Source organism: Macaca nemestrina, chromosome 13 (assembly GCF_043159975.1).
Source record: "Macaca nemestrina isolate mMacNem1 chromosome 13, mMacNem.hap1, whole genome shotgun sequence".
Lineage (NCBI taxonomy): Eukaryota > Metazoa > Chordata > Mammalia > Primates > Cercopithecidae > Macaca > Macaca nemestrina.
Window position 1 is genome coordinate 6,432,224 of NC_092137.1, and position 72,089 is coordinate 6,504,312.

The window sequence follows — 72,089 nt, forward strand, 5'->3', positions numbered from 1 at the left end:
ACAGATGATTAAAAACGCATGAAACACCAATAAAGAACTAGAAGTCTCCAACTCTTCACTTGATGTTTACATAGACACCTTTGAAAAGAAGTAAAAGAAGGTAGATGAAACACAATATCGAGAGCAAGTTGACCGATGGTTGACATTGCAAGGAAGTTTCACTCTGTACAAGATGCATCAGGATATATCCAATTTGAAGTACCTGCAATAAAAACGTCCTTCAAAATCCATCTGATGAATGAAGAACAACTTCAGACAGCACTGAAAGATGCTTCGAAGTCTAATGTTCCAAGAAGGCTAAAGTGGAAGCGGAAGGATAGAAATGGAGAGTGAGTAAAGTTATTACAATAAAAATGTTCTAAAACTATAAAGAGAGGTAGGTTAAGCCTCTGGATGGACAATTGCAACAAAGAAGAGTTTTTGCTAGTGTTATTGGAAAAAACAATGTGGATAGCAGGAACTTCGAAATACATATTTTGAATGCCATGAGAATGAAGACCTCCTAGAAGATGACTCAAAGGAATTTCAAAGAAACCGATTGATGTGGCTGAATTAAATATTTATTTTAAAACTTTTGAAGGGGAGACCAAACATATGCTAAGTTAACTCAGGAAGATGAAATAGCCGATGCACTTAAAGATCACATAAAAATCCTCTCAGCTGAGAAAGCATCTCTGCAGTTGGAAGAAAATCAGTTAAAAAAGGAAAAGCAACCACTCCAGAAGGAACTTCAGATCTTCTTGGAAATGCACCAAGAAGAAATGAGCGTTCAGCAAATATCTGATTTGGAGAGATTGTATTTTGTAAGATAGGAGAGTAGTTTCCCAAAGCAGATGAAAACATGCTTCAGCACCTGATAGTCACAATAAATGACTATGTTACTGGCTTATGTACTTGTTATCCTATACATTTTTATTGTTATTTTAGAGTGTACTCTCTCTCTATATATATATATATATACACACACACACACACACACACACACATACATACATACTCTTTCTACATATATATACTCTTTCTACATATATATATACACACATACATACATATATATGTAACAGTAAAACAGTCTCAGGTAGGTCCTTCAGGAGGTAGTCTAGAAGAAGGCATTGCTATCAGCAGAGATGACAGATCCATGCACGTTATTGCCCCTGAAGACCTTCTAGTGGGACAAGATGTGGAGGTGGAAGAGAGTGACATTGATGACCCTGACCCTGAGAAGACCTAGGTTAATGTGTGTGTTTGTCCCTTCGTTTTTAACACAAAATTGTTAAAAATAAATAAATAAATAAACAATTTAAAAATAGAAAAAAAATGCTTATGGAGTAAGAATATAAAGAGAAAAATATTTTTGTGCAGCTGTACAATGTGTTTGTGTTTTGAGCTTTAATGTTGCCCGGGACTGTCTAGGTCACCGCTACTCCTAGTGGTCTCTCCCTCCTCCGGACAGAGCATTACTAACATGGGTCACAGTCACAGGTCCTACATGCAGGGCTTGTATGGTTCACTTTACCTCACCCTCAAGGTGCTGGAGACTGACAATATATTCAGTGTAGCACCCCATCACTTACAAATATCTTTCACTTTGTCTCATTCAATATTCCCAATTCTGAGAAGTAGGTAAGTGCAAGAAATTCACATAAAACTTAGTAGCTTAAATAATGGCTTTATTTATGTATTTCTGAGACAGGGTCTCACTCTTGTCACCCAGGCTGGTGTGCACTGGCAGTCTTGACCTATTGGGCTTAAGCAATCCTCCCATCTCAGCCTTCAGAGTGCCTGGGACCACAGGCAAGTGCCATCATGCCCAGCTAAATTTCTTGTATTTTTTATAGAGATGGTGATGTGGTTTGGCTGTGTCCCCACCCAGATCTTATCTTGAGTTGTATCTCCCATAATTCCCATTGTTGTGGGAGGGACCTGGTGGGAGATAGTTGAATCATGGTGGTGGTTTCCTCCATGCTGTTCTCATGATAGTGAATAGGTCTCACAAGGTCTGATGGTTTTATGGGAAGAAACCCCCTTGGCTTGGCTCTCACTCTTTCTTTGTCTGCTGCCATCCATGTAAGATGTGACTTGCTCCTCCTTGCTCCTCACCATGATTGTGAGGCTTCCCCAGCCACGTGGAACTGTAAGTCCAATTAAACCTCTTTCTTTTGTAAATTGTCCAGTCTCAGGTATGTCTTTATCAGCAGTGTGAAACAGACTAATATAGATGGGGTCTCACCACGTTGCCCAGACTGGCCTTAAACCCTTGGGCTTAAGCAATCTTCCCACTTTAGCCTCCCAAAGCACTGGTATTACAGTTGTGAGTCACTGCACCTGATATTTTGCTCACACATTTATGATGTGCTTTTGGATGAAAAATGGCAAGTCAGCCTTGTTCCATTTGGTGTCAGCTGGGCCAGCTTAAAGGCTGGGCATAGAATCACTGGGAGGTTCACTCACTCCCACATCTTTGGGTATCTGCTCCATGGAGCAGTGTAAGTTTCACAGCAGAAGAAGCACATGTGGGAAGGGAAGTGCAGCCTTCTTGGACTGTGCAATTGACCGCAGAAGGTATGAACATACCCGTTTCACTCATAAGGAAACCAAGACACAGTGCAGCTAAAAGGCAGCCCAAGCTCCCTCAGAGATGATCATGAACTCAAACTCAAACCAGTTTGCCCTTCTCTTTCTTTTTCTTGTTCGTTTTGTTGTTGTTGGACTTTTGCTTTGTTTATTTGTTGGATTCATCGTTGTTTCTTTTTGTCTTGAACCTGGTAAGCAGCCCAGCCACGATAGAAAGTATGGTTATTCTGACACTGAATCCGAAAGGATTCTCAAGATCTAAGCCTTCTCCTTTATTTTGAAATTAAGGGAGGTAGAGTGATTCATTAAAAGCCAAATAAGGCCACTTTTCCCCATGTCAACCCTGTGGTTGGGGCCTCTCCCTGCAGAGGTGCAGAAGCTGTATCCTCTATGGAGGAACAGTCAGTGGGGCTCTGGAGTCAGACTGCCTGGCTCCGTTCCAGTTCTAGAGCCTTAGCTGAGGAGCCTCAGGAAAGTTACTTAACTTCCATTCTTAGTTCTTCCAGAGATAGAATGGGGGTCACCACAATACCTACCCAAGGGTTGTCATCGGAATCAAATGAGATAACTGGCAGTTAACAGAGCAGCTAGCACATAGCACCTGCTGCACGGTGCCTGGAATGAAGCAGACACATGCAGGCATTAACAAATAATCCAAATCGATACAGGCATTCTTACTAATTCACCTAACACATTTCATTGAGCACTTTCATGTTGAGAACTACTGAAGTTTTCTAAACTTAGCTCTGGAAACTTTGATATCTCACATTCCTTTTTCAAGCCTCAATTTCTCTCTCTGTGCAATAACAATATATTTATTAGCTCCAAAATTTTTCCAGCTCTTTTTATGATCTCTAATCTATACAGTATAGTAACTTTATTTATGGTTAACAATCTGCAAGATTATTATCACAACATCCTGATTTGAAGCCTGGTTTTTTTTTTTTTTTAAATTTTAAAGAGGAATTGTATAAATCAGAAAAAGAAAACACATTGGTTTTACTCTTTGGGGGAAAAAAAGAGAAGATCTGTTACTAACATTTTGTCGTAAGCTTGTCTGGTATCATTAGGCTTATACTGAAGAAATAAATAGTGTTTCTCAAAACACAGTACCTGAGGCAATTTAATTTATTGTGACATTTCTTTGTGATGTTTCTACCTGTATTTTTCCTAGTATATTCCAGGAATAAGCAAGGATCCTTGGACTTTGTGGTCTCAAGTGGACTTTGTGTTTTTGCCACCAGCCTGCAGGAGGAAGAGTAGGGAGATCGCTGTCCTCACATTTCAGGAAAGCCTGGGCCAGCTGAAGTGGCCACAATTGGGTCCTGGAGGAGAAAAGGAGAGGAAGTGTCAGAGAGGAAAATAGCAGAAACAGGCCGTGAAAGGCCATCTCCTAAGACAGGGGAGAGGTCAGCAGCCCAAGGAAGAGGCCCCAACCTCACTCCATGACAGCTCTGCGGGGAGATGAAGGACCTCCATGAGGTATCCAGGTGGTGCTCTTGGAGAGGTTGTATGCCAGCATATTCCAAGAGAGGGACTCCCAGACTGAGCAAAAGTCTGGCCTGGACCTGACAGATCAGGTGAACCACTGGCCTTCAAGGACCAGTGAAGCTTAGATGATGAGGATGTGAGCAGTGAGCTTAAAGAGTGAGAAGGGAGGCTTCCTGACATTCTGGGGGCTGTGTAAGCTGTCCATGTTCTGATGAGGCCTTATGAGAGACAGGCAGCCCCCAAATAATGCAACATGACTGTTCCAGCTACCAAGTAGGGTACAGGCTCATAGTCAGGTTGAATTTGATATAAAGGAAATACAGCAAGGTAACCTTCCTTTCGTAACCCACTGTATGACCCTTATGCCTTAAGAGTCATACTGTGGAGTCCTCTGGAGTACTCCACTAAAATAAGGACATTGTGGGTCCCTTGGAAGGCAACTCAGTTTGAAGGTAACTGACATAGCATCATCATCTTCACTTTTGCACATGCTGCTTCTTCATTTTAGACCATTTCTTCTCATCACTGTTGATATCTCCATTCATTTTAGCCTTGAAGGCACCTATCAGCTGATCTTTCAGTATCCGTGATACCTCTGTGTGGCAGGCAGTGCAAGATGCTTGACGTATATTGTCTCATTTAGCCTTCATCACTCTGCAGAGAAGATACTATTATTCTCACACTGTAGAAACCAGATAAGAAATCAAGTCTAACCCCAGCTAGATGACTCCCCCACATACTGCACTGAGAGAGAAATGAACTAGACCTCAGATTAGTTCCCATTCAACTTTCATTCTTTTGGAAAAAAAAAAAATTCTATTACCTGTCCTCTGTATTTGAGAGGTTTCTCCACCACATTGATTCTGACAACCTTGAGTCAAAGAAGACTCAGGATCCCCAGCAGTGCTAGGGACTCCATGGGACAGGGTGGCCATCTTTATCACGAGTCCATCCAAGGCCCTAAATGCTTGATTCTGACCACAAACTTAACCAGGAGAGGGACTCTGTGCTGCATTAACACCAGGCATCATGTATGCTGTGGAGTAAAAGTGACCTTGGAGTTTAGACAAACAAAGCCATGGCTCCAGCTAGAATCACCCATCACCCCGTGGAGATTGGAGGACAGACTGCAGTGGTTGCGGAGTGGAGAGAGAATGTGTGTCTCCAAGGCAAGAGGGAGCTACTGCGGGGACATGGGCAAGGAGCCATGGTGGAGGCCATGAAGAGACAGAGGCAGGCACAGAAAGACAGAAAGGCAGACAGTGTATAAATCGGCTAGGGTGCCACAACAAAACACCAAGGATGGGGGCTTACACAGCAAATGTTTGTTCTCTCACAGTTCTGGAAGCTGGAAGGTTAAGATCAAGGTGTCGGCAGGGCTGATTTCCCCCAAGCTCTCTTTCCCGGGTTGCTGATCACCAGCCTCTCATGATACCCCCATGGGTCTTCCCTCTGTGTATGTCTGTATCCAAATTTCTTCTAGTCCCATTGGATTAGAACCCACCCTGATGGCCTGATTTTAACTTTATCACCTATTTAAAAGCCCCATCTCCAAAAGCTGTCAACATTCTGAAGTCCCCGGGGCTTAGGGTTTCAATATATGAATTTTGAGGGCACCGATTTTAGCCCATAATGAGGGAGTGGTAGGGAGACTACAGCCCCAATATAGTGCTCCTGGGTACTTGTGTACTTTGAGGGGCAAGGGTGGATGATAGATGGGCTCTCAGGGAAGGCACACAGCTGTGGATTCCAAATACCAGCTACAGATTCATCACCCAGAGACTTGGACTCCATGACCTTTGAGCTCCTTTGCATTTAATTCTAATATTGTGACATTGATTAGTCTCCTTGAGGGCTTCCTCTGAGCTTCCCATGGGTTTTGCTGTCACCAAGTTGGCTGCTCCTGAACAGCCTTTTCGAGACCTGGTGAGCACTTTACGGCGATGGTGCTAGGGACACCCCACTGTAATAAGCCATAATGTGTTGGGAGGGCACAGTAGCACCTGCTTCACTTCCTGTCTGGCTCAATATTCTCTCAGCCGCCTGAAACATGGCTCCACTCCTGTGCCTCATTCCTGCCTCCCTTCCTTTCAGGAGTCCTGTGAATTCTGCAGAGCCAACTGCAGTTAAGACTTCAGCCTCTACAAGCCCTAGTTTCTGACTTTACTGGTAGATTTTGCTCAGCCTAGAAAAAAGAAGGAAAGCAAGCCTCATGGTCTCCTTCCTGTGGGCCAGGAGCTGTGCTTTGGTATTTCTTCTTGAGTCTTTATAACATTCCTTCAATGGAACCATAACTATAATCTTATTTTAGAGATGAGAAAACAGAGACTCCAAGAGGTGACCTAAGTCCCCGAGCATAACACAGAGTAAGGGGCAGAGATGAGGTTCAGAGCCACCTGTGCTTGGCTAGGGAAAGGCGAGAGCTACACGATGGGCTCCCGCAGGGATTTCTGCCCAGGACACTGATTTTGGAGGTTGGCAAAGGCACTCACTCTCTACTTATTACAGACCTTTAAATATTTTCCCCTCAACGAGATAATGGGTTTAAGCAGGTACACACGTGATTGTATATTTTTCCTGAATTCTGCCCCTGCCCTCATTGCTAGCCATGGTCTAGTACTCAAAAAATAATTATTAATAATGTGGACACTCAGGATTTTAAAGGGCTTTCTTTTGGATGTGAAGAGGACTTTAACTATCCTTAAGGCATTAGATTTTAAAAGTCAAGTGTTTGTGCTGCATAAAATAAGAAGAGCTATTATCTCTGTTTCCACATACACAAGACTTGAACGCTGAGAAGTCGGGTAACCTGCTAACTTCACCCTACAGCCAACCAAGACTGCTTCCTTCTCTGGCTTATCACCAAAATTCAGGCACACAAGTTGTGAGGTCAGTTACAACCTGGAGTACTTAGAGGACTTAGTTACAAAGTGTTCATCTTTGGCTTTTTGAAGGATTTAGGGGGAGTTCATTTGCCATTGATCCATTTCTTTGGCACGTGCAATATTATTTATCCAGAACTATTCCTTATACCTACTTGCTTGGCAGGCATATACTTAATGTTTCTCTGTCTCAGTGTTCTCATCTGTAAAATGAGGCTTATTATACCTACTGCACAGGGTAATTGTTTCAATATCATATAGTGTGAGGATCAAATGAATAACCATATGGAAGGAACTTAGCACAGTTCCCAGAATGGTATGAACATGTAATAAGTATTTGCCCTAAGCATTCATTCTATGATTGGCTCAAAACACTCAATAAGTGTTAGATTAGCAATAATTGTTTTTTTCAACTTTTATTTTAAGTTCAGGGGAACATGTGCAGGTTTGCTACATAGGTAAGCTTGTGTCACAGGAGTTTGTTGTACAAATTATTTTGTCACATAAGTATTAAGCCTAATACTCATTAGTTATTTCTCTGATCCACTCTCCCCTCCCACCCTCAGGTTGGCCTCAGTGTCTGTTGTTTCCCTCTATGTATCCATGTGTTCTCATCATTTAGCCCCTAGTTATAAGTAAGAACATACAATATTTGTTTTTTTGTTCCTGTGTTAGTTCACTAAAGATAATGGCCTCCGTTCAATCCATATTCCTGCAAAGAAAATGATCTTGTTCTTTTTTATGGCTGCATAATATTCCATGATGCATATGTACCACGTTTTCTTATCCAGTCTAAAACTGATAAGCATTTAGGTAAGGAATTTAAACAAAATTACCAAAAAACTCAACCTCATTACAAAGTGGGCAAAGGACATAAACATACACTTTTCAAAAGAAGACGTACATGGGGCCAGCAAGCAATGGAAAAAAGCTCTATATCCCTGATTATTGGAGAAATGCAAATCAAAGCCACAATGAGATATCATCTCACACCAGTCAGAATGGCTACTATTAAAAAGTCCAAAAAAAAAAAAAAACAAACAAAACAGATGCTGAAGAGGTTGTGGAAAAAAAGAAACACTTATAGACTATTGGTGGGAGTGTAAATGAATTCACCCATGGTGGATAGCAGCGTGGCGATTCCTCAAAGAGCTAATAACAGAATTACCATTCGACCTGGCAAACCCATTACTGGGTATATATCCAAAGGAATATCAATCGTTTGAACATAAAGACACCTGCATGCATACGTTTATTGCAGCACTATTCACAATAGCAAAAACATGGGATCAACTTAAATAGTTCATCTTTGAGGTGGAGTTGCAAGTTATTACCTTTCAAAATCTCTTCTTTCCCTTTTCCCTCATTATCTTTTTCTCCCCAGCAGCATAGTTGATGCATAGTTTTTTGGTGTTTTTTGTTTTTTTTCTTTGAGATGGAGTCTTGCTCTGTCGCCCAGGCTAGAGTGCAGTGGCCAATTTTGGCTCACTTCAACCTCCACCTCCGAGGTTCAAGCGATTCTCCTGCCTCAACCTCCTGAGTAGCTGGGATTACAGGCACATACCACCAACACTGGCTAAGTTTTGTATTTTTAGTAGAGACAGGGTTTCACCATCTTGGCCAGGCTGGTCTCGAATTCCTGACCTCATAATCCACCCACCTCGGCCTCCCAAAGTGCTGGATTACAGGCGTGAGCCACCATGCCGGGCCGCATAGTTTTGTTTTGTTTTGTTTTGTTTTGTTTTGTTTTTTGATGGCCACTTAACACAAAGAAACCACTTCTTATATCACATTAAAAGAAGAAAATGAGTAGAAAACAACAAAAGCTTTGTTGATAAACATGTGCTATACAGTCAGGTGGATTTACTCCTTTTACTAGCAAAAGGAGTAAATTTCAAAATAGAATGTGCAAGGTCTTCAACTGTAATACTAGGCGAGAAGCAAAGAACATCTATGCTTGTTTATTTTCATTTAGCAAATTAGAAAACAAATTGAGCTTTACTGGCATTTCACGTACAGATTGACGAAAGAGTAGGTAGAAAAAGAATGAAAAAATGCAGTTTGGAATGTACATTTTTTTCTTTTTCTCTAACTACTTGAGTTGAACAATCAAGAATGGTTGGAGGCCCTTCGTGATGCTGCAGGTCTGTGATCCCATGCTTTGGGAGGCCAAGTTAGGAGGATTGCTTAAGACCAGGAGTTCAAGACCAGCTTGGGCAACAAAGCAAAAGGGCACAGTTGGAGCCGAGTGCCTACGCCACTCGCAAACGTAAATCCTGAGAATTGCTTTTGAGAGAAAAACAGTTGTGTTTTATTCCTTATCTTTCCCAAATGCATAACACAATGGTTGGTGCATTTCATCTGTTCAATCAATAAATGTTACTTACTGTTATTTTACTGTGATTAGTGAGGAATTATGCTACGTGCCTTTTTTTTTTTTTTTTACTTAAACCCCACAGTATTTCTGCAAAGTTATGCAATAGTATCCTTTTTTAAAGACAGAAACCAAGGGGCAGGGAGAGCATATGATTTCTCCAAAGTCATTTGGCCTCTCGGCTCTAGAATTGAAGCTAAAATCTGTCTGTCAATTCAGCATGAGGTCTCCTGGTTTCTGTCCTCATCTAAACGGAGCCAGAGCAGGGAAGGTTCTATCTTAGATGAACTGAGGAATTAGGTGAGAGGGGCACAGGTGTGGGCTACCTGGGAAAGTTCCAAACCTCCCTGACCTTCATAAGATTGTTCTTAGGGTTAAATAATAATGATTAATTTGAACAAGCATGTATGATTGTTTTTGGCCATTTACCACGTGAACAGACCTATCACTATCAGTCTTGACTTCGAACAGAGAGTGCACAGACTTCAGAGTCACAGACCTGGGTGAGGGCCAACTCTCTGCCCTTCACTAGCGTGGAAACACAGGTCTTCCTTTTTTCATACGCCACTAGGGGATGCTCATATTTATTTTATTTAAAATTAAAGATACTTCAAAACGGTGCAAGTTCCTCATACATAGTAAATTCCTGATAAATGAAGTAGCTATTATACATTACTATTTCCCTTTTTTCATTTTCCTAAGTTAAAAAATCTTCTCACCCCAGCTACAATTCTTAAAGTTTGAATCATGGAAACACGTGAGTTATCTCATGAAAGCCAGAAACCATGTCCTAGGCAAGAAGGGCCATGGCTGTTATTCAATGTCCCTTTTTAAATGCCTTCTAACCAGATCACAGACCCAAAGAGGACCTTGAGGACCCCTGCTCCTTCTCACATCTCAGTTACAGGAAATAAGGCCAAAGGGTTTGTATTACCTGCCCAGAGTCACTCAGTGAGCTCTTGTCAGTGTCAGGACTTAACCCAGATGCCTGGGCTCCTTCTTCAGATATCTCTCCTCTGCCACCTTGCCCCATCTCACCTGCCTGGATCCTGACCATGGATTTCATCACCTGGGTCTTTGTTCCCTGGCCACTTAGGTCTTTGTTCCCTGGCCACTTTGTTCCCTGGCCACTCCTCAGACTCTAGACTTGCATGGAGTCTAGGCAAAAAGAGATTCATAATGTGTGGTCACCCTGGCCTTGGGTGCGTCCTCTGTGTGTGGCTCCTCGTGGTGCCTCCTGACCAGTTTCCTTGTGCCTTTGCTTTATCTCTTCTGTGTTTACTTGGATTACCAGAATTTGCGTGTCAGGAGTTCTAAGACACAAGGTGTGTCCCCAAACCACTCCATATAGGGTGTATTGTGGGCTACCTAAGAAACTTTTAGCACTTGAGTGATTTCAGGCACTTGTATGCAAAATGCTCACAAAGACATGCAACTCACACAGCCACATGCATACAGGTGTGCCTGTACACACGCAAATTCTCATGTGTGCATGCACACGCATGGGCACACACAAGCATGCACTAGCACACACACACACAGAGCTTCCAAACCATGTCATCCATTTCGCATTGTAGCTCTGAGTGATTGATCTGATAAAACAAAAAATATGTGGGGCCTATGTCTCGTCTGTAGACTACCTATGAGATGCAATTTCTCTGAGATTTTCAAACCGTCTGGCATCTGCAGACTTCAAAACCACTTATAGATATTATAAAACCAGCTCTGATTGTACCATGATGATTGCTGACATTTAGTGTCTGTCAGCCTGGGGGAGGAAAAAAAAAAGAAAGAAAAGAAAAAAAAGCTTTGCCCCACTAGGATTTCTCCAGCTGGGGCAGCCGAGGCTGTGGCTGTCAGGGGAGGCCCGTGGGGCTGTCTGCTGCAATGCTCCAGTGAGTCCTTTCTGCAGCCCAGCACTTTTTGGGCCACAGAGGTCTCATTTCCCCCTTGACCACACTGGTTCTGTGTCCTTTCACACCTGACCCCTTTGACTGACAAACTGGAACAGTACCTGGGAACAAAAGGCAGTTATATAAAATCTAAAGCCGCATATTAGTATTTCATTAGCAATTCTTTTCTCTCTGAGGCTGACTGACAGCTCCGTCAAGATAGTGGCAAAGCTGATTTTAATTATTTTTTTTTTCAACCTGCATCGCTACTCTCACTGCCTCTTCCTGCTGTAAATCAGTCAGAATGTTTTCCTTCATTATTACCACAAGTGCTCAGCAGTCTCTAATTACTCTAAAGAATTTCTTATCTTTTATTTCTAAAGCTGAGATTTTGCAGAGAAGGAGAACGAGGGAGAGAGCCATAATTAACTGTGCAGCTGTTGGTAGTCTGCCCAAGTCTAGAACTGTGGCTGTCCCCCCTCCTGTCTGCTCGGCTGTTAGGGGAGACTGGGTGCAGTAATGATAGCACGCTCTTCAAAGCAGGGAGAGCCGTGCATCCAGCACACTCCCTTTGGAAATGCTCTTCAGAATCCATTTTTAATAGCAAGATGATTAAAGAGCACACTCAGGAAGCCTTGGCACACACGTGCCTAAGTGCACAGGGCTTGCATCCCTGGGAAGAGCAGTCCCGGCTGCAGGAGCCTCTGTGTACACCCAGCAGGGCGCTCCGCATTCCCAGCTAGCAGCCTGAAGACGTGGCTAGGTGAGCCTCTTGCCAGAAGAAATCAGGAAGCATATTATGTAGCTTTCTGCTGGGCAGATTGTGAGACTAGGTCTCCTCCCTGGGAAACGGGTCCCATCTCCTCATGAGTGTCAAGCACAGAAAGGAGAGGGACCATTTCAGACAAGTGATGAAATATATATTATCTAACCACCCTGGAGGCATATACCCTTGTCATTAGATATAAAAAGCTTCTTTCGGGGGATTGCATTAGCTTCCTGGTATTACGACTTACAAGGAGAGCAAAATGCAAATTGAGAGTTTTCATGATAATCGGCCTTTTCTATATTTCCCCTGCATTGAATCTGCCTCTGGCCGTCTCTTTGAGTTTTATTGTGTTGACGAATCTCAAACTGATTATTCCTTGGAAATAAGGAAATAAGCAGAAATGAAGATAGGGCACACAGCATATATCTTACAGAAATATGACTTAGAGCCAGAACCCAGAGAATGTTGAGTTTTGTGTTGTCTCGTGGGTGACACACTCCCAGCTGGGCAGCAGGGGTCTGTGTAAATGGAGGAGATGAGGAAAACTCGGAAATTAAGCCACGAGTTCTTTCCTGAGCAGCTGTGCTATAAAATGGTTCAACACTGGCGGCCCTCTCGCAGGCTAATAGGCACCTCCCTTCTGATGGGGGAGACCACCTGCACTAATGAGCCTGCGATTATGCAGCCCCTTGGATGGCTCCTATGGGCATTCCTTGTGGACAGGCGCCCCAGCTCTGATGAACGACCTGCTCAGGATTTATGATGTGGAAGGCCTCCCCTCAGGGACCAGCCAAAGCCCCTCCAACTCATTCAAATCTTGATTATCAAGGGTTCAAAATGCAGTTTGTAAAGGTGAGAGGCCACCCCCATCTCTCTGGTTTTCTGATGAGCGCTTGGAGTGGGGAATCTCATGGACATGGGCTCACAGTGACACTGGGCAGGCAAGAGCAACACCTCACAGCGTGCATGTCAACGGACAGAGACCTCACGCATACTCAGGAGCCTTTCTGGGGGCCTCAACTGGAAGCCGATCAAGGCTAAAGGAGCGGAGATTGTGGGAAAGCGAAGTATTAAGGAATGGGAGCTCAGAGGGTCTGGCTGTGGCACTAACCAGGCACATGTCCTTGGAGAAAGTCCCTGGCCACCCTCCTCCCCACTCATTCAACAAATGAGCAAGATGCTCACCGCCCCGCCAGTCTCACGCAATGCTCTTGGAGAGAATGGAGGCAAATGCACTGGGACCTGAGAAAGCAGCAGTAACAACAGGCATCTTGTGTTTTATTTAAAATGGAGAGTTATGTCCACTTGTATAAACGCAACATTTGGTCTGAACTTGCACCTGGGCTAAGGCAAGCTTGCTGTCAAAAAGACTCACTCACCGTCTGAACCAATCACCTCTCTATTTAGAGAAAAATATATATTTGCCATTATTCATTCCCTAGTCCATTGAATTCTTATTTAAAGAGGACCTTGTGTCTTTACTGTGGTATGATTCCTCCAAAAATAAGTTTTGATTTGCTATGTAATATAGAAATACAAATTTTTCCCTACTTACTGAATGAAGTGTCATGTCTGCCAAATCTCCACGAACCCATCAGGCCATGGTGGTTGTAAAAAAGGAGATAAATGAAAGGTCTGATCTGTTGGGGAGATGCTCTCTCTCGCTCTCCCCTGTGATGGGATTTAAAGCAGGAGGCAGCAAACCAAGCATTAACAAGGCTGATGAGTCAGCATGGCCAAGGGCAAGGGCGCCGCTCTTTTTCTCCACCTGTAAAGTGAGATTGATAATCTCTTGCCACCATTACTCCTACAAGGATGTGTGAGGATGAAGGGACCGGTATCTGCTGAGAGCTTTTTGCTATTCCAAGAGGATAAGCAACAATGTCTACTGGTCCAGTAGCTATAAATTAATATCAAATACACAATACTAGTGACAATAATAATAGGAGTAGCTTTGCCCTGCACAGCACTGTGTGGTTTCAAGAGCAACTATACACATGTTACGTATCTGCATTTGAACGTAAAACAGCCCCATTTTACAGACAAAGGAATTAAGGTGGATAGGGTTAAGTCATTTCTAAGGTAACAGAGCTAGTAAATGACAGCCATACGTGGAGTCTAGGAATCTATGTTTCACACTCTGCCCCACACCATCTCCTTGCTCATGCTTGACTCTGCCAACTTGAAATATCTCTGGTCCGCCAGGGAGATTGAAGACTGATCAGGAGTTGGGAGACCCGGATTCTACTCCAGGGCTTCTTTGTGAAAGTCTTTTCACATCCGTAAGCTCTTCACCTATAAAAGTCAATGCCATTTAAAATTCACTGAGGCTCTTTCAGTTCCAAAACTAGACACAATCCATGATATCAGATATAATGTTGACTTGTCAAAGAAAAGGTGAGTGGGATGTTTTTCATTAGATTCATTGCATGTAATTTTTTATAATTTTTGTTCAATTAATGTCATATGTAATATTTACTATATTTAAAAATATTGCCGGGCGTGGTGGCTCAAGCCTGTAATCCCAGCACTTTGGGAGGCCGAGACGGGTGGATCACGAGGTCAGGAGATCGAGACCATCCTGGCTAACACGGTGAAACCCCATCTCTACTAAAAAATACAAAAAACTAGCCGGGGGGTGGGGCGGGCACCTGTAGTCCCAGCTACTCAGGAGGCTGAGGCAGGATAATGGCATGAACCCAGGAGGCGGAGCTTGCAGTGAGCCGAGATCCGGCCACTGCACTCCAGCCTGGGCGACAGAGGGAGACTCCGTCTAAAAAAAAAAAAAAAAAAAAAATTGTATATTGAAGTGAGATCTATTTCTGAGTAAAAACATGCTTAAAAGCACATAACAGAACAATATAAAAACATAATCTGACTTATAGGAGTTTGATATAAACTCTTTTAATGCTATGTTATTTTTATTAAAGGATTTAATACTATACTATGATGGATAAAGAAGGCCTCCAGGATAAAAATCCATGGGCTTTTTGTTAAATATAAACTTAATTTCTTAAAAAGAGACTGACTAAATTTTGCTTTTAACAGCGAGTGTTAATGCAATCAAAGTAAGAAGAGTGGGCAGACTGCATGTAAAATGGACATCAAACCATCTGAACATATCTTTCTTACATTCCTGAAATTTGTCTTTTTAGGTTTTCACCATTTGCTAAACATCTCTGTCTTCAAAAAAGCTTCTACTAAAATGTAAACCTATCATGTAAGAAAGTGATATTCTTCTCATTAGATCTTCCTATCAATTTATCATATTCCTTGACCATTTGCTGAGTGAGTTCTGAGAAAATCGGACACAGGACAAGTGATTATTAAACAGGAAGTTAGAAAGGGAAGAAAACATTCCTGAGGGTAGGAAACTGTGGAATGTGAATCTTCATAATGCAGGAATCCCAGGTGGCAGAGTAGTGGGAAAGCTTGTGAACCTTTCTGTGCTGAGAGAAACTAGCCAAAGTCCTTTTTCATTTTTTCCTGGAGCTGAACTTAAGCTCCAAGGTGACAAAACGTACTTTTGACATCAAGAATCATGAACAAGAATTTTCTGATGAGCAAACTCAGATGCTTATGACTGTTCCCTGATCTCTAAAAGGAAAAGGTTAAATTGGAGTTCAGCTCAATTCAATACAAGATGTGCTGGGCACTTGTTCTTGTCTAAGGGGAGATGACAAGGGCCATGATAGAAACAAAAATACCAAGATACAGGAGCTCCCTGACCTCCTTTCTTCAGTGCGATGGGGAGACTGAAACGTGTGCCCTGACTCACTGGGCACAGTCTGATAAGCTCTTTGCTCATTGTGTGCTTGTTTACAGTCATACACTCCTGGGAAGCAACGATCATGTCTTAATTTATGAAGTCCCTGTTTGCTGACTCTGATATCCTAGATGCTGAAAATCAGTTAATCAGTGTCAGTTAAGTTAATGCTAGAGACACTAAAACAATGGAATTCAAAGTTGGAAGCAATTAATTAGGTGAGACAGATAGTATAGAAAATTTCCTGGGGCCAATGGCTACTGAGCGGGGCTTTAAATACTGTATAAGATCCACTTAGGCAAAGCCATGTAGGGGTGGAGTCTTCTATAAAACCTCAATGGTTTCCCGACAGAAAATTTTATGTTATTCAACTTTTGTGATGCCTCTTCTCTCACCTAAGATACAATTTGCAAAGTTTAAGTCTGTCTAATTCAGAATAAATCACTACTCATATACTTGAGTTAGCCAAACCACAAAGAATGCTTGCATGGAGATCAGGAGGGCTGCAAACTCCCTTCCAATGTCATCCTTTCCCATCTTCAGTGGTGGTCACCGAGGCAAGTGGAGGGCTAAATGTTGGGAGTAGATGTGTTAGTTCTGCTGCAGCTGGGCTTTGGTATCTAATAGAGAAGAAAGATGTCAACAATTTGTGAGGAATAGCACCTGGAACAGGGTTCCAGCTGCCCATACTTAGAGTCTCAACAGGAATTAAATGTATGAAACAAATATAATAACATAAATTTCAACTGATAGAAATCATTTCAACACTGAATCTCGCACTGCTTGAATACTCTCCAGCTTTGAAAGACAGAGAAATAGAAGCATAGAGAATGATTTGAGAAGTAAAATGCAAAGCAAGTCAAGTGTTGTAGAGCTGTGAAGCTTTGTAGCTGAAAATGATTCTATGGATCAGTGTTTCTCAAAATATGGATTAGAGATCTATATCAGAATCACTACACTTTTGTCCCCTACATCTCCACCACCCATGATTTCCTGGCTTAATCCAGGGATTCAACAGATCCAGGGTGGGTCACAGAAATCTGCATTTTTAACTAGTACTGATTTTTTTTCCACTGATTTTCCTCTGAAATTTTATGCCCAATGGGGAAGTCCATTCACAGCGAGGGAAATGAGCCTTGGAAAAGCTCACTACATGAAATTGATCATGGACAAGGGCAGATGTATTATACTGAGAGTTTCCCAAAGAGTCATTGACATTCACCTTGGCAGTGACTGGCTCTAATGGGAGCCACTCACTGAATTTTCATGCTTTGTCAGCACACAGATGTGAGCAGGGAAGGTGGAGGAAAGCACAAACCAGAATTCACTTTTCATTACATGAGCAAAAGCTGTGCCATAGAAATAGGATGACTATGGATTTGAGCACATGTAAGGCATTGCATCCCCAATGCAGCTGCTTCTGGACTCTAGGAGGTTAGCCTGATCTTTATATCTCAGTGTGGATGCTAATATGCAAACAAACATCTAACAAACAAACAAAATAAAGAACTTTTTTTTTTTTAATCTTTGCCATAAAGAAGTCTGTAAAGAGCCAGATAGTGAATATTTTAGACTTTGCAGGCCACATGATTTGTATCTCAACTGCTCAATTGTACTTTGAAAGCAGCCATAGACAATACATAGAGTAATGACGGTGGCTTTGTACAAGAAATACTTTGTTTTACTATTTACAAAAACAGTAGAGGACCAAATTGACTCTGGCTGAGTTTTAGACCCTGAATTTATACAGCATTACTATCCTAAGAATTTATAGACTGTTGCTGCTATTGTTGTTTGTTGGCTTAGCAAATTTTGAGTTTTATGATTTTACATATGCCCCTTCCTCTATCTTTTCTTAGAAATAAATGACATGATGTATTAACACATGTCTTGAATAGAACTAGCACCTTCTTACTGGGTATTTTCCTTTCTTTCATTAGTGTCTTAGGCTATGTAAACATCTTTATAAATTAATCTTTTTTATATGTAAGTAGCATCAGTATTTTAACTTAAATCACCTCAATATACTAAAAACAGTGTTATGCATGCTTAGCTTTACCAATTTTACCAGCATTTCTCCAAACTTTTCTGCAGGAGTACAGTCACCTTCATAGCCACCCTTACCTAGGCTTTTCTGGATGAGGGGGTATCTCTCATATGATCCTCTTCAGTTATACATTCCTTCTATAACTAAATGGTTCCCAGAAATTCCTCTCCTCTTATGCTCTCATGCAAATCCACTGGGTCCCATGTGGTTGGCAACTGCTAATTTTTTTTAAATTATTTCTTTGCTTCAGAAAGACATGACTCACTCTTCTGGTCAAGTCCACTTCTACTGGGAATTGCCACTCCTGCCGAATGACTATACCTCTCTGAATGTGAGTGTTCCTTTCACATGCATTGACATTAAAGGGTGCCAGAGGCAGAAGAACTAAAAGATGGTTTTAGGTAAAGTGGGAAGGATGCCTCTATTTCTGTCCTATAATTTGTCACAAAGGTGTTAACAGAGCTCTGAATTATGTCTGGATAATTTCAAGAGTCTTAATAAAAACACCATTTGAGTTTTTACTTTTGGGGCTCACTCTTTGTAAAACTCAAACCTGGACGAACACATTTGGAACCAAGACAAAAATTATTTAGAGACCTTTCTATATCATTTCCTTTTCTGACTAATCTTGCACAAGTGGAGACCAAGCCTTCATGCTCTACCCTTGTTTCTGTAAGAAGGGAGTCTCCTCAGCTCCTCTACGAGCGGGCATGTGGTGCTCACCACAGATGAGGAAAAATTCCAACATTCAGCTTAACCAACCATTCATCCTTCAAGAAACACACCCCTTGTGTAAGGTGTAACTCTTTGGTCTCAGCCTTTTTAATTCAATCAATTAATTGTTCTTTATTTGACCTTTAAATATTGGTATTTTCAAGGCTAAGCATATGTCCTCTCTGTGTTTCAGTCTCTACTCTTTCATGATAATTTTCTTCTCCAGGATTTCAATAAGAATATATAGTCAGAGGGCTGCTAAATTAAAATTTTCAACATGATTTTTATCTCTGCAATCCAAATGAAGAGACCCCAAATCTATTTAAGTATCTCCAGTTCCAATATCTGAAGACAGTGCCTTATCGTGGACTTGGCAGCAACTCTTTCCTTCAGGATTTTGGGGAGCATGGGATGAAAAAGTTCACTTCTTGGGTTTCTCCAACAGCTCTACTCCCACTAAAGGTGAATGCCTGCTGGGGCAGGGCAATTTTAGTTCTTCTCCTTTGCCTCCACCCCACCCCACCTGCTGGTTCTTATTCTTCAGTGCCATCTGCTATACTGCAGCCTGAATTACAGCACCAAATGACATTACATCAATGCAACAAGCAACATCTGAGAAACCACTGGACAAATGTAACTGCAACAAAACCTCATACAAAGCCTCAGAACCCTGAAAGCACCCAGAAATGAGGTCAATTGATTGTAACACAATATATATTACAGTCATATCCCTAAGGAAAACAATAATTAAAAAATCAAGAATCTGCATTCAAATGATAACAAATTCAAGAAAACAATAAGAAAAGTTCCAGCTATCTCAGATGATAAGGAACCAGCATGAGGATGCTGGTACAAAATGCCAGAGCGTTTTGTCATCTTCAAATGATTCCACTAGCTCACAAGCAAAAGATTCTAACCAGAGTGAAATGTCTGAAATGGCACATATAGTTTTCAGAATATGGATGGCAAGGAAACTCAACAAGATCCAAGATAAAGTTGAAATCCACACAAAGAAGCCAGGAAAATGCTCCAAGATTTGAAAGACAACATCACTATGTTAAGAAGTAACCAAACGAAACTTCTGGAATTAAAAAATTCATTTAAGGAATTTCAAAATATAGTTGTAAGCCTTAGCAACAGACTAGACCAAGAAGAAGAAAGTTTTAGAGCTCAAACACTGGTCCCATAAATCAACCCAGTCAGAAAAACAATAATAATAATAAAAAGCACTTATAAAAAGGAATGGGCTGGGCGCTCATACCTATAATCCCAGCACTTTGGGAGGCTGAGGCGGGTGGATCACCTGAGGTTGGGAGTTCAAAACCAGCCTGACCAACATGGAGAAACCCCGTCTCTACTAAAAATATGAAATTACTCAAGCGTGGTGGCACATGCCTATAATCCCAGCTACTAGGGAGGCTGAGGCAGGAGAATCACTTGAACCTGGGAGGCAGAGGTTGCAGTGAGCCAAGATCCTGCCATTGCACTCCAGCCTGGGCAACAAGAGTGAAACTCTGTCTCAAAAAAAAAAAAAAAAAAAAAACACCAGAAATGGAGCCTTCAAGAAATAAAATATTACATAAAAGCAACCAAGTATACAACTTATTGGCATTCATGAGAGAGAGGACAAAATAAGCAACTTGGAACATACAATTGAGGTTGAAAGTCAGGAACATTTTCCCAGTCTTGCTAGAGAGGTAAACATGCAGATACAAGAGATCCAGGCTCCTCTGACATAGAATACAAGATGGTCATCCCCAAGGCATATAGTCACCAGACTATTCAGGGTCAATGTGAAAGAAAAAAGTCTTAAAGGCAGCTAAAAGAAAGGGTCATGTTACCCATAAAGGGAAACCCATGAGACTAACCGCAGACTTCTCAGCAGAAACCTGAAAATCTCGAAGAGATTGGGAGCCCATTCTCGGCATTCTTAAAAAAAAAAAAGAAAGTCAACCAAGATTTCCAAATCCCACCAAATTAAGCTTCACAAATGAAGGAAAATTAAATGTTTCCAGATAACAAAATTGCTAAGGGAATTTGTCACCACCAAACCGGTCCTATAAGAGATGCTTAAGGGAGTTCTAAACACAGAAATGAAAGGATGACATACTTGCTACCACAAAAGCGAAAACAAGCACATAGCTCCTGAACCCCATAAAGCAATTACCCAGATGGAGACTATGAAGCAACTAGCTAACAACATTATGATAGAAACAGAACTTCACATATCAATATTAACCTTGAATGTAAACGACGTAAATGCTCCAGTTATAGAGTGGCAAACTAGACTGAAAAAAGAGCCATCCTTCTGCTATCTTCAAGAGATTCCACTTAAATGTAATGATACCCATAGGCTTAAAATAGAGAAAGGATAAAGATGCATCATGCAAATGGAAAACAAAGAGCACAGAAATCACTATTCTCATATTAGAGAAAAGAGACTTTAAATCAACAACAGTATTTTAAAAAACAAAGAAGGAAATTACATAATGATAAAGGGTTTATTGAACAAGAAGACTTAAGTGTCTTAAATATATATATGTATATATATATATGCATACCACACCGAAGAACCCAGATTTATAAAACAACTACTTTCAGATCTAAGAAAAGACTAACAGTCACACAATTAATAGTGGGGGACTTCACTACCATACTGACAACATTAGACAGAAAACTAACAAAAAAATGCTAGACTTAAATTCAACACTTGACCAGTTGGACCTAATAGACATCTACAGAATACTCCACCTAACAGTCGCATGATATACTTTCTGTTCATCTGCACATAGCACATACTCTAAGATTGACCACGTGGTTGGTCATAAAGCAAGTTTTATAAAGGGAGAAAAAAATAATAGAGACCGGGTGCAGTGGCTCACAGCTGTAATTCCAGCACTTTTGGAGGCCAAGGCAGGCGGATCACCTGAGGTCAGGAGTTTGAGACCAACCCTGTCTCTACTAAAAGTACAAAAAACAATTAGCTGGGCTTGGTGACGGGTGCCTGTAATCCCAGCTTCTCAGGAGGCTGAGTCAGGAGAATCCCTTGAACCCGGGAGGCAGAGGTTGCAGTGAGCCAATTTTGTGCCACTGCACTCCAGCCTGGGTGACAAGAGCAAGACTCTGTCTCAAAAAAAGAAAAGTAGAAATCATACCAAGCATCCTCTTGGACCACAGTGGAATAAAAATATAGATTAATACCAAGAGGTACTCTCAATACCACACAAATATATGGAAACTAAACAACTTCCTCCTGAATGACTTTTGGGTAAACAATGAGATTAGTGCATAAATCAAAAAATTCTTTGAAACAAAGAAAAATAGGGACACGTTATACCAATACCTCTGGAAAGCAGCAAAAGAAGTAAAATGAGGAAAGTTTATAGTGCCAAATGCCTACATCAGAAAGATAGAGATCTCAAATGAACAACCTAAGCTTGCACCTAAAGGAATTAGAAAAACAGAAACACAAACTAAACCCAAAGCTACTAGAGGAAAAGAAGTAACTGAAATCAGAACAGAACTAAATGAAATTAAAACATCCCCAAATCATACAAAGGATCAATAAAACAAAAAGTTGGTTATTTGAAAGGATAAAAATGATTGATAGACCTCCTGCTAGATTAACAAAGAAAAATAGAGAAGGTCCAAATAAGCAGAATCAGAAATGACAAAGGTGACATCACAACCAATCTCACGGAAATACAAAAGATCCTCAGAGACTATTATGAATATCTTTGTGCATTCAAACTAGAAAATCTAGAGGAAATGAATACATTCCTGGAAACACACAACCCCTAAAGATTAAAGAAGCAGAAATTCTTAGCATATCAATAACAAGTAATGAAATTAAATTTGTAGCCAAAAATAAAAAAACAAAACAAAACCCTACCAACCAAACAATGCTCTGGACCATATACATTCGCTGTCTAATTATACAAGATGTACAAAGAATAACTAAAACCAATCCTACTGAAACTATTTCAAAAAATCAAGGAGGAAGGATTCCACCCTAATTCATTCTATGGAACTAGTCTAATCCTAATACCAAAATCTGACAAAAACACAACAACAAGAATAAAACTACAGGCCAATTTACCTGATGAACACAGATGCAAAAGTCCTCCACAAAATACTAGCAATCCAAATCCAACAGCATACCAAAAAGTTAATTTGCTACAATCAAGTGGGCTTTATCTCTGAGATGCAGAAATGTTCAACATACACAAATCAGTCAATTTGATTCACCACACAAACAGAATTAAGAACAAAAAAAAAATGATCATCTCAATAGATGTAGAAAAAGCTTATTATAAAATTCAACATTCCTTCATAATAGAAACCCTCAACAAACTTGATATCTAAGGAATACTCCTCAAAATTATAAGATTTATCTATGACAAACCAACAGTCAACATCACACTGAACAGAAAAAGGCCGGAAGCATTCCCTCTAAGAACTGGTACAAGACAAGAATGTCCACTCTCATCACTCCTATTCAACAGAATACTAGAATTTTTAGCTGGAGCAATCAGGCAAAAGAAAGAATCAAAGGCATCCAAATAATAGAAAATCGGGAAGTCGAATTATTTGTCTTCATTGACAATATAATTCTCTTTATAGAAAACCCTGAAGATTCTGATAAAAAGTCTCCTAGACCTGATAAATGACTTCAGCAAAATCTCAGAATACAAAATCAACATATAAGAGTAACTAGCATTTTTATACACTGATAACATTCAAGCTGAGAACCAAATCAAAAACTCAATCCCGTTTACCACAGCCACGAAAAATGCCTAGAAATATGTTTAACCAAGGAAATGAAACATTTCTATAAGAAATACTAAACACTGTTGAAATAAATCATAGATGACACAAACAAATGGAAAAGCATCTCAATTCCATGGGCTGTAAGAATCAATACTGTTAAAATGTTTATACTGCCCAAAGCAATCTACAGATTCAACACTATTCCCAACAAATTAACAATATTATTTTTCACAAAATTAGCAAAATCTATTCTAAAATTTATATGGAACCAAAAATATCCCAAATAGGCAAGGCAACCTAAGAAAAAGAATAAAGAGAAAACATCACACTACCCAACATGAAACTATGCTACAAGACTACTATAACTAAAACAACATGGTACTGTCACAAAAATAGACATGTAGATCAATGGGAGCATAGAGACCCCTGAAATAAAGCTGAACACATACATCCAACTGATCTTCAAAAAGCAAACAAAAACAAATAATTGGGAAAGAATATACTATTCAATAAGTGCTGCTGGGAAAACTCGTTAACCGTATGCAGAAGAATAAGACTGGACACGTACCTCTCACCACATACACAAATTAACTCAAAATGGATGAAAAACTTAAATGTCAGACCTAAAACTATACAAATGCTAGATGAAAACCTAGGAATTGCCCTTCTAGACCTTAGCCGAGGGAAAGAATTTATAATGAATTCTCAAAAAGCAAATGCAACAAAATGAAAAATAGACAAATGAGACTTAATCACACTAAAGAGCTTCTTCACAGGAAAAGAAAATATCAACAGAGTAAACAGACAACCTACAGAATGAGAAAAAAAAAATTTACAAACTATGTATCTGGCAAAGGACTAATATCCAGAATCTATAACAACAAATAGCCCCATTAAAAACAAATAACCCAATTATAAAGTAGGCAAAAGGCTGCAATGAGCTATGATCACACCACTGCACTTGGCCTGTATGACAAGAGCAAAACCCCAACTCTAACAATAATAATAATAGTAATAATTTTAAAAGGTGAGCAAGAACATGAACAAAAGAACACATACAAGTAGCCAACAAACATAAAAAGATGCTCGACATCACTAATCAGAAAGATACAAATCAAAACCACAATGAGATACCATCTCACGCCAGTCAGAATGACTATTATTAAAAAGTCAAAAAACAATAGATGCTGGCAAGGCTGCAGAGAAAAGTGAAGGTTTATACACTATTGGTGGGAATGCAAATTAGTTCAGCCCTTGTGGAAAGCAGACTGGAGATTTCTCAAAGAATTAAAAATAGAATTATCATTCCACCCAGCAATCCCATTATTGGGCATATACAAAAAGGAAAATAAATTGTTTTAGCAAAAAGACACCTGCATTTGTATCTTTACTGCAGCACTATTCACAATAGCAAAGACGTATAATAGCAAACCCCGGTGCCCATCAATGGTGGATTGGATAAAGAAAAAATGGTACATATACACCATGGAACACCACACAGCCATAGAAAAGAATGAAACCGTGTCCTTTGCAGTAATGTGGATGCAACGGGAGGCCATTAACCTAAGTGAATCAACAAAGAAACCCAAAACCAAATACTACGTGTTCTCACATATAAGTGGGAGCTAAACGTTGGGTACACTCAGACACAAGGATGAGAACAATAGATACTGAGGACTCCAAAACTGGGAGAGAGGGATGGAAGCATGGGTTGAAAAACTAGTTATCAGGTACAGTGTTCACTAATTGGGTGACGGGATCATTTGAAGTCCAAACCTCAGCATCACCAATATATCCATGTAACAAACCTGAACATGTACTCCTTGAAGCTAAAATTTAAAACTATATATCTGAAGACATTTCAAATTCCAGTTCCGGTGACCTTACTTGTCCTCTTATGTTCCTTACTGCGAATGGCACCACTGTGGGAACTAGAAACCAAGGAGTCACCCATGCCACACTTCCCTTTACCATGTTCCCCATCCCCAATTGTGTGCAACATCCTATAGATTTTCTTTGTCCTAAATATCTTTCTAATCAAAATCCTTCTCTTATGAACAAAAAAAATTTTTAATGATTACTTTATTATAAACTTAATTATGGTCATCATTGAACAGTAAGCAATATATAAACTAATGCATAAATTATTCCAACTTCCTCTACAGCCGCTCTGACTCCTCAAAATGAATGCTGTTTGCTATGATTTTTCCATGAAAATTCAGTGGAATACAAATATCTATTACTATATATTTTTCTGTAAATTGACTCTAGAAACAAATTCAACTATAGCTGTAGAGTTAACTAGATTTTTCTAAAAATATTTTAAATTGAATGTAGCACTCCCAACAGACATGAAAGTAATAGCGCCAGAGTGACCCAACAAAAATGAAGTCCTATAATCAAGATTGTCTTTTGAGAATCATGTCAATTTTGGCTTGGATAAATAAGCAATTTTTATCCGGTTTACCTTCAACCCTGGGATTTAAGTTCCACAACCAGAATAAACTCTCCATGCTGGATTGTGAGATGCTAAGTTGTTTAATGTCTTCATTATTAAAGAATGTGGCAGAGAAGCCGTCTTTAGAGGGTCCACATACCTCAACCACAAAATGGACACATGCTTAGTCTCTGTATGTGACAGGCTCTCACTCAGTCAGGCTTTGGTCAGAATTTTAATCTGCTGAGGAGATTCAGTTAAAGGTATTCTACTCCACTGCTCCCTTCTGCTCCTGTTTATCCTTAGAACAATTTTCCAAATTACTGGGTCTCCGCTTACAAACTTTCAGTAGCTTCCTCTTGCCCTCATGGTAAAGCCCGAGCTCCCTAGACCTTAGAGGGGCACAAAAAGCACTGTCCTGTCTACTCACCTCCTGTCCAGGGTCATCCTCACCTATAGCCTTGGACTCCATGCATAATGAAGACCTGGGAGACACCTGACACCTCGGAGCAAACTTTCTCATCCTACACTCTCTTCCTTGACCACCTTCACCCGGGAACATCTTACTCTTTCTTCAAGTTTAAATATTTGCGTAGTTGAAAAAAGTGGATTATAAAACTACATACTTCATGGATTTTTTAGTTGTTGTTAAAAAGACTTTTAGACACACAGGGAAAAGTCTGAAAATAGATATAATAAAACTGAGTGAGAAATGTCAAAAGGACTTTTCTTTCCATTTTATTACATGTGTTTTCTGCAACGAGTGTGTGTTATATATGTTATGTAATTTTAAGGCTCAATGTAGGTATTTGATTCCTGTGAAAAGCCATCTCTTCTTGATTTCACCCACTCCCAATTTTGATTTTGTGCATTTTCTCTAAACTCCTCACAATTCTCTGAACTCATCCTCTCTTAACAACTATTTTTATTCTCCAGTGGTCTGTCCATAGTCTATCTTGCTGGCAGGACCACACATTCATTTGAAGGTAAGTACTCACCTGTCTTCTACGCAGGAGCTCCGGCATCTAGCACAGTGCCTGGCACAGAGCTCAATAAATGATGAATGAATAGAATCCATGTGTAAGAGGAAACCTGCAGAGAAGCAGGGCCGTCTTAGCAAGAGTGCCTTTTCTGCTCAAATACATGGGTGGGCGGGCACAGGGAAGTGTCCCTGGGCCTCGCTGAGCCTGCTTCCACCCAGACAAGAAATCATCACCATCACCATCTCCAGCACAAACAGGCTGGCACGCTCAGCATGAAAGCTGTCTAGGAAAATTTAAGTAATAGTGGAGTGTGGATAGAGCTTATGAATATTCATGAACCAAGGGTCTTAGCAGCCAAGCTAAGCACAGAATTACAGCAATTATCTGAATGATTTGCACGCACACAAAGCCAGCCTTAAGCAAAATCATTGAGGAGGCTGGAAGTCGACTGGCCCTCTGTCTGGCACCGCCCTGCTTCTTTTCAGTGTGCCCTGCGGGAGCTCATGTGCTCTGCCTGCCCAGGGAATCTTGGTGCCAACCTCCTCCACCCACCCTCCTCCCACCCACCCCAGTGACAGGTCTCATAGGACGTGAGCCTCTTCCTCCAAACTTAATTGTCTCCATTACTTCAGAGTTTAACTAGGTAACTAGCTGACTGGACAAGGCACCTAACAGATTAATGAATGTGGAGGAATGAGTCGGTCTTTCTTTTCTATCAATGTCTATTGTAGATATTTAGTCTTACTTAAAGACCTTTTGTTGTGAGATTCCTTAAGTCAATTTCAGGAACAGGAGGCTATAAATAGACTTTGTAAATAATTTACTAGATGATGAAGTGTGGTAAGAGCTTGATGATGGACTTCAGCATCACAGAACCTGAAAGCAGGAAGGAACTTTATAGGCCATTTAGTTTGGTGTCCCCCACGTTGAGTTTTACATGAAGTTCGGAGATAATTGAGTAATAAACCATTCTATGACTGAAAAAACAGCATATCGTAAATTAAAAATCACTTATGGAAAGAGTATCTCAGAATCTCTATTATGATGTTGTGAATCTCTAAAAGGTGAATGTGGTGTTAATCACTTCCTAATTTTGAGTAGAGAGTCTTTGTCACAAAATAATAATTATTATCTTTAAAATTTTTTTTTTTTTTTTTGAGATGGAGTCTCGTGCTGTCACACAGGCTGGAGTGCAATGGCTCACTCTCGGCTCACTGCAACCTCTGCCTTCTAGGTTTAAGCGATTCTCTTGCCTCAGCCTCCCGAGTAGTTGGCATTACAGGTGCATGCCACCACACCCAGCTAATTCATATTTTTAGTAGAGACGGGGTTTCACCATGTTGGCCAGGATGGTCTCGAACTCTTGACCTCATTATCCACCTGCCTTGGCCTCCCAAAGTGCTGGGATTACAGGTGTGAGCCACGGCGCCTGGCCTACATCTTTTATTCTATAGAACTTTATTTTGGAAATGCCGATCTCCACGCCTTTATTTTTCCGGTGATGAAACATTCCAGAAAAGGAAACTACCTGTTCAAGATTGTGACACACTCACTTCAGAGAGAGTTTAGACTGAACCAAGATGTCCTTGCTGGACTTCCCGTCCCTCTATCCAGCCATCTTTCCTTTGAATGGATTTTATTTTTAAAGAGAGGTTTTAAAACCATAATTTAAAGTGAGTACTTGCACCAGAGACTACTAATTACACTCACAAATCCATTCTCTCCTACTGACGTGGTAGAGTATTTTCATCTGGGCACATGGTCATCACTTCTGAGCCATCTCATTGTTAGATGTGGTCCTGTGATTACATCATGACCAATGAGATGAGAAAGGAAATAACATTGTAATCTGGGGCCACTTTCTTAAGGGGAAAAAGTGCATTCTCCCTTTCCCTTGTCCTTCTGGCTGCTTCCCGGAATGAGGATCTAGTGCTAAGGGCCGGATCCAAATTGGGGCACATGTGTGGAGAACACAGAATAAAGGAAAAAACAAAAACAAAACTAAAGAAAAAACTGGCATCTGAACGGTTCGTGTGAACTGGCTCATTCTGGCTGATTTTAACGAAATTTTATGTGAGAAAGATGAATCCGGGTTAAATCTAGTGGATATACATGCAGAGATTATTTTATTTTATTTTATTTTATTTTATTTTATTTTACTTTAAGTTCTAGGGTACATGTGCATGACGTGCAGGTTCGTTACATACATACACATGTGCCGTGTTGATTTGCTGCACCCATTAACTCGCCATTTACATTAGGTATTTCTCCTAATGCTATCCCTCCCCCATCCCCCCACTCCACGACAGGACCCCATGTGTGATGTTCCCCGCCCTGTGTCCAAGTGTTCTCGTTGTTCAATTCCCACCTATGAGTGAGAACATGCGGTGTTTGGTTTTCTTTCCTTGCGATAGTTTGCTCAAAATGATGGTTTCCAGTTTCATGCATGTCCCTACAAAGGACATGAACTAACCCTTTTTCATGGCTGCATAGTATTCCATGGTGTATATGTGCCACATTTTCTTAATCCAGTCTATCATTGATGGACATTTGGGTTGGTTCTAAGTCTTTGCTGTTGTGAATAGTGCCACAATAAACATATGTGTGCATGTGTCTTTATGGTAGCATGATTTACAGTCCTTTGGGTATATATCCAGTAATGGGATCACTAGGTCAAATGGTATTTCTAGTTCTAGATTCTTGAGGAATCACCACACTGTCTTCCACAATGGTTGAACTAGTTTACACTCCCACGAACAGTATAAAAATCTTCCTATTTCTCCACATCCTCTTTAGCATCTGTTGTTTCCTGACTTTTTGATGATCGTCATTCTAACTGGTGTGAGATGGTATCTCATTGCGGTTTTGATTTGCATTTCTCTGACGCCCAGTGATGATGAACATTTTTTCATGTGTCTGTTGGCTGCATAAATGTCTTCTTTTGAGAAGTGTCTGTTCGTATCCTCTGCCCACTTTTTGTTGGGGTTGTTTGATTTTTTTCTTGTAAATATGTTTAAGTTCTTTGTAGATTCTGGATATTAGCCCTTCATCAGATGGGTAAATGGCAAAAATTTTCTCCCATTCTGTAGGTTGCCTGTTCACTCTGATGGTAGTTTTTTTTTTTTTTTTGCTCTGCAGAAGCTCTTTAGTTTAATTAGATACCATTTGTCTATTGTGGCTTTTGTTGACATTGCTTTTGCTGTTTTAGTCATGAAGTCCTTGCCCATGCCTATGTCCTGAATGGTGTTGCCTAGGTTTTCTTCTAGGGTTTTTATGGTTTTAGGTCTAACATTTAAGTCTTTAATCCATCTTGAATTAATTTTTGTAAAAGGTGTAAGGAAGGGATCCAGTTTCAGCTTTCTACATATGGCTAGCCAGTTTTCCCAGCACCATTTATCAACTAGGGAATCCTTTCCCCATTTCTTGTTTTTGTCAGGTTTGTCAAAGATCAGATGGTTGTAGATGTGTGGTGGTATTTCTGAGGCCAATGTTCTTTTCCATTGGTCTATATCTCTGTTTTGGTAACAGTACCATGCTATTTTGGTTACTGTAGCCTTGTAGTATAGTTTGAAGTCAGGTAGCATGATGCCCCCAGCTTTGTTCCTTTTGCTTAGCATTGTCTTGGCAATGCGGGCTCCTTTTTTGTTTCATGTGAACTTTAAAGTAGTTTTTTCCAATTCTGTGAAGAAAGTCATTGGTAGCTTGATGGGGGTGGCATTGAATCTATGAATTACTTTGAGCTGTATGGCCATTTTCACGAGATTCATCCTTCCTATCCACAAGCATGGAATGTTCTTCCATGTGTTTGTGTCCTCTTTTATTTCATTGAGCAGTGGTTTGTAATTCTCCTTGACGAGGTCCTTCACATCCCTTATATTCCTAGGTATTTTATTCTCTTTGCAGCAATTGTGAATGGGAGTTCACTCATGATTTGGCTCTCTGTTTGTCTGTTATTGGTGTATAGGAATGTTTGTGCTTTTTGCACATTGATTTTGTATCCTGAGACTTTGCTGAAGTTGCTTATCAGCTTAAGGAGATTTTGGGCTGAGACGATGGGGTTTTCTAAATATACAATCATGTCATCTGCAAACAGGGACAATTCGACTTCCTCTTTTCCTAATTGAATACCCTTTATTTCTTTCTCTTGCCTGATTGCCCTGGCCAGAACTTCCAACACTATGTTTAATAGGAGTGGTGAGAGAGGGTACCCCTGTCTCGTGCCAGTTTTCAAAGGGAATGCTTCCAGTTTTTGCCCGTTCAGTATGATACTGGCTGTGGATTTGTCATAAATAACTCTTACTATTTAGAAATACGTTCCATCAATACCCAGTTTATTGAGAGTTTTTGGTATGAAGGGCTGTTGAATTTTGTCAAAGACCTTTTCTGCATTTATTGAGATAATCATGTGGTTTTTGTCTTTGGTTCTGTTTATGTGATGGATTACATTTATCGATTTGCGTATGTTGAATCAGCCTTACTTCCCAGGGATGAAGACAACTTGATCTTGGTGGAAAAGCTTTTTGATGTGCTGCTGGATTCATTTTGCCAGTATTTTATTGAGAATTTTCGCATCGATGTTCATCAGGGATAGTGGTCTAAAATTATCTTTTTTTGTTGTGTCTCTGCCAGGCTTTGGTATCAGGATGATGCTGGCCTCATAAAATGAGTTAGGGAGGATTCCCTCTTTTCCTATTGATTGGAATAGTTTCAGAAGGAATGGTACCAGCTCCTCCTTGTACCTCTGGTAGGGTTCAGCTGTGAATCCATCTGGTCCTGGACTTTTTTTGGTTGGCAGGCTATTAATTATTGCCTCAATTTCAGAGCCTGTTATTGGTCTATTCGGGGGTTCAACTTCATCCTGGTTTAATCTTGGAAGGGTGTATGTGTCCGGGAATTTATCCATTTCTTCTAGATTTTCTACTTTATTTGCATAGAGGTGTTTATAGTATTCTCCGATACTTGTTTGTATTTCTGTGGGATCAGGGGTGATATTCCCTTTATCATTTTATATTGAGACTATCTGATTCTTCTCTCTTTTCTTCTTTATTAGTCTTGCTAGTGGTCTATCAATTTTGTTAATCTTTTCAAAAAACCAACTCCTGGATTCATTGATTTTTTGAAGGGCTTTTTGTGTATCTATCTCCTTCAGTTTTGCTCTGATCTTAGTTATTTCTTGCCTTCTGCTAGCTTTTGAATGTGTTTGCTCTCACTTCTATAGTTCTTTTAATTGTGATGTTAAGGTGTCAATTTTAGATCTTTCCTGCTTTCTCTCATGGGCATTTAGTGCTATAAATTTCCCTCTACACATTGCTTTAAATGTGTCCCAGAGATTCTGGTATGTTGCGTCTTTGATCTCATTGATTTCAAAGAACATCTTTATTTCTGCCTTCATTTAGTTATTTACCCAGTAGTCATTCAGGAGCAGGTCATTCAGTTTCCATGAAGTGCAGTTTTGAGTGAGTTTCTTAATCCTGAGTTCTAATTTGATTGCACTGTGGTCTGAGAGACAGTTGTTGTGATTTCTGTTCTTTTACATTTGCTGAGGAGTGCTTTACTTCCAACTATGTGCTCCATTTTTGAATAAGTGTGATGTGGTGCTGAGAAGAATGTATATTCTGTTGATTTGGGGAGAAGAGTTCTGTAGATGTCTATTAGGTCTGCTTGGTGCAGAGCTGAGTTCAAATCCTGGATATCCTTGCTAACCTTCTGTCTCATCTGTCTGTCTAATATTGACAGTGGGGTGTTAACATCTCCTGTTATTATTGTGTGGGAGTCTAAGTCTCTTTGTAGGTCTCTAAGGACTTGCTGTATGAATCTGGGTGCTCCTGTATTGAGTGCATATATATTTAGGATAGTTAGCTCTTCTTGTTGAATTGATCCCTTTACCATTATATAGTGCCCTTTGTCTCTTTTGATCTTTGTTGGTTTAAAGTCTGTTTTATCAGAGACTAGGATTGCAACCCCTGCTTTTTTTTTTTTTTTTTTTCTTTCTTTCCATTTGCTTGGTAGATCTTCCTCCATTCCTTTATTTTGAAGCTATGTGTGTCTCTGCACATGAGCTGTGTCTCCTGAATACAGCACACTGATGGGTCTTGACTCTTTATCCAATTTGCCAGTCTGTGTCTTTTATTGGGGAATTTAGCCCATTTACACTTAAGATTAATATTGTTATATGTGAATTTGATCCTATCATTATGATGTTAGCTGGTTATTTTGCCCATTAGTTGATGCAGTATCTTCCTAGCATTGATGGTCTTTACAATTTGGTATGTTTTTGCAGTGGCTGGTACCAGTTGTTCCTTTCCATGTTTAGTGCTTCCTTCAGGAGCTCTGGCAAGGAAGGCCTGGTGGTGACAAAATCTCTCAGCATTTGCTTTTCTGTAAAAGATTTTATTTCTCCTTCACTTATGAGGTTTAGTTTGGCTGGATATGAAATTCTGGCTTGAAAATTCTTTTCTTTAAGAATGTTGAATATTGGTCCCCACTCTCTTCTGGCTTGTAGAGTTTCTGCTAAGAGACCTGTTGTTAGTCTGATGGGCTTCCCTTTGTGGGTAACCTGACCTTTCTCTCTGGCTGCCCTTAACATTTTTTCCTTTGTTTCAACCTTGGTGAATCTGACAATTATGTGTCTTGGGGTTGCTCTCCTCAAGCAGTATCTTTGTGGTGTTCTCTGTATTTCCTGAAATTGAACGTCAGCCTGCCTTGCTAGGTTGGGGAAGTTCTCCTGGATAATATTATGAAGAATGTTTTCCAGCTTGATTCCATTCTTTCTGTCACTTTCAGATACACCAGTCAAACGTAGATTTGGTTGTTTCACATCGTCCCATATTTATTGGAGGCTTTGTTTGTTTCTTTCTCCTCTTTTTTCTCTAAATTTCTCTTCTCACTTCATTTCATTAATTTGATCTTCAGTCACTGATACCCTTTCTTCTACTTGATCAAATAGGCTACTGAAGCTTGTGCACATATCATGTAGTTCTTGTGCCATGGTTTTCAGCTCCATCAGGTCATTTACAGTCTTCTCTACACTGTTTATTCTAGTTAGCCATTTGTCTAATCTTTTTTCAAGATTTTTAGCTTCCTTGTGATGGGTTCAAATATTCTCCTTTAGCTCGAAGTTTGTTATTACCGACTTTCTGAAGCCTACTTCTGTCAACTCGTCAAAGTCATTCTCTGTCCAGCTTTGTTCCATTGCTGGTGAGGAGCTGCGTTCCTTTGGAGGAGAAAGGGCACTCTGGTTTTTAGAATTTTCAGCTTTTCTGCTCTGGTTTCTCCCCATCTTTGTGATTTTATCTACCTTTGGTCTTCAATGATGGTGACCTACAGGTGGGGTTTTGGTGTGGACATCCTTTTTGTTGATGTTGATGCTATTCCTTTCTGTTTGTTAGTTTTCTTTCTAACAGTCAGGTCCCTCAGCTGTAGGTCGGTTGGAGTTTACTGGAGGTCCAATTCAGACCCTGTTTGCCTGGGTATCACCAGCAGAGGCTGCAGAACAGCAAATATTGCAGAACAGCAAATATTGCTGCCTGATCCTTCCTTCCACTGGAAGCTTCCTCTCAGAGGGACACTTGCCTGTATGAGGCATCAGTCCGTCCCTACTGGGAGGTGTCTCCAACTTAGGCTACACAAGGGTCAGGGACCGACTTGAGGTGGAAGTCGGTCCGTTCTCAGAGCTTAGACACCATGCTGGGAGAACCACTGCTCTCTTCAGAGCTGTCAGACAGGGACGTTTCACACATAGAGATTTTTTAAAAATGGAGAAAACATTGAAAAGTTTTCTATGATAATCTGTTGTTTCACATGGTCCCAAGCTAACCATGATCACTGAGTTATAAGAGTTGAGGTAGGCAGAATCAGAGACCATCACAGAAGACAAAGCAGTCTGTGGACTCAAGAATTGCAGTTATATAGAGCAATAGGTTTTGATTACAATTACTTACACATTGGAACTGCCAGAAGGACACTTCCAGAAGCTTACAATTCATGGTTGAATTGTGCCCATCCCACCAATTTTATTTATATATATATATATATATATAGTTATTTAATTATATATAATTAAATAATATAAATAAATATTTTATTTATATATATTTTTTAGATATATATATATATATATATAAAATTGGTGGGAAGGGCACAATTCAACCATGCATTGCATATGTATATGTGTATGTGTGTGTGTGTGTGTGTGTGTGTGTGTGTGTGTGTGTATGTCCTAATCCCCAGTATCTCAGAATGTGACCATAAATGGGTTTATGCAGATAAAATTAGTTAAGATGAGATTATACCTGTGTAAAACAGACACCTAATCCAATATGACAGGGGTGCCTATGAAAGGAGGATATTTGACACCAATCACAGACCCACACAGGGGGAGACTGCCCTGAGAAGATTGGAAAGAGGTTACCACCAACCAAGGATAGGTTACCACAAACCAGGAGAGAGGCCCAGAAGACATCCTTCCCCAACACCTTCACAGGGAGCACAGCCCTGGCGACACCCTGGTCTTCGACTTCTGACCTCCAGAAATGTGAGATGATCAATTTCTGTTGCTTTAAGCCAGAAATTTGGAGGTAGTTTGGTATAGGAGCTTTAGAGAACACACACATCTGCTAAGTTTTTGAGAAAATCGTATGTTAAAGAAATTACAGCCCAATTTTGAAAAGCCTGTGAGTATTTGGCCCTAATGTCACCTCCAAGCCTTTGTGTAACAGCAGTGGACAGGGAGTCCATGCAGTCACTCAACAGAGCATCCTCTCCAAGCAGAAGAAAACAGATAGTGAGGAACTTCCCCAAAGGAAAGGCTGGGGCCACAGAGGATAAGAGTGGGTCAGCTCCTTCCAGAGAAGTCCTGGCAGCTGGCAGATGAGTTCCATGAAGAGCTTCCTGCACTGTGTGGTCAGGGATGTCTTACAAGGGTTAGGGTGTTAGGCAGTTCTTGTGGTTGCTCTAAAGAAATACCTGAGACTGGGTAATTTATAAAAAAAAATAAGGGGAGGTTTTATTGGCTCATGGTTCTTTAGGTTGCACAGGAAGCTTGGCACCAGCATCTGCTCAGCTTCTGGGGAGGCGTCGGGAAGCTACAATCATAGCAGGAGGTGAAGGAGGAGTAGGAATGTCACCTGGAGAGAGGGAGAAGGGGGAGAGGTGCCACACACTTTTTAACAACCAGATCTCATAAGAAGTCACTCACTATGGCAAGGACTGCACCAGGCCATGAGGGATCCAATCCCATGACCCAAACACCCCCCACCAGGCCTCACCACAAACATTGGAAATTACATCTCAACATGATATTTGGGTGGGACAAATATCCAAACCACATCAGTGGCCATAAACTCAAGGTTTGGCGTCTACAACTGATTGGACACCAAAAATTAAAGGACTTATCAGAACCAGTCTTATAAGGCAGGTGTGGTTCCTTGCTATGAAAAGTGCCTATTATGTGTTTTTTCAAACTTCTCTTTTGTAAACGATACTTTATAGAGTGGCTGTCCCTTTGCTCACATGTCAGATGTGCTTGGAGATCAGGGTGTGAACAGTTTATTACTTATAGCTTAGTTTGTAGCTGCTGAGCTGTGAGAAGTCACATTCACATTTGAAGCCAAGGGCTGCCCATCAACCAGAGATCCTGGAATTGGTTGTCAAGGAAATAACTTAGTGACTGAGATAATGGGTATGTACTGAGTGGAAGTGTGAGTACAGACATTTGGGTGACCAAAGGAGTAGAGCATGGTAGGCACTTCATGTAGTTTCCTGAAATCCATCTAAATAAATAAAGGATTCCATTTAAGGGCTCAATATGGCTGTGTGACTTAATTCTGGACAATGAGACATAAGCAGAAGAAACATATGGAGCTTCCAGATCCTTCCCTCCTTTATGTATTTCCCATACTGTTCACTGCCCTACGAATAGGCTGGAAAATGCTGACTCAGTCAGCTTGTAGGATGAAATAGAAATCAAGTGTGGAGACTGGCAAATCAACACAAAATAAAACATTCTTTTCCAAAGCAACATTTCAGGGGAGAGAAGATGTCAAGTGGCTCAGAGAGGTTGAACAGATTGTCCAAGGGCAACCAGCAGAGTCATACCCCGAGGTTGGTCTCAGTTTTTCTTCTCTTATTGATTCTCTTTTCACTACACAAACGAGCCACTCAATATAAAAGTCAACAACTACTAAAAGAACATTTAAGTGTGTATGCTAATATTTAAGTATAGTGGTCTTTGAGATAAAATATAGGTAGACATATGTATGAGTCAGGGTTCTCTAGAGGGACAGAACTAATTATACAAATAAAGGGGAGTTTATTAAGTATTAACTCACACAATCACAAGGTTCCACAATAGGCCATCTGCAAGCTGAGGAGCAAGGAGAGTCAGGCTAAGTTCCAAAACTGAAGAACTCGGAATCCAATGCTCGATTGCAGGAGGCATCCAGCACAGGAGAAAGATGGAAACTGGGAGGTTGGCCAGTCTCATCTTTTCACATTTTTCTGCCTTCTTTGTATTCTAGCTGTGCTGGCAGCTGATTAGATGGTACCCACCCAGATTAAGGGTGGGTCTACCTTTCCCAGCCCACTGACTCAAATGTGAATCTCTTTTGCCAGCACCCTCACAGACACACTTAGGATCAATACTTTGCATCGTTCAATCCGATCAAGTTAACACTCAGTATTAACCATCACAACATATGACTGGCTAGAGGTTGCTGTTTTTTTAACATACAGAAAATGTATACACATCAATATAGAAAACACTAGGTAAATATTAGTAGAAAATAAACATACCCAAGTAGAAAATTAATAAAGAAGAAATACAAATAATCACTAAATCTATGAAAATATAAAAATCCATAAACACAAAGATATATTAATTTTATTGCTTATTATATTGGCAAATGAATCGGAAATCATCTAAATGTCACAAAAGCAATAGTTAAATAATTTCTGATTCATGGATGAATGAAGCAATATTTAACCATTAAAGTTAGGATTTTAAAGTTAAACTAATAGCATGGAGAATCATTTATTTTACAGTTTTAAATGAAGAAGCTGAAAAACGATATGGGTTGAGTATGATATGAAGCATCTTTTCTTTTTTTTTTTTTTTAGAACTGGAGTTTCGCTCATGTTGCCCAGGCTGGAGTGCAGTGGCGCGATCTCAGCTCACCGCAGCCTCTGCCTCCCGGCTTCAAGCGATTCTCCTGCCTCAGCCTCCTGAGTAGCTGGGATTACAGGCATGTGCCACCACACCGGGCTAATTTTGTATTTTTAGTAGAGACGGGGTTTCTCCATGTTGGTCAGGCTGGTCTCAAACTCCTGACCTCAGATGAACTGCCCACCTCGGCCTCCCAGATATGAAGCATTTTTAAACATCATGGAATAAAAGACCTGAAGGAAAATGTTCCAAATATTTTAGGTCTCTTGATGGTGTTCTTTAAAGAAGTTTTTATTTACACTTGTCTGTGCTTTCCTACATTGGCTGTAATAATACATAATAGATTTGTAGCCGGAAAAACAATGTTTGAACTCACAAATACCTCCAAATTCAGAGCAAAGGGCATGCCACCCTGACACCTGGCGTTTTCACAATGTCTCCCATATGCTTTTCTCAGACATGTGGCTGCCTCTTCCAGAACTTCCACTCCCGTGATAATCGTACAATATTTGACTTCCACTCCCCTGCTAATTGTACTATACCTAATCCTCACACACTCTGATCTGGCCATTTTCTCTTCAGTACCTGACTTATCTTCCCTCCTCCTCCACTGAGCCAAGCACTTAAAGGCTCAAGGTTGCTGGGAAGGAAAAGGATCCTGTTACGTATGGAAGACACACGCTAATAGTGCCAGCAGTGTGGAGTGGGGACCAGTGGCCCTCAGCAAGCTGGCTATAGACAGTTCTCAAGGCAGTAAGTAAAGAAGCAGAATTGGCAGAATAATGTTCGGCTTCTTGAGTATAATGAGCATGATGGTGACGACGTTGTTGATGATAACGATGATGATGATCACAGGGCTTGTATTTTGTCAGTGGTGTTCAAAGTTTTAATTTGCTAATATTTTACTGTGATTGTATTTTACAAAAGTAACTTCCATACAGATTGGAAATAAAAATAATAATAAACAAAAAAAAACCTAAAACATACAAGCATCTGGTTCGTCACCACAGATTCTCTGAGAAGCACAGTGTGAGAGCTGCGTCCTTGTGGGCACAGAGGCAGTGAGTTCTTGTGATCAGATCCTGGGTTGCTGCAGAGGGAATGCCAGCAAAGGAGGGATGGAGAAACAAGTAGAAGGTAGCTTTCTCCCAGGATCACCTGGGAGAAAGAGAAAAGGAATTCTGAATGGTGACTCCTGCGTGTTCAGAAAAATCCATCAGAATAAAAGCCCATCAGTGACCAAGGGGTTCTTTTTCCTGGCTTGTCCAATCATGTCTTTGTAAAACTGCTCTCTGCCCTTGCTGTGAAACAGTGAAGTGAAGACCCAGATGTGCCGGGAGATCAGGTTACCCTTCTCAGAGTCCCCTCCCACCCGCTATACACATCTACCCTCCGGAAGAGTGATACCGGATGTCATTTGGGGGAAAATGCATGAACGAGTTTACATTTGTGGCCTTAGGGCACTGGCAGAGTAGGTGTTCCCCAAACATTTGTTAAAGAGAATCTTGTGTTTTTGTAAAAACAAGAAAAACCACCACTCTCAATGTGCCCACCTCAATTTCCTTGCACTGCATAAGGGTTCAGCTAAAATAGAAGGATAATGTTTCCAAACTAGACTAAGGAAGCTGATAAATTTGATCTTGGTGAACAAGAGGGAAATCTTCAGTTCTTACAATAGAATCTTCTTCCAGGCCCTGAGATTGGAGTAATCCCCATGCTTTGTCACAGGATTAGATGTGAAATCACATCATTTGCTTCCTTCAAAGTTTCCAAGCATCTTAGTTCTCACTTTTATTACCTGCTCTTATCAATCAAGAACTACTACAATGCTTTTCACATTTTTCTTTCATGCTGTGACTTTATTTAAAACAGGGAACTTTTTGTACACCTGGAAACTGTCTAGCAAAGGATAGACACTTCAGAAGACACACACACACAAGTTGGGTAGTAGTGGCTCTGATTTCTAGAAATACAAAGAAAACTGTACTCACAAAGAGATCCTTATAGCTGGTTCCTTCCATTCATGAGAGGATAAAGTTAATGAGCCCAAGGTCAGGGGATCAATCACCATATGAACCACTTAAGTCTGGGCTGGGGCAGAACTTTGTCCCCCAGCAAAAAGCTGCACCCTGTCATCACCATCTTGTAAATGTCAGGCACCAGTCGCAAATGGAACTGGAACAGAAAATGTGGACAGTGTCAAAGTTTCCAACCAACGATTGCAAAACAACTAGAAAATTATAACCATCATCATCACACTTCCTCACAATTATAAGATGTTCTGACATGTAAAATATGTTTGTACATATTTCTGTATTCACTTTCAAATATTGTTGATCCCATCGGCCACCTAAGGAAGTAAGTGATGTGCTGTTTAATTTTAGAGATGAAGAAATTGAGACAAAAAATGTTACTCAAGCAATGAGTGGCAGATCCAGGACTCCAGCCAGATGTTGACAAATACTGCCTGAAAACCAAAATTTAGTAATGGGGAAAAGGTGAAATTTTCTTTGTACATAAAAGAAGATCTTTTCTCTTTCTTACAGTTTTACCAAAGGCAAGGGTATACCATTATCACAGAACTTAAGAGTAAAATAAAGTTGATATAAGTCCTTCGCACTAGGTGAACATTGTCTCAGGAAGTGATTGACTGGGAGGGTTGTAGCTCTGGGCTTAGAAGGAATGTGAATTCTGCTTCTCCAAAAGCAGATAAGAGCATCTGTGACTCCTCTGCTTGGCATCACAGAACCTCAGGACCTGAAAGAGAAGGACCTGGAGGAGTCATTCTTCTTAGCTGCTTCTCCCCGTAGAAGAAATGAGAGTTCCGTTTCTAATATCCCGGTTCTCTGGAAGCCGACTTTGAGCCAGGGTTTGGCATAAAGATATTTATTAGGGATCAACACCTGTGGGAAGAAGCAGGAAGGAACAGAACCGGCCTGGGAAAAAGGCAACACCATTTTGCAGGCCGAAAGGAGCCATGGCCAGTCCCACAGGAGCTCCAGAAAGGAATATTGCCCATGGCAAAGGTCCCCATTGTGCAGAATGTCTGGGCCTTTACCCCAACCTTGTTCTCCTGGCCTCGGGTTGCCCTGGGAAAGTTGTAACCCCAGGCCAGGTGGCTCTCCTCAGCTGGGGGCAGAACTTACAGGAGCAGAGAGCTGGGGGCCTTGGGCTGACCCCACTACTGGGCATGGCAGCAGGCCCTCCCTGGGGGTGGGATCTAGACATTGTGTCTATAGGTCTAATTGGATCCACCCCATTGGTGAGGGATAACAGAGGTACACGGCAAGGAAATATCCACATTCATCTAGGAATGGCCCATAAATACCGAACTAACTTAATTCACAGAAAGATAAAATCTAGATATAGAACCCCAGAGTAACAAACAAGAATAGTCATGAAGATTTAGTAGCCTCAGACGGAAGGCCAGGAAATCAGAGCTGCAGCCAAGCCTTCTTGACTATGGTAGCCAGAAAGAGGTGCCACATGGACACTCCCAGCTTATTCTCAGTACAAAGATAGAAGCATATTTGTGAAAATAAGCCTAATTTCTAAGCCCAGCTTTCACTGGGGCAAAACTGTCAATATACTTCCTGCTGTAATTGGGACTGTCTAGGAACACAGGGGCTAAATCTCATAATGGAAGACCTAGATCGAACTTGTCCAACCTGTAGCCCAGAATAGCTTGGAATGTGGCCTAACACAAATCTGTAAACTTTCTTAAAACATTATGAGACTCTCTCTTTTTTTTTTTTTTTGAAAGAGTCTTGCTCTGTGGCCAGGCTAGAGTGCAGTGGCACCATCTCAGCTCACTGCAACCTCCGTCTCCTGGGTTTAAGCAATTCCCCTGCCTCAGCCTCCCAAGTAGCTGGGATTACAGGCACGTGCCACCACACCCAGCTAATTGTGTGTATTTTAGTAGAGACAGGGTTTCACCCTGTTGGCCAAGATGGTCTTGATGTCCTGACTTCGTGATGCTCCCACCTCGGCCTCTCAAAGTGTTGGGATTACAGGCGTGAGCCACCATGCCCGGCCACATTATGAGAATCTTTTGCAATTTTTTTTTTTAGCTTATCAGCTATTGTTAGTGGTGGTGTATTTTATGTGTGGCTCAAGGCAATTCTTCTTCTTCCAACGTGGCCCAGGGAAGCCAAAAGATTGGACACCCCTGGCCTACATGATAGAACCTGGAGGACACCAACCCGAAGTGGAACCTGATGTTTTCTCTAAACCAGCAGAGAAGACCACTATCACATTCTCCTGCTGGATGTAAAGCTTCCTGAGTTCACCATACACATTCATGGTATATTTTATCTTTGAATGAAATAACAAATTACATTTTTCCTACTATACAAAAGAGAATTACATCAAGTTCTAGATGTGTATTTATTACAAGGTTATTTTTCACAGATTGCAACAAGTAGAGTGTACAATGCTTGGTAAGTTTCTGTGAGAGACCTCTGCCCATTGTGACATCAGCTTGCTATTTAATGTCATTTATAAAGAAAAAGTAGAATCCACCCATTGAACACACACAAAATAAGGTCACCATACTGAGCTTCACTACAGTCTAATTTTCCCTTATTATGATCTCTATCATTTCTGTCCTCAGAGAAATTGCAAATGTGTTCGAAATTTCCTCCATCCCCTTCATGAAAACCATGCTATGCTGGGGAAAATCCCAGGCCCACTATTCTAGCCACTGATTAAGGAAGCAGAGCATCTAGATTATCTAGGTTTTGTGAGAATTCACTTCACTAGCACAAAGAGAACTGGAAACACAAATGTAAAAGCCGACATCGAGGTGAGAAAAGGTCAATGCATCTCTACATTGTTTCAAGCAAAAGATAAACGGTCAAAGAAATAACCCCTTTAACAGGTCTCTTGGTTTCTTTGGATCCTGAAATTTCAACACTTTTCTAATTCGAAAAAAAGATACGTAAATTTACGCCTACTTTATACTAATGGGTCACCCTTGGTTTTGTAATCATGTACAAATCCACACAGCACAGGCAAACAGAAAATGTGCTGCCATGGCATGACCACTCATCAGATGCCCTTCAAAATGCATCAGTTCACTTGGTCGGTGTCCTTGAAAAAGGATTTCATTTCAGTTGTTCCAATTCTCTATTAATCAAACTTTCGATTCTTGTTTACATTTTAAGTAAAATTTTTCTACAGAAAACCCATATGCCAACAGCCTGATACACACATACTGTTCATCCAGGTTATTTATATTCAGCTAACAGATAGACAGTACCTTCTATGAACTAAGTACCATGACAAGAGCTTTACAGGCATCAGTATGAGGACTCACCAATGAGACCTCATTTTGCAACAAATAAAAAAAAATGAAGATGAACGTGCCTCATGAAATCTTAGTTCATTGTGATACCTCCTTATTCGTACACATGAGGCTTAGATCAGAACAATACATGTTGGTCTGTGTTTTTACTAGTCTCAGAAATACCTTCTTCCATTGTAGAATCCTACAGTTCTCTTCTATTTGCAGTCCTCTCCCTTTGCCATAACAACTGCCAGCACATATGGTTGCCATGGCAAGCAGAGGAGGCATTATTAAGAAAGATAAGAGCTAAGACCTTACCTTATAATTCAACCTTGGTAGTTTATTTTTTCTCTTGAGTTCTTCATATTTTATGACCTACTTCATTTGCCCATGAACTCCAAATGCTTTCCAGATGCATCTGGACTTTATCAGATAACTGGGCAACAAAGGTACTCTTGGCTTTTTCCTGGTATTCAGCAGCAAAAGAGAAAACAAGCACCAATACTACAGAATCTCCAGGCCAACTACGAAAATGGCATGTAAAATTATTGTAAGACAAAAGAGTTAGATATTTAGCACAACCGGCTCTCTAAAAGGTTAGAAAAGAGTTTAAGAATGGAAAAACAAATAATAAAACTACAAGTATTAAGAAAGATTTAACTCCAGACTTAAATAAGGAATTCCAAATTGCTCCCCAAATTCCAATGAAAAGCACTCCGACCATTTGAATATGTCAGTTGTCAGCTCTTTTAATGAAATAAAATAGCAACCATACAGCAAGGCTGGTACTGCAGCATCCGCCTTACCGGTAAAAAAACTGCAGTTCAGAATCATCGAATTCCTTGCCCAGGATTGTCCCATGTAACAAACAACAGATGCAGCTCTTTTGACCTCGAGTCTGGCACACTTCACAGCATTTTATGCTGCCTCAGCAGTATTTTTCTTCATAGATTAATTATTTCCATTTGGTACAAGGTGGTCTTTTGCCAGTTTGAATGGCATGAACAATATTTTCTGTTGCAAAACCGTCCCTGGGGAGGCTTCCTCAATGCGGAGCTGTGATTTTGCACTCCCCATCCACGCTCCTCTGAGTGCAGCCCGAAGGCACCCTTAGCCTCGCACATTTCCCTGAAAGTGAGAAGTTGTTCTTAGGTTTCCTGCACATCATAAACACCTGTGAAGGTCTGAAAATGGCGACTTCTTAGTCTTAACCTCTGAGATTAAAATTTAATTGGTCCAGAGTGTAACTTGGGCCTCAGGCTCCTTAAAAGCTCACCAGGTAATTTTGTTATGAGGCAAAGTTATAGAGCCACAGATCTAAAACTTTAAAGAAACCTTCGGTTGTGTAATAGGTACCTTTAGAGTGAGCAATGCATTAAAATCACTTGGACAGACAGTAAAATACATATTTCCAGGTCCTATCCTGGAAATACAAGGGTTGGAATCATGGGTAGAAATCCCATGATTCTGATATAGTCAACAATTGGCATTTTGCAAACTGCTGAGTTTAGACGCCTAAAACATGGACAGATTAGAGAAATGGGCTATTGCAAACTTTGGGAATCACCGGAATCCTCTTTTAACTATCAGACCCTCTAAGGAGGCTTATTTCTGAAACGTAGTACCAATTATACATCATTCAGTCATCATGATTTAGCAGCTCTTACAGAAAGAAAACACACGGAATGCCCACCTGACTGTGTGATGAGAAATGTCCTGTTACGGCAGCTGCCAGGCTGTGAAGCCTGGGTTCATTCAACTCTGGAAATCTGAAACAGAAGATAATAATTACATTTTAAAAAATCCACATGAGTACCATTCAGGACATAGGTATGGGCAAAGGCTTCATGACTAAAATAGCAAAAGCAATGGCAACAAAAGCCAAAATTGACAAGCAGGATCTAATGAAACTAAAGAGCTTCTGCACAGCAAAAGAAACTATCATCAGAGTGAACAGGCAACCTACAGAATGGGAGAAAATTTTTGCAACCTACCCATCTGACAAAGGGTTAATATCCAGGATCTACAAAGAACATAAACACATTTACAAGAAAAAAACAACCTCATTGAAAAGTGGTCAAAGGATATGAATAGATACTTCTCAAAAGAAGACATTTATGCAGCCAACAAACATATGAAAAAAAGCTCATCCCACTGGTCATTAGAGAAATGCAAATCAAAACCACAATGAGATACCATCTGATGCCAGTTAGAACTGAGATCATTAAAAAGTCAGGAAACAACAGATGCTGGAGAGGATGTGGTGAAGTAGGAACGCTTTTACACTGTTGGTGGGAGTGTAAATTAGTTCAACCATTTTGGAGACAGTGTGGTGATTCCTCAGGAATCTAGAACCAGAAATACCATTTGACCCAGCAATCCCATTACTAGGCATAGATATACCCAAAAGATTATAAATTATTCTACTATAAAGACAAATACACACACACGTTTATTGCAGCACTGTTCATGATAGCAAAGACTTGGAACCAACTGAAATGCCAATTAATGATAGTCTAGTCTGGATAAAGAAAATGTGGCACATATACACCATGGGATACTATGCAGCCATAAAAAAGGATGAGTTCTTGTCCTTTGGAGTGACATGGATGAAGCCGGAAAACATCATTCTGAGCAAACTAATACAAGAACAGAAAACCAAACACTGTATGTTCTCACTCATAAGTGGGAGTCGAACTATGAGAACACATGAATTTAGGGAGGGGAACATCACACACTGGGGCCTGTCAGGGGGTAGGGAGTAAGGGGAGGGATAGCATTAGGAGAAATGCCTAATGTAAATGACAGGTTGATGGATGCAGCAAACCACCATGACACATGTATACATATGTAACAAACCTGCACGTTCTGCAAACGTATCCCAGAACTTAAATAATAATTTTTTTAAAATCCACCTTAGCCAGGCACGATGGCTCACACTTGTAGTCCCAGCTACTTGAGAGGCTGAAGCAGGGGGATCACTTGAACCCAAGAGTTCAAGGCTACAGTGAGCTGCCATCATGCCACTGCACTCCAGCTTGGGCAACAGAATAAGACCTTGTCTCTAAAAAATATAAAATAATAATTTCCACATCATTGTTCAGAAATTAATTTCTCTTCAAAATGCTTGATGTTCTTTTGCCCTCGGTTAGTCGTTTATTCGTCTGGTTATCTTGACAGGATCACCAGTGATTTTAGGTTGACATAAAACTTTGGCAAAACTGATTATACCCAGAGTGTTCAGTGACAAAGGTCAATTCTGTATTTGTAATAAAATGTCAGTTGAGGCCAGTCTTGGTAGCTCAAGCCTGTAACCCCAAAACTTTGGGAGGCTGAGGCAGGCAGATCACCTGAGGTCAGAAGTTCGAGACCAGTGTGGACAACATGATGAAACCCCATCTCTACTAAAAATACAAAAAAATTACCCAGGTATGGCATTGGGTGCCTATAGTCCCAGCCACTCGGGAGGCTGAGGCAGAAGAATCACTTGAACCCAAGAGGCAGAGATTGCATTGAGCTGATATCATGTCACTGCACTCTAGCCTCGGTGACAGAGTGAGACTTCATCTAAAAAAAATAAAATAAAATAAAATAAATAAATAAATTTAAAAAATGTCAATCGCAACTTGTCAAAACTTTAAAAAATGAGACAGGTCTTCCTTCAACTCCACTTACATTGCATCCTTTTTTGTGGAACCCCCTGTATGAGCTCCTTTCTATTGAGTGCTTGTTGCTAAGGCTCCCATTACTTCCTAATCAAATCCAACCCTATTCCAAAGAAAGGGCCTAAACCTCATTTTCCTCTTGATATAATACACTGGAAGTAACTTTCAATGCCGCCTCTTTTAGTGAAGACATTATCTGACTTACAAAAAATACACAAGTACATTTAACACAAATTTCCTGTTTATTATGTACCAGCATGTACTACGGGGGGACTAGAGAGAAACGAGTAAGACAAAGCCATGTTTCAAAAAGCTTGCTACTCTCCAAGAGAAACATATTAAACCAATACACATCAAGGATTGTATTCCATGTAGACATAGCCATAATGAGGATTCACAGGCATGGGTAAGTTAGTAAAGGCTTTCATTGAGACATGATCTGACTCATAGAGGATTTATTGGAATTTTACAATTAAAAAATAAAACAAAAAAAACAAAGTGCACTCAAAGAATTTGTGCTTCAGAAAACATCCACAGCAAACTCACCATTTGAAAGTTATTCATGATGACTGCCCATAGGAGACAGGGAAGATCCCAGAGGAATTTAAATTAAGAAGTTTGCAGGAGGCCTGGAGGAGGCCCTTGAATGCCATGAGAAGAAGTCTGTGCTTTTTCTTTGTTCAATTTGTAGTCACTAGGATGACAATCCCAGATTTGTGTTCTAGAGATCTATCTAGCAGTTGTATGAGAGATGCGTCTAAGCAGGTCAAGAATGAAGGTACGAGAATATCGGGTAGTTCTTACAAAAGTCCAGTTGTGCAATGATGGGAGCTTCTATTAAGTCATGGGGGGATGGGTTAGGATATGAGCTGATTGACTTGAGATAGGTGTAAAAGTAAAGCAAGGATTTGGACAGTCAGGATGAAGTTAATTGAAAATTCAGATATCAAGGAAGAATACATGAGGTTTTCATTTGAAACAGGGAGAAAGTAAAGAATTGTTCAATAATTTTTCCGAGTTTTTCCAATAAAGACGTGTAAGTGGTTGACTCTCTTTTTTAGGCATTTCATTTTCCCCTGCCAGATTTTAAAGTTCCTTCAAGATTGAAATCATCTTTTACTGACTACCTGCATCTCTAATAGTGCATTGCACAGGTAGGAACTCAGAATAAATAATCAAACAAAATTTCACGTTAGCAAAACCTATCAAAGTATCAGGAGTGTAAAACACATGAAACAATGCAATGCATGGCCCAGTATTTCAAGTTTCACGTCGAAGAGGACAAAGTGATGCATGCATCTGTTGGGCTTGTTGAGTACTTTCTCCTGGCTAGCTTTTCCCCAACTGGTTTGTTCATAGCCGTGAAACTTGCAAGCCTGATTCTCTGACTTTTGGGGAGAATACTGAGCTATATGACATTATTAAATGAGTGCATTTCTAGCTAGAGCATACTCTATTATTTGCAACCAAGAACCATATTCATATTTTAAATAAAATCATGCTTTATAATGCCAAAGAGCTTATTTGGCAACAAAAGCTAATATTAATCTTCATTAATTTATTAATTCTTCCATTTACTAGAAAGTATCTAAAGATTGCCTACTATGTGCTCTGCAGTATTCCTGGGGCTGAAGGCAGTCATGAGCATGACATGTGTGCCCTCTCTGTCAGGACACTAAAATAGTCTAGCAGGGGAATCAGATAATAAACAATACAAATAATAATTTTAAAAAACCTAGATATTCCTAGAAGTTCTGTGAAAAAAAATAGAGGGATTAAGGGAGAAACTTCAGTCAGTGTAACTTCTTTAAGAGTACTCAGTGAAGACAGCTTTGAAGAGGTGGTATTTAATCTAAGATCTAAAGAAGGAGACACGGTGAGGAGTGCAGTAAACGGTGCAGGGAAGGAAGGAACGAAGGGAGAGCTTGGCTTACAAAAGCCTGATCTGGAGCCTGGTAAGGGAGCGAAGTGAGCCCTAGGATGAACCTGGGCTGTCCTGACTTCCAGGCTAAGATTATAAGGTCATATTAAGCAAGACACTGACAGATTTTAGCAGCATGATCAAATTCAGCCTTTTTCTGACTGCTGTGTTTTAGAACAGCGGTCCTCAAACTTTTTGGCACCAGGACTGGTTTTACCGAAGACAAATTTTCCAACGATGGGATGGGGGGATGGGGGGATGGTTTTGGGATGAAACTGTTCCACCTCAGATCATCAGGCATTAGATTCTCATAAAGAGTGTGCAACATAGATCCCTTGCATGCGCAGTTCACATTAGGGTTTTGCACTCTTATGAGAATCTAATGCCACTGCTGATCTGACAGGGGATGGAGCTCAGGTAGTAATGCTCGTCCCCCACTGCTCACTTCCTGTTGTGTAGCCCAGTTCCTAACAGGCCATGGACGGGTACCAGTCCAAGGCTGGGGCACTGGGGACCTCTGTTTTTTATTTATTTATTTATTTATTTATTTATTTATTTATTTATTTATTTATTTTGAGACGGAGTCTCACTCTGTCGCCCAGGCTGGAGTGCAGTGGCACGATCTCAGCTCACTGCAATCTCCACCTCCCGGGTTCACGCCATTCTCCTGCCTCAGCCTCCCGAGTAGCTGGGACTACAGGCGCCGCCACCACGCCCAGCTAGTTTTTTTGAATTTTTAGTAGAGACGGGGTTTCACCGTGTTAACCAGGACGCCTGGCTAATTTTTGGTTTTTTAGTAGAGACGGGGTTTCACCATGTTGACCAGGCTGGTCTCAATCTCCTTACTTAGTGATCCCCCGCCTCGGCCTCCCAAAGTGCTGGGATTACAGGCGTGAGCCACCGCGCACAGCCGGGGACCTCTGTTTTAAAAGACACATTCACAGGGTGGGCACAGAAGGAAGGGCACCAGAAAAAGAGTTGTCTAGAGAATAGAGGAAACTGCTTTGGCAGGGCTGGTGGTTACCGAGACAGAAATCACTAACTAGGTGGATTCAACACCATTTGATGCTGGAATCTATTATGGCTTGTTGTTTGCTGGGTTGCATATAGGAGGGAGAGAGTGAAAAAATAAGTAATTTTTAGACTTCTTGTTTAAGCAACTGGATGGTTTCGCTATCTCATGGTGTGAGAAATGTCAGAAGAGGGGCATTATTTAAGTTTGGGGTGAAGAAGAATGTCAAGAGTTCAGGTGAGAAAATATAAAGCAGAGACACCTGCAAGATACCAAGTGATGGTATCAAATACATAAATCTAGAGGGTGGAGAAAAGTCCAATATATAAATAGAAATTTGAGGATATTTACAAACAAGTGGCACAAACAGCCATGGGGATGAATAAAATCACCTAGGAAGAGTATTATTCATTAGAGTGGGCAGAGAACTAAGGAAGTCCAGCATTTTAGGGCTGGGTAAAGGAGGTGAGTCACAAAAGGAGGCTATGAAGGAACGGCCAGAAAAGAAAGAGAAATCTCAGATGACCGTGCTGTCACAGGTCAAGTTATGTGAGCATTACCAGAAGGATGTCATGGTATCTTGTTAACTTTTGTAAGATAAGGAAAGGAAAGCGTATAATCTAAGGGGAATGATTGGGGAAAGAGGGGAATTTAATGATACGAGAGAGTAGGATAATTAAAGAAATGAAGCACTTGTAAAGGAAAAAAAAAAAAAAAAAGCAACAAACATGATCCAGAGCTCCTGTAGCAAAAAGAGTCTTTGTTAGAAGACGGAATGATTCCTCCATAAATAGAAAAGAAGATGAGTCCAGGCTCAGACAGGTGCACAGAGTCAGTGCTGGGGAGGTGAAGGGGCACCCAATGGCTTTTGTTTTTCTAATGAAGTGAGAGGCAACGCCATCTGTGGACAGCATGTGGCGGGAGTGGCGCAGAGGGGAATGATGGGGGATGAGCTTGAATAGAAATACAAAGGTCTAAAATAATTAGAGCAGAGAGTGGGAGAATGAGCTTATTAGAGGAAAACCTGTAGGATTTCTTAGAATTTTTGAGTGAGAATTTAAATTATTAATCATGAATGTATGAAGATGATATTATACTCTTTTATCTTTTTCTAAACGTTCTATAGTGGTGTTCACATTTGCAGATAAAGACATGAAGACTATACGTGAATCTAACCAAGATTAGTGTTTTGAAAAACAAACAGAAGGAAACAATAAGTATGCAAGAGAAATGACAGTCTTTCTAAAGGGAAAGTTATTTTCAAAAGATGTAGTAGATTGAATTATTGCTTCTACCTATTCACTCTGCTTTCTTGTAAAAAAAATTATATGCAGTTGCATCATGCACGAGATTTGTAGTGTCTCCCATTGGAGAAGCATGTATCCTCACCCAGATGACATCAAGCTTGTTTGTGTGACTTGCTTTGGCCAACGGCATGTAAATGAATGTGGCATGTATCACATCTAAGCCACAGCATTGAGAGTCGTGTTTTGCCAGCCATGTCGTTCACTTTTCCATCCTTTGGGAAACAGTTGAGTTTCTACTCACACTGCTTCTCATCCTTTCAGCCAGAAGATCAAAGCTGTCTTCATCCAACATGGAGTAGCTGATAAGGCAAGCTACAGTTGGCCCAATGTTGTTTGGGGTAATAAACCTGAACCTCTTCATTTGCTTTGGGGCTATTCTTATTTTGACTTTGTTTCCACTTACCCAGAACTTCTTATTCGATTAGCTCATCTTAATTCAGTCTCTTACCCTTTGGACTTGATGTTAGTATTTGGTACCTTGCTGCTTGAGCTTGACTCTTGGCTCCAATGAATCCCTCAGGGACTTTTCTGGAAATTTTCCTCGCCTTTTCTTCCTCCAACCTGTCTAGCTATTCCTGCACTGTCTGGACCCACAAGCTCAGAGACAGGGCAGATTTGAACCGTTCCTGTTCTGAGAAATGCTCAAGGGGAATTGATTGTTCCTGATTGCGAAGGCTACATAGTAGGTTGTGCCTCCTCCTCAATTTAACTAGAAACAGAAGATGATACTCAGGGCCCTCAAGGAGGTCATTCCAATCTGGAGAAGCTGGTTCTAATGAGATCCAGTGGCCAAGAAAGAAACTTGTAGCAGCCAATTCAAGTGGCTTCTGCCATAAACATAGCATAGATTGTCCTTGAAAATCTAGGTGCCTTGTTCTCCAAAGGTCTTCTTTTGAGCTCAAGACATTCAGGCTGTACTATTATGCATATAGCTTAGAAATATAATGATTTTAAAATAAATTAAATTAAAGTCGAAATATTGTTTGGGATATGAAAAGTGTTGCAGACTGAATCTATATAAAAGGTGTTGCAGACAAATTGCATCCTTTGAAGTCCTAATCCCTGATGCAACAATGTCTGCAGATGGGGCCTTGGGGAAATAAGTAGGTTTACATGAGGTCCTCGGCTCTGGTCTGATGGAAGAGACACCCGAACATTTTCTTTCTCTTTGTGTGTGTGTGTGTGTGTGTGTGTGTGTGTGTGCGCGCGCACGTGCACCTGCATACACCAAGGATGTCACAAAAAGGTGCCCATCTACAAAACAAGAAGGGGGCCCTGACAGAGAACCAATTGGCTAGCAACTCGATCTTGAACTTCCCAGCCTCTGGAAGTGTGAGAAATAAATTTATGTTGAAAAAATCACCCAGTCTATAGTATTTTGGTATGGTGACCCAAACTGACTAACACAAAAGGTAAAAAGAGAAGAAATGTGTTTTCTATGACAAATCTGACTCAATTTTCCGTATTCCCACTTACTGGAATTTTTGAAAATCTTTTGGTTTACAATATTTCCTATTCAGGAAACAGTGCGCCTAAGCTCAGTCATATTTTACTGCCTTCATTCATCACCTGTCCTTAATGAAAAATAAATTTAAGTAAGTGAATGATGAGATGGATCAAATTATTCTCTAGAGCTCTAGAGGGTGTTTCATGCTCCCTAGATGGTATATAAACGCCTGAACATTTGTATACAAATTGATCAAACATGCAAATCAGTAATCTGGGACTGAAAAGACACAGAAATGATCTTGGAAATTGTATTTCAGAAAAAAAAAATTAGAGTATCATGTTGGTAGACACAAAAGAACTTTGATGAAAGCAGCTGTTAAATTGTTAATTTAACATAAAGATGGAGCTGATGATTCAAAAATGATCAACTAGGTTGCAGATATTCTGCACTCTGAATAGCATAGGCTGCACGGCATTCAGCCCGCTCCTCTGCTGTCATTTGAGGCTGCATTCTATCTGCATTAACAGAACTGTTAATAAATCACATGAGCAAGAAATGAGGAACTGAAAATCTCCAGGTGTTTGATAATGCCTCAAATATCTTCACCACATGTTTCAGAGGAGTCATGTGAGTTCAGAAACATGACTTGGTGATTACTCACTGCATTGCTCTGGCTACAGCCTAGGTAACTTCTACAGGATAAATTTAAATACCAGGTTAGGGTCACTGTGATGCTTTCTTCTGCCTAGCCCTCGGTACTCTCTTTGATCCTTTGTGTACAGTAGAGATCGGTACCCATTGGTCAACTCATGGTTCCTTTGTCATAGAACATTTGTTTTCCTTACCAAGTCCAGATTTGTTCTCATTCTCTCTCTCTCTCTCTCTACCTTGCCCCCCCTCTCTCTCCCTCTCTCTCTCTCTCTCTCTCACACACACACACACACACACAGAAAAATACTTTAAGATAAGAATAGAATGGTAAAAGAGAAAAGTTGTGCTTGTCTATTCTCTAGGTTTAATATAAATGTTATTATTCAAAGGACAATTCTTAGTGTTATAATTGAGAAACTATGAGCTGAAGTCTGTAATTAAAACATAAACTCACTGGCATCTACTAGTAACTGATTGGACACCAAAACTTAAAGGACTTATCAGAACCAGTCTTATAAGGCAGGTATGGTTTTCTACAAGAAATCTGCAAGACAGGGGATGTGACAACCTTTGAGATGTAAGTCTCAAATTCTGGGGGCCGTTGACATGGTGTCTGATGCATCTTAATATCCTAGGAACAAAACATTAAAAGGGCAGAGGTGAACTGATCGTCAAACACGCGTGATCTGACATTCACGACAACGTTCTTCATTCTAATCCAAATCAACTTCTTGATTTTATTTTTCTTTCTTTCTCAAACTTTTTTGTTTCTCAAATCAATTTCTAAATAGAGATAATTCAACCTTGTTCTATAAGTATGTTTCCCAGGTGTGTTTTATTTAATTCTGTTCAAAAGATCAAGGGAAGGAAGAACCCTTGATACTCCCTGAAAATATAAATATACTCATTAGCAGTTTTGACAAGATGGTTCGTACAGTGCTTTCAGCCCAATAAGGAGACATCATTGTAACAGTAGCACAGGACTCTCCCTGCATTTGTGCAGAAAGGACAATAGCCAACTAATTAGTTTTAAGAGAAGACTCAAGATATCACTTGTCCACAAAGATTCCCACCAAAATGTAGGACTTGGCTCAAAACTTTCCTCTTAGAAAAAAAAATTCTAAGAGTTACAGTAGATTCTGTTAGGAAAACATTGTCATCAGAGAACCCTCTGAATTACCTGGAGATGGAAGGAGAAGCCCCCATTCTCACCCCACTGGCTCAGTTTTTCCAACAGAACACATGTATAGACCTCTGCAAGTATTCTCCTGTATATCTGATTCAACTAGCCATTTTCCTGCTGGCATGACATTTATGAAACAGCAGGGGAAAGGCAAACATATGTGACTCCAAGAACATCTCATCAGGCACAGAGATGACTGTGAAGAAGTGTTTAGGGGCCCAGAATTCAGGGGAAATTTTATTAAGAACAAAATCCAGGCCCTATCACTGACTCTTGTACACTTATCTTCCTAAGCCTCAGTTCCCTCATTTGTATAATAAGAATCATCTTCACATTACAAAGTGGTGGTGAGAATTAGATCACATATGTCAAGTGCATATTGCATAATAAATACCCCCCAAATATTCTCTATGTATGTATGTATGTATGTATGTATCTATCTATCTATCTATCTATCTATCTATCTATCTATCTATCATCTATAGTATTTAGGTCTCCCCTAAACAAATACAAGAATAAGATAGTCACAATCTAGCCTTAGACAGCTAGGGTTTTATTGAAATCAAAATCATTTTGATTTAACTGAATTATGAGACTTTAAAAGTAGCCACATATACGTTGGTAGTATTACTAGCATCACTAGAAGAATTATTTAAGAACAATAGCAATGATAGTTCCATTTATTTTAGCTAAACAGATTGCTTCAGATTACTAGATCCAATTTTGAATTCTATTTATTAACATATATTTAACATGTATCTTCGTATCTATTATCTATTTATCTATCCATCTATTTACACAGACACATATAGATATAGATGAATGTTCAGAGAAGAGCAATCTGAATAATTAAATTTAAAAGTAAAAAAATGAAGAAACTTGCGTTAACAAGAATGGTATAGAGAAGAATACTCAGAAGCACAATATAATTATCTTCAAATATTTGTTAGACTAACATGAGAAAAAGGTTAGAAAAACTGTGAAGGGCTTTATGGAGTAAACAATCTGATAGCAGCTGAGGAAAGCAGAAGTCATCACAAAATTTGAGAACATTTCTAATATTTGGAAATATTCAAGATAATACGAGATGTCTTGTAAAATATGAAACCTGTTTATTGTCATTCTATTCAATAAAACTTATTAGTTGCACATTCTACTCAAGACACCAATTTAGATATTATAAGCATCCAAAAGATCTATACAATATTGTTTCTGTCCTCAATATGTTTATAATCTTGAAGCCAAAATGGTTACTGTGTAATCATGATATAGCAAGGTAGAGAGAAAGTGCTACAGGAGTGGAAAAGAAAATATTTCTGCCCTCCTCATTAAAATGGTACGTTTCTTTCCCTGTTCCCAAAAAGAAAAGTATCTGAAGTTTATATGAGCATGAAACACTTTAGTTTGGATAGAAAGAGATAAAAGATGAAGTCAGATTTAAGAATAAGACTCAACAATTAACAGGAATAGAAGAAAGACAAGTATTTTCTATCATACATTGTTCAGTCTGCATTTTCAAAGAATGCCGTTAAAAGGATGTAATTAGGGGTAATGAGGTGCAAAATTTCATGTATAAAAAAATGATCTTGTTAAGGGCAATTTAGGCAGATAGTGCAGCTAAAAAATGAATGTTAACTCTCTACTAACTCTATGCCAATATTATATATCCCTGACTTTTCTCTATATCAAATTCCAGTAGAATTTTTTTTAAATCCGAAATTTAAATGAATCTGGTATACAAATCTCCTTTTGATGAAAATTATTTGAGGTGTTTTTTTTTTTTTTTTTTTTTCATTTAAAAGTGGCCAAATCTCATCACAGTCTTGAATAGTAAGATGCCTTTTGCTCAGCTCTCATTCATTAGTCATCTTTTTACCCACATGGATCAAATTCAGGAGTCTGGAGAAAGTGTCTATCACAGAGATGCTTTCCTTCCCAACCTCTGTGAGGAAGGTAGTTGGCCTGAGTACATCTCTGCAGTTGAGTCCCTCTGTTCAGCCTCACTCTCCTTAGCACGGAGCAGAATATTCAGATCAGGGGGCTAATTCCCAGGCTTTGATGATCCTAGAACCTTCCTTCAAAATGTGTTTCTTAACTCTAATCTCATAGATTTGGTCAATGAAAAACTGAAGATCAAAATATGTATAGTATACATATCATTTTAGGTGTTATAGGAAAGCAAGCAATAGTATAAGCCTGGGTAAGTGGCAAATGTTTCCAAAATATCTTTAAAAATTTCTCCTCTTAAGTTTGGTATCTATTGTGACAAATCCAGTAAAACCCAAGCTGATCCTTAGTTTGACATTCACTTCAATACACATTTAATTGAACATTTCCAAGGTGAGAAGATTTACCGTGCACTAGAAAAACTCACGAATACTTTCAGACTGTGGGAGAAACGGATGAAGCTGATGGTTCCTCTGCAGTGTGGTGAGTTCTTTTGCAGGTACCACAGAGTGATGTGTCACACCCCTGATGAGCGTCTAAATCCAGCGGTATGTGCAAGGCAAAGCTTTCTGATAGAGGCTACTAACTTGAACTAAAAAACAGTTAGTACAATTTTTTTTTTTTTTTTTTTTTTTTTTCTGAGGCAGAGTCTCGCTCTGTCACCCAGGCTGGAGTGCAGTGGAATGATCTCGGCTCACTGCAAGCTCCGCCTCCCGGGTTCATGCCATTCTCCTGCCTCAGCCTCCCGAATAGCTGGGAGCACAGGCGCCGCCACCACACCCGGCTAATTTTGTTGTATTTTTAGTAGAGACGGGGTTTCACCATGTTAGCCAGGATGGTCTCAATCTCCTGACCTTGTGATCCACGCGCCTCGGCCTCCCAAAGTGCTGGGATTACAGGCATGAGCCACCACGCCCGGCCAAGAGTTAGTACAATTTTAACTTTTGTGAAAAAGCCAGGAGAAGGGCAACTCTAGCAACTCCATGATTCCATCATATGCTGTCAGAATTGCTATTTCAGAGTGTATGTTTGCAAGTCATTGTTTATTCAGATCTGTGTCAACACAACTTAATTGTGTCTTCTTTTCTGCCTTGAAACTCCTTCTTGATCCAAGTTTCACATTTTTATAGGAATATACAGATACTTATTGCATTTTAATTTTTGTTAACAATGGACAACAGAAAGGGTGAAAACGTGGTTCTCTCTGTTCAACTCATCTCTAAGTGTAATGCTGGAGGAGAGAGGATCACATCACGTGGAAACTAAGGTAGAACAAGAGGTATCAGCAGCATCGTTTCAACCCCAGGAGGGTCACAGTCTATACTTTTCTCCATCAGCTCCTCCTCTGGTGCAGCAGGAGAATGGGAGGAGGAGACATCGTCAGTGTTTCCTCCTGAGCTCACTTGCCAGGGGCACCAGCTTTGCATGAATTCAAACAACAATGGCATGGACAGGTTTACAGTAAGATACGTCTATCCTGAAAAAGAAAGTTCACAGCCAACCCACTAGCTGTGCTCATTGCTTGCTGAGCTGCACGGAGCAAGGCCATCTTCTGAGGATCTATGAATGTGTGGCATGGTAATGATCTCACCTTCCAAGGAGCTATGATGTATTTAATGATATGTGGATCCAGGGAAACAAAAGTCATGCAGGCGATACGGAGGGGCTTGGAACCCGTCAATATCTGAGACAAACAGGAACATAGCATGGGGACTTTTGTTAATGTCCTGTTCTCTTCTTCTTCCACCTTCAATCTTAGCATGGAGAACTTCAGTGAAACCGATCTGGTTTCAAATAAAAGATTTGTACATTTTGACTATGAGGCATTTTGCAAGTTGCTTAACGTCTCTGAGGCTCAGTCCCTTGATTTGTGAGGCAGAGATAACACTTTTTTCAAAAGGTTGATTTAAGACCATAATAAAATCTTGAGCATGAGAAACTTAGCATAGAGTCTGGAACATTTCAGCCGCTCAATAAATTTTGGTTTCTGTCCACTTTCTCTACCTTTTCCTCTCCCACTAGAACTGGGGGCAGAGAAGGTCCAGTGTGTTAGCCTTCAGAATCTTTTAGTTATCGGGTTTTTTGTTTTTTGTTTTTTTGTTTTATGGATTTCATTTTTTGGTCTATTTGTTTGTTTTCAGAGAGATGGATGAGATCTAAAATTTACTTCTACTGTTTTCTTCCCCATTTAAAACAAATGTAAAAATCAGAACGAACACATGTTTTTCCAGTCACAGGTAACTAAGAAGGAAGTATCCAGTAACTTCTTATCTCTGGGGACAAATATTACCCACAATAACCCAGAGCGAGCTGGGCGACGAGGGGATCTTTTTCCTGTACCCCCCGCCCAGTGCGATTCTAGCCATTCATTTTCAAAATGCTTCCATCTGTGGAGGAATGACCAAATTGCTGAGGTTGCCAACTAAAAACTCAGCAGGGCCCGGCGCGGTGGCTCAGGCCTGTAATCGCAGCACTTTGGGAGGCCAAGGCGGGTGGATCACGAGGTCAGGAGATCGAGACCATCCTGGCTAACACGGTGAAACCCCGTCTGTACTAAAAAATTAGCCGGGCGCAGTGGCGGGCGCCTGTAGTCCCAGTTACTCGGGAGGCTGAGACGGGAGAATGGCGTGAACCCGGGAGATGGAGGTTGCAGTGAGCCTAGATCACGCCACTGCACTCCAGCCTGGGCGACAGAGCGAGACTCCCTCCGCCTCAAAAACAAACAAATAAAAACTCAGCAGAAGTAGTTCATGGATATAATGTGCCATCTTGAGGAAATCCACACCTTTTCTCTGTCTCTCTCTTTTTTTTTTTTTTTTTTAGTTCAGGAATTGTTTAGAAGGCAATTTTAATTTTAATTTTGGTTAACAAATTAGCATTAACTTGTATATATCCTATACTGACCACTAAACTTTGGGCCTGGTTGCTCGGTACCATCTGTTTAATTGCCACTTCCATATGAATTCTTCAGTTTTGATATTTGTTTCTCGTCTCGTGTGCATTTAACATTACAATCCCTATAAATGCTTCTTTTAAGATGGCTGAATATCTGTAAACGCACATGTCATTTATATTTTTGGTGGAATTTTTTTTGTTCACATGCACCCTCTACTCCTTGGACGTCTTGAAAAAGAAAGTATGACACGTTTTTATTAATACAATGTTTTATTTATTAGTATAAAAAATATTAAAAATAAGTACCTATTTTAAGTGTTTCTGTGAAATATAAATAATGCAATAAAATGAAAATCCAAATATCTGTAGAACTCAAAATACGTTAAGTATACAAAGACTAGAAACCTTATAAAGGTGGCAACATCTTCTAGATACTTTCAAGACCTTAATCACCCATGATTACTTGCCCTCCTCTTCTTTCATTATTTCTACTTGCAATCTATCAGACCTGTTTCAGTGAGAACTCAGGTAGATCTAAAGGTATTTTCCATTTTATCATATAAATTTTCAGAAATGCAAAAACTGTAGTGCGAAATTCTGTGATTTTGAAATGTTTAAAGTTAGTATAATATGTTAAAGACCTATTTGATTATTAACTAGGGCCAATAATCTTAGATTACTTCAGATAGTAATTAATTCAAACATGGGTTACCGTGTTTGAATCTGGTTATTCTAAAGTTTTCTAATTAGTTGTCTTCCCTGAAACAGGAGTGCATCCAAGTGATTGATATAGCCGTTTCCTTTTGTTTTTAGTATTCTGGGCCTAGACTCACAGTGGTTCTTAACATTAGCCACTCATTAGACTTGGAGAAGTCTAAGGAGTATTACCCAAGTCTATGCATCCAATAGATAGTCAAGTGAGAGCTCCCTGGCTCTGGAGAAAGGAGGAGAGGAGGTAGTCTAGAAACAGCTCTATCAGGAGCGGCCATTCATTGAGACAGGGGAATCTTAAACATGAAGACTGAGAGATTTCTTTAAGAGAATTTTCACTTCTCTTTTGTTGTTTCCCAAAGGGTACCATTTGTAAACCAAAGCTTAAGAATACACTTTGGTCATAAAGGTAAATTTGCAGTTTCTTATGTCGTCAGGGACCGTTCTGAAAGCAAACTGTCAGGAGCAAAGAGAAAGTCAGAGGTGAAAAAAGTGAGGCCAGTGCCCTTGCACTGACTTTCCTCATGGACTCAAGGACTTAGCCAATGTAACCTGGACACCGAGACTTTCCCAAAAATAAGACCGAGGGTGACAGTGCTGCTTCATTGAGGACAAATGCAATTAAATGAAATCAATAAAAAAAACTTTTTAATAAAAAATAAGCCAGGTGCGGTGGCTCACTCCTCTAATCCCAGCACTTTGGGAGGCCGAAGCGGGCGGATCACGAGGTCAAGAGATTGAGACCATCCTGGCCAACATGGTGAAGCCCCGTCTCTATTAAAAATGCAAAAATTAGCCGGGCGTGGTGGCGCAGGCCTGTAGCCCCAGCTTCTCGGGAAGCTGAGGCAGGAGGATCCTTTGAACCGGGGAGGTGGAGGTTGCAGTGAGCCGAGATCACACCACTACACTCCAGTGTGGCGACAGAGCAAGATTCCATCTCCAAAAAAAAAAAAAAAAAAAAAAAAATTAAATTGAAATTAAAATAAATAAATAATAAAATACACCACTATCAGGCGTTGTTCCAGGCCCCAGAATTCCAGGATGGAGCAGTTCCCACGCACGTCACCAGGTGGCAGAGGAGCTTTGCATCCAGTCCTCCCGGCATCCCTGGGGCAGCACCTCTGGCTTAGGAAGCAGAAGTTTACTGAAAATTCAAGGGAGTGCAAACCTAACAGTAAAGCAGAAATCCTGTCACTCTGCAAAGCTGGACTTCAATTCAGAAAGCCAGGTTTCAGCCTTGGACCTTAGGGGTTTGGATGCTTTGGGAAAAGTAATTTCAGTGGAATCATAGGGATATCACTCCATGGCTAGAAGCAAGCTCAGTCCCAGTGCAGTGTTGTAGTTAAAGAAACAAAGCCTAATCTGTTAAGTCTAACTTCACTTAGAAAAATAGTAAGTTAATAGATCTAAGTTTTTTAATTATTTAAATGTTCATGGAAGAAGACACCGAGTCTTGATTGTTCCCATGGTTTCCCCAAATATTACACAGTCAATGACATACAACAGAAGCTGGGTATATATTTGTGATGGAAAGAAAACAGCACCCAAAATACTGACAAAGGAAAATAATGGAAAAGGCACAATTTGTTCCCTTGGTTTGGCGTGGAATGTAGTGGAAAGAGCATAAGCTTTGACCCAAGGTAAATCTGGGTTTGAGTGTCTACTTTGCCACTTCTCTAGACCTTTCAGCAAGAGCTACACAGTGGCTCTAGGACTGTTTACTCGGCTTTAGGATGAGGGCTAGTGTGTGCATTAAAGCTTGTAACTCAGAGTTGTCGCAAAGATTAAAGAAAACAAGAAGTAAAATACATGGCAGGTAGTGAGTGTTCAGAAACCTTTAGATCTCTTTTCGCATCAAAATTTCAGCGTGAGAAAAGTATTCTCTGGTGCTAAACCACCAACTCTGATTTTGAGACTAGAACCATGCAAAATTGTTCTGTGACCTGAAAATAATTTTCCAGATTGTGGAAATCACTGGAACATATGCTGTGGTCATCTGGCAAATTCTCTTTCTAACATTTGTGACTGAGTGCCCCTTTTAAGTACCTCTGAGAAACCCGGGAAGTTGGTTTCCCATACATTTCAAATAATGTTCTGTGAACACAGTGGCGTTAGGACATTCTGGGAAAACTCGTGATGTCCTTAGCAATTTACAGAGTTAACTTGAATTTCTGTGACACCAAGGCTTCTTTAATCATAAAGTCACAGTGAGATGATTGGACCTGTCAGAAGTACAAATGTTGGGAGTCTGCTTTGAATAAAGTGTGCCTTTGATAGTTTCCATTTAATATAATATTACATTCAAGAATTAAGAGACTCCTGAGTAATTTATCATTTTGCAAGTATAAGTGATCACTAATAACACTGCATTGTTATTTATTAACATTTATGCCCACCACAATTCTATTATGTAAATAACATAACAGATTGTCCAACTATATATTTAATACTTTGGGTATTTATTACTAAAAACTGAGCATATATGACTTGATGCACAATGAGGAATGAAGATGAATGAGAAGTTTAGCTTAGTGAATGTTTTATGGATGAAACGTACATTAGATATTTTGAGGGAGACGTCCAGGCAATATCAGTGCTAGATTTTGTTTTCCCAGGACAGGATGAGAAAACAAAGCCTGACTTGTGTGAGAGTCATAACCAGTTCTGGAAATGCACAAAAGCACTATTAAGGCCAAGTATGGACTCTAGATCATCAAAGCTACATAGTAGTCATTCATTCATTCATTCACTTAGGACATGCTTATTTGTTATAGACTAGGCATTAAGAATATAACAATCATCAAAAAAATATATTATCAGCCGGGTGTGATGGCTCATGCCTGTAATCCCAGCACTTTGGGAGGCCAAGGAGGGCGGATCACCTGAGGCCAGGAGTTCAAGACCAGCCTGGCAAACATGATAAAACCCTGTCTCTACTAAAAATACCAAAAAATTAGCTGGGCGTGGTGGTGGGCACCTGTAATCCCAGCTGCTCTGGAGGCTGAGGCAGGAGAATTACTTGTGTCCAGGAGACAGAAGTTGCAGTGAGCCAATATTGTACCTTTGCACTACAGCCTGGGCAATAAGAGCAAAACTCCATCTAAAAAAAAAAAAGATATTATCACCAACAAATACTAAACAAAAAAACCCTTACACAACTAAGTAGAAAATCTCCAACTGCAGTGAGGAAAATGAAGAAAGTGTTCAGGGACATTGTGGAAGTTCCATTAAAAAAAATTGCAGAAGTTCCATGTATACGCTGAAGTGTGAAGGATGGCTAGAGATGAGTTATCAAAGAATTAGGGATAACATGTTCTATGCCTGGGGTTGGGCACAGTATTCCTTATTTTTATGTTGTAGATTCAGACAAATGTGTTCAAATACTACTTATTATCTTTGTCATATTAGACCTCTATTAGCTTTGTCATATTAGAAATATACTTAGCCTGTTAGCATCAGTTTCCAAATATCTAAAACAAGGTTAATAATTACAATCTTAAAGAACAACACAGGGCTTTAAAGAAAAAAAGATGTGTAAATTTCCCTACTCTAATATCTGCACGTAGTAGGTAGCTACATAATAAATGCTGATTACAAATATTTTCTTTACTTCCTCATTTTTACTCAACGGGATCCTATACCTACCCCACTCCACATTCTCCTTGACTCTAGCTTCTCACACAAACTACACGTGCCATATTTTTCTGAATATAAGATAGGGGAATTTCTTTTATCTCCTCTTTTTTGGAGATTTCAGATTAATCTAACAAAAGGCTTGATAACAAACAAAAATTCTTGACTTAAAGAGAAATTCATTGATGTTAATTACGACACAGGACGCAATCCCACCTCCCTTGGTGCAAATAAATCCTCCCTGAGGTTTGCGATGAAGTGTGCCTGCAATATTTCCTTCTGCAGCAGTGGAGATCTATGCCAAACAGAGGGAATTTTCCCCTGTGTTTCTCTCTCCTGGCCATTCATCACCTAAACGATCCTCTCCAAGCTTCTAAGGAACTGATTGAGGGCCTGTGGGAAGGTACATCTACCCAGTGTGGGCCTCCGTCCAGTGGTGTCTGGTGGCCCTGGGCCAACTGCCCCCATCTGGTCCTCGGCATGCTGACTGGAGGGAAGGGCTTCACCAGGATAGAGTCTCAATGATTTAGGACGATCAGAGTCATATTCACTCAAATCCCAGTTGTAATAAGGAGACCGCCTTCCTCCAGCCCCGCTCCAGCCTCTGAGAGTGAAAGCAGGTTCTCCTTCTCCCTAGGGTATGTCCCCCTGGGGGCCCCTGCCAGACCTGCCATGTCAGACGGACTCCATTAACGCTGGTGGTCAAGAACTTCAGCAGTGCCTGAGCCAGGGGAAAGCCAGCCTTGGAAGCCGCCTGGCAGCAAGCCCAACCCCCCAAGAGCTGCAGAGACCCCCACAGAGCCAAGGCTCAGAAAATTGAAAACACAAAGAGTGGGCCTGGGTTCTTTTGCCTTTGATTTGATGGAGAAGGACATCTGCTGGCAGGAAATCAAACTCAGTGTTGCAGATTTCTCTTTTCAGAATGTGGAACGTACCAAACCAAACATGTCACACAGTTGGATGGCCTCTCACTGCTTGGGAGGAAAAAATGACGGGGCTTTGGATGACCCAGAAAAAAGGGATGACCTCCAGGCTGCCCCGTTCTAGTAAAAAGTGAGTCTGATGGTCAGAAGGGGCACTTGTCCTGGTACTGCAACCTCAAGTGCTTCAAAATGTTATAACTTGGTTCATGACTTTTTCAGTTTTTTTTCCTTGTACTTTTCCAGTACTTAATATAGTATATTTAAACTTGAAATAATACGGTTGCTTCCTGCCATCACTTTCCTCCTATTCAGACACTGGTGCTATCCCATTGTTCCCCGTGTTCCTTCCTGGATCTAGAGCGGCTCCTATTTATAATGGGGCATAATTGGTGTCACGTGTCTTCAGGCGCATGCAGGCTGCACATGTGCAAGAAAAATAGTTCTCACAGCAATCTCTCCTCTGCATTCATTCTTCATCATTTGCTTAAGGGAAATCATGCCCTAAACCAGGTCTGAGGGAAATCTGGGAGAGATACTGAATCTATTTTGGCAAACTCAAATGTTTTATGGGGATGACCAGGCGGTCATTTTCCAACACAAGCCCAGGTATGGCCCACATCATCAGCCTCTCCCGTTTCTCACCCGAGCACCACCTTCCCCATCGACTTTCAGGCTGTTTCCCTGAAATATCTTCCCATCCCCCAAACCATTTCCATTGAGCCTGGCCAGGCACTTGGCGTTATCTACTCAAATGTGTTGGCACTCAGCGATGACTTCAGGTTTCAGCCACTAATTTCTGTATGCCTTGATGTCATTTATGAGAACATCTAAAATTTTATAATATTTATAAAAGTATTTTATAAAAATTACAATCTTCTCTATTCTTCTGAATTTCAGATAGTCATAGTTGTCCGTCCTCTTCTCTTTAGCTCCGTACCACGTATTCCCCTTCAGCCTGCTTTTCTCCTCCTGAGCCAAAATGCTTGCACGTTCCCATGGGTCCTTCAAGTAGCTGGGATTTCTGAGAAACCAAACAAGTTAATGTAGTAGCTTGCATGTGGGAGCCAGGATAGGGTTGTCCAGGGGATGCAGAGAACTATAAAACGCTGATGCTGTGCTCTAATGCTTGAACTCCTCCAAAATGCACATTGAAACTAATTCGCTCTTTGGTGGTGCTAAGAGGGTAAGGCTTAAGGAGGTGATGAGGTCCTGAATTCTATTCTCATGAATAGAACTCTCTATTCTCATGAATAGAATTAGTGCCCTTGTAAAAGGGGTTGCAGGGAGTTGCCTTGTATCTTCCACCACGTGAAGACACAGCAAGAAGGCACCCTCTAGGAAGCAGTTTTTCAGCTTAGATTCCTAGAGTCTGAGGAGACTTAGCACAACCTTAGGGAGCAAGATTGAGGGAAGAAAAGAGCGCAGCAGAAGAGAAGACGAGAAGATGAGGGTGTACTATGAAGCTGGAAGCCACTGAGTGCAGGCAGGTTGCCAGGTGCCTGGGAAAACTGATGCTCTGGGAATTGTTTCCCAGGACTATCCCTCTGCAAAGAGAAAGAAGGAATAGTTTATCCGTGAGATATCTGCAGCCCCCCGTTTCCGGGTTGTGCATTTGTCACCCCTCATTTCTGGGTTGCGCTAAGCAAGGATATTTTTGGCGTGCCAAAATTTCAGCATCAAGAAGGAAGCCACAGGCAGGAGGTGAGAGGCTAATGCATCCAAGAGGCAGGGTTCTCTCAGGAACACACACATAAGCTCCATGATGAAGCCAAAGCAGGGACTTCTGTCGATTCCTCCCTTGTGATGGAAACTGCAGCCCTGATAGCACACTGCAAGAGCTGCTCAGGTCAAAGGGCACATCCCCCAACGTGCGCTGGGGCAGCGCGTGACTGCTGGACAGTGGCTATGCTACAGTAAACTCCGGCTCAACCTGGCTCTCTCTTTGCTACCCAGTTCCTTCCTTGTCAATACCACCAGCACATTCGCCCTGTCAACCAGGTTAGCGCTGAAACTGTGATGAGCACTTCATGCTTTGTTTCTGTCTTCAGTAAGTTTTATGTCATGTCGTTCACAATATGAGGGAGTCTATAACCAATAAAGATGCCAAGACGATCCGTCCTCAGTGCTAACTGCCTGGCACAGGAGTCAGACGGGAAGCGTTCCATAGGAGCTGAGGAACTCATCAGGAGGAGGGAGATAAACCCGGGGGTTCCTGTTCCCTCTCACCCCGATCTAGAATCCCAGAAGGCAAAGGGCAAACCGTGTTCCTCCTGGGCATTTTTTGCACTCTGTGTACTTTTTTCAAACTATCCATTCCTTATAGTTTAATACCTAAGAGATGATTTCATTTATTGCAGTGTGTGTAAGCAATATCAGAAAAACACAACCCGACCCTTTGAAAATAATTTTATCTCTGGGCTATGTGATGTGGAAATGAAAGGAAAGCTCATTCTAGAGTATAGGAGAAATAGGTAAGACTACTGTCCTTTTGTGTGACCCTACGGCTTTGTCAGTCACACAGTCTGATGATGTCAGTGCATTTCATCTTAGCATCCGGTGATGTGCTGTGTTACCTCATGCCACCAGACAAACATCCCTGGCCGCACAGGGCTGACGCACACTTCCGCTCTGGGCTCCAGGCAGACGCCCTGCCTTGCCCTCCATTCTAAGGATGAAGAGGTTTGGAATTCAGGGATAAACTGGAAGCATGAAAAATGAGCAGCTGGAGAGAGCCCCGTCAATGAAGAAAGAGTTAGTCCTGGGTGGGGGTGGGAATAAGAGTTTCAGGCACCCTCATCTTATAGACTGGCTCTGTGAGAGGCACCACAACAAATTCTCCGAATTTGCATTGCAGTTCTTCAAAGGATTCCTCCAATGATATCAGAGTTAGAAGGTTTTCAGTCTGATGAATGGGGAATATAGATAATGCTAAGTCCCCAGAGGGATTATATAAATGGCTTTTATTCAGATTTCCTAAAAATAGCACTATTCATTGCTTTTTTTGTCTCACATTATTAAAGTACTGTAAGTTCACTTTTAAAATGTTAGAAAAAAGTACAAAATTATGAAGACTATAGAAATGACCTATGATTTCACCACCAAATAAGTATCCACGTTTTTCTATTCATCTAATCATGCGTGCATAAAACCGTGTTAAATATACAATTTTACATCTTATCTGTTTCATTTAAATTATATCATTAGCATCTTTCCTATTCAGCTAGGCATTGTTTGAAAACCTCATTTTAATATCATTTGCATATTGTTTTATTGAGCCACAATTTACTGATCACCGTGTGTGCGTGTATGTGTGTGTGTGTGTGTGTGTGCGCGTTTCTGATTTTTCTACGAACAGGAAATTCTTGATCAATGAGTATAGTAGAGATATGATTACTGCTTTTGGAGGAAAATCTGACCAAAACAAGAAAAGACAGAAAAACCCCCATGGGGCTGAAACTCAGAACAGAATGTCTCCTTCTCCTTGAAGGAGCCCGGACAAGCCATCAACATTTTGGGACAGTGCCAAGGTGAGGCCTCCATTGATAACTGGCTGGAGTCCGGGCACGGTTAGAATGGCACAGGCAAGTGTTCCATGGCACAGAGGTCTGGAAATTCTCGCTTGGGGCACTGGATCACAGGGATGGGGACAAATAAACCCTGCCAGCTGTGCTGAAGCAGTGCATGCATCTCCAGAGCTGGGACAGGGGGAGGACTTTGTTCTAAGACCCTAGGAGGGAGGGAGAGATACTAATCTTTATTCCGATGACTAAGGTGGGCTTGGAATGAGATTGCCCTATATGCCAGGGACACTTACAAGATGCTTCACAGATATTAACTCATGCAGCCCTCATGACCACCCCTGAGGTTGGGAGGTGGTGTCATCCTCAAAACACAGTTGGAGAAACTGAGATGCAGAAATACTGAGTGCTTTGCTGAAGGTCACCAAGCAAGTAAAGGAGGGAGGTGGGATTGAAACACCAGGTGACCCTAATGCTCTCCTGCCTTTCTCCCCATCACCCAGCACATAGCATGAGGCCTGATTGTATCTGCAGGAGGAGATCGAGGCCTGAGGGAGGGGAAATGCTGTGGAGAGCGAAAGCAGGAGAGCCCTAGCAGAAGCGGGTGCCTGTGCCTGGAGGAACACCTTTGAAACGAAACCTAAAAATACCACATCTCTGATTATGGTTCAGAAAGATTCCCACTTTTGTGTGGGTTTATGTAAGTGTGTGTGCGCGTGTGTGTGTAAGTGTGTGTGTGTCTGTATGAGTGTGTGTGTGTAGGGTGCTGGAAAAGGCAAGGTGATGATCCCTCTTTCTAGGTCCCTGCAGTGGTTCTTCCCTGCACCTCCCATGGCAGCAAGAATGCATGGTTCCTCTCTGACACCTTCCTAACTGCGGACTCCAGGATCCAGTGGGCCGTGGCCAACCAAGCCCCTGGGAGGCACAGCTGCCTAAGCCACAGGTAGCTGTCAGAGGGGCTCGGCGTCACCCTCCAGAGAACAGTCCTCCTCCCATTCTTCTCATCTGCAGCAGTCAAGGGTGAGAAGGAGCCAGGCAATGACAGAACAAAAGCAGAAAGCTCACCAGACCGCAAACCAACCTCAACCAGCTCCTGTCTAAGACACGATTAAGGAGGTAATCCTCCTCAAATCCACCGAAGGGTTTTAGAGATGCCGGCACTTCCTGGCTTACAGAACACAACCTGTGTACAGTGATTGCCTTGCTTGGATATTTTTAGCATGGTCAATATAATGGCTTTACTTATAGGTGCCCTTTTGAAATTCAGCAAAAAATATTGTCACCAGACTGCTTCCAGGAAACAGAAAATTCTCAGTCACAGCTTTCTGAGAAGCATTTTTTAAATGTTATTTTCTGTATGAAGGTATAAAATGATTATACCTCATCCTAATCCAACCCCCTTCCTGTGTCTTTACCAGGCTGTAGGAACAGTCTTCTGCTTCTGGAGTGATAATTATTATGTACTACTAGTTACGTCATCAGCACACCACCAAATCAGCAGTGCCAGAAAGTGTCCAGAGATGTATGATCCGCTTCCACTTAGCTTTCAAGAATGGAGAGTCCTGACCACTGAAGACTGAGTTCAATGGTCTCCCAAAGTCCATCCCACAAAATACTAGAGTAATATATCAGCAACTTTTACATTAGCAACGTTTCCATATCTAAGCCCTAATTTTAAGAGAAAATAACGCTGCTGGAGAAATCAGCAAACTAATCCAGGTAGGGCTTTATTTCTACTGAGTTATAGAAAAATATATAAAACACAAATCAAAAACCAATAGATGTTAGAGCCCTCAGGATGATGATGATTTAGATGATAATGTTTTCATGTCCATCCATAAGAAGCTACCTGAGGGACCGGGCGCAGTGGCTCGCGCCTGGAATCCCAGCACTTTGCGAGGCCACGACAGGTGGATCATGAGTTCAGGAGTTCAAGACCAGCCTGGCCAACATAGTGAAACCCCGTCTCTACTAAAAATACAAAAATTATCCAGGCATGGTGGTGTGTGCCTGTTGTCCCAGCTACTCGGGAGGCTGAGGAAGGAGAATCACTTGAACCCTGGAGGTGGAGGCTGCCGTGAGCCGAGATTGCACCATTGGACTCCAGCTTGGGCAATGGAGTGAGTCTTCATCTCAAAAAAAGAAAAAAAAAAGAAAAAAGAAAGAAAGAAAAAAAGAAGCTGCCTGGACTCAGGAAAATGTGTTTGACCTTTAGGACAATGTATATTCTTCACTTTGCCTGAAATTTATTCTCGTTGTTAATAAATCTGCTCAAAAGTTATCTCCTCTATGAAATTCTCTCTCTCTGTATGTGTGTGTATATGTATGTCTGTCTGTCTTTCTGTCTTTGTTTCTCTCTCTCTCTCTCACACACACACACACAAACACACACACAGTTTGCCTGCCCCTGTTCCTACATCACGTATTCTTCCTTAACTCCAGTCTCACTGTTCGTAATGCATTATTTGTGCATTTGTTCTCTGCAATCTATTACATTTTTTATTGTTGTTGTAAGAACACTGTTTATGTCTCTACAGGATTATATAACAACGTACCATAAACTGGATGCTTTTAAACAACTGGAATTTATTTCTCATGGTTCTGGAGGCTGGAAGTCCAAGATCAAACTGCTGGCAGATTCTGTGTCTGGTGAGGGGCCATTTTCAGGTTCATAGACCGTGCTTTCTTACTGGGTCCTCACATGGTGGAAGGGGCAAGACAGCTGTCTCTGGGTCCTCTTTTATAAGGACACTAACGCCATTCACGAGGGCTCCACCCTCACGATCTCATCACCTCCCAAAGCTTCCACTTTACGGGAGGAGTTCAGTTCCACCATAATGAATTTCATGGGGACACTATCATTCAGACCATCGCATACACTTCACATGAGTTCTCCTCTCTGAATACGTTTTTAAGTGCAGAATAAAGTACTGTTAGCTATAGGAACAATATTGTTCAGCAGATCTATTAAACCTATTCAGCTTATATAATTGAAACTTTATGCCTGTTGAACAGCAACTCTTCTTGAAGGCAAGAACTTTCGGCTGGGTGCAGGGGCTCATGCCTGTAATCCCAACCCTTTGGGAAGCCAAGGCTGCAGTGAGCTATGAACACACCACTGCACTCCCATCTGAGCCACAGAATGAGACCCTGTCTCAAAAACAAAGCCAAACAAAAACCAAATAAACAAAAATGACTTTTTCTCACTCTTTCTATTTCATTTAACAAGCATTTCTGAACATTTACAGTATGCAAATGACAGTTACATCTGGAATATAAAACCACTATTCTGAAAGAGTTGATAATCTAAAATGGTAGAAAGAAAAAAATAATGTTATTCCAGAAAAATATATTGTGTGGAATTTGTCTCCACATGGGGATAATGCACAGACCACATTTACTTGTTATATTCACATGATGATTGCAAACTTCATACGATTTTTTTTCCTTTGAAACTTAAAAGATTTGCTCAATAGATAGTGTGTTTCTTGGTGAAAGAAACAAAGTCTCTATTATTTACCGTTTCTATTACCAGTGCCCAGTAGGAACCAGGAATAGAGTGAGAATTCCATAAATAACTGCTACCTGAAAGAATGAAATTACAATTTTATGCATGTCTCTACTGATAAGACATATTTGCATGTTGGCCTATCACATAGAGTTTTACTTTTAATAAATGGTTTGGACTGAAATACTTCAAATAAAGAGAAGTGCAGCATCTTGAAAGTTCTTTAAAACAATCCTTTCTCTTTGGGTTGCCAGAGGATCAAATAATTCTCCCACACTCAAGTAGAGAATCAGACTACTCTCTTTTATCTTCATTTGGATATTTTTCTAATACATTCTCAATGCTTCCTTTTCAAACCTAGACTTTGATGACATTACTTCTCATTTCCTCTTAAGCAGAAGTTGGCCCTTTTGGATGCCATGAGTGTTTGACAATTTAAGTTCCTTTAGATGCCTGAAACAACTAATTTCTCACTGGGGGTATAAACCTTTATATTTCTTGTCACTAATTTACTGAATGAATTGTGTTCATATTCTCTTTTTGTAGTCTTCACAGAAAGAAATTAAGATTAGATGCTGCTATTTCAAAGGCGATCCGAATACCCTGCTGTTTTCATCT

At 40.6% G+C, this 72,089-nt stretch overlaps 1 long non-coding RNA gene across 2 annotated transcripts; it reads right to left on the minus strand.

Annotated features, from left to right (window-relative positions):
• Nucleotides 1-3,647: 3,647 nt before the first annotated feature.
• Nucleotides 3,648-43,377, minus strand: LOC105486555 (uncharacterized). 2 transcript variants are annotated; one of them, XR_011612197.1, is made up of 3 exons: nucleotides 43,331-43,377; nucleotides 39,852-40,035; nucleotides 3,648-3,899 (listed from the first exon to the last, which is right to left on the minus strand). It is a non-coding gene; the product is annotated as an uncharacterized lncRNA (long non-coding RNA). The 2 variants fall into 2 exon arrangements; XR_011612198.1 differs by lacking the exon at nucleotides 3,648-3,899 and adding an exon at nucleotides 15,928-16,368.
• Nucleotides 43,378-72,089: the final 28,712 nt, after the last annotated feature.